We start from the raw sequence: 72089 nt of genomic DNA on the forward strand, positions 1-72089 counted from the left end.
AAGTTTTTCTTAATTGCAGTATGACATGCAGTAACTAGGGAAGCTATTCGTAATTGCACTATGGAATGCAGTAACTAGGGAAGTTTTTCTTAATTGCAGTATGACATGCAGTAACTAGGGAAGTTTGTTCGTAATTGCAGTATGACATGCAGTAACTAGGGAAGTTTTTCTTAATTGCAGTATGGAATGCAGTAACTAGGGAAGTTTTTCTTAATTGCAGTATGGAATGCAGTAACTAGGGAAGCTATTCGTAATTGCAGTATGGAATGCAGTAACTAGGAAGCTTTTTCTTATTACTGTATGACATGCAGTAACTAGGGAAGTTTTTCTTAATTGCAGTATGACATGCAGTAACTAGGGAAGCTATTCGTAATTGCAGTATGGAATGCAGTAACTAGGGAAGTTTTTCTTAATTGCAGTATGACATGCAGTAACTAGGGAAGTTTGTTCGTAATTGCAGTATGACATGCAGTAACTAGGGAAGGTTTTCTTAATTGCAGTATGGAATGCAGTAACTAGGGAAGTTTTTCTTAATTGCAGTATGGAATGCAGTAACTAGGGAAGCTATTCTTAATTGCAGTATGGAATGCAGTAACTAGGAAGCTTTTTCTTATTACTGTATGACATGCAGTAACTAGGGAAGTTTTTCTTAATTGCAGTATGACATGCAGTAACTAGGGAAGTTTTTCTTAATTGCAGTATGGAATGCAGTAACTAGGAAGCTTTTTCTTATTACTGTATGACATGCAGTAACTAGGGAAGTTTTTCTTAATTGCAGTATGACATGCAGTAACTAGGGAAGCTATTCGTAATTGCAGTATGGAATGCAGTAACTAAGAATCTTTTTCTTATTACTGTATGACATGCAGTAACTAGGGCAGTTTTTCTTAATTGCAGTATGACATGCAGTAACTAGGGAAGTTTGTTCGTAATTGCAGTATGACATGCAGTAACTAGGGAAGTTTGTTCGTAATTGCAGTATGGAATGCAGTAACTAGGAAGCTTTTTCTTATTACCGTATGACATGCAGTAACTAGGGAAGTTTTTCTTAATTGCAGTATGACATGCAGTAACTAGGGAAGTTTGTTCGTAATTGCAGTATGACATGCAGTAACTAGGGAAGTTTGTTCGTAATTGCAGTATGACATGCAGTAACTAGGGAAGTTTGTTCGTAATTGCAGTATGACATGCAGTAACTAGGGAAGTTTTTCTTAATTGCAGTATGACATGCAGTAACTAGGGAAGCTTTTTCTTATTACTGTATGACATGCAGTAACTAGGGAAGTTTTTCTTAATTGCAGTATGGAATGCAGTAACTACGGAAGTTTTTCTTAATTGCAGTATGGAATGCAGTAACTAGGGAAGTTTTTCTTAATTGCATTATGACATGCAGTAACTAGGGAAGCTATTCGTAATTACCGTATGACATGCAGTAACTAGGGCAGTTTTTCTTAATTGCAGTATGACATGCAGTAACTAGGGAAGTTTGTTCGTAATTGCAGTATGACATGCAGTAACTAGGGAAGTTTGTTCGTAATTGCAGTATGACATGCAGTAACTAGGGAAGTTTGTTCGTAATTGCAGTATGACATACAGTAACTAGGGAAGTTTTTTCTTAATTGCAGTATGACATGCAGTAACTAGGGAAGTTTGTTCGTAATTGCAGTATGACATGCAGTAACTAGGGAAGTTTTTCTTAATTGCAGTATGACATGCAGTAACTAGGGAAGTTTGTTCGTAATTGCATTAAGGTATGCAGTAACTGGGCAGCTTTTACATATTGCAGTATGTCATACAGTAACTAGGGAAGTTTTCTAAGTTACAGTATGGCACGCAGTGACCAGGAAAAATCTTAATTGCAGTATGGTATGCTTTATCTTATCGCTAGGAAAGGTTTTCTTAATTGCATTATGGCATGTAGTAACTAGGGAAGCTATTCGTAATTGCATTATGACATGCAGTAACTAGGGAAGCTTTTCGTAATTGCAGTATGACATGCAGTAACTAAGGAACTTGTTTGCAATTGCAGAATAGCATGCAATAAATAGGGAAGCTTTTCCCAAATGAAGTATGGGTCGCAGTAACTAGGGAAGCTCTTTTTAATTGCAATATGGCATGCAGTACATAAGAAATACTTTCTTTAATAGCAACATAACATGCAGTGCATTATAACAGGCTGTACATAAGGGGAAGCTTTGTTTACTGACAGTATGATAATTAATGCTCACCGAGGAGTATCTGTAAATTATGTGGCATTATTTGGTACTCTTTAATATCCCTTGATATGGCTTTAACAATATTTTACCTCAACCTAAAGGAATACATCCCACATGAGGTAGCAAAGGATATGAACATTGTTTTCTATGGTGTGATGATTTTCAAAACTGATTTCACACCTGACTTCTCACAAGGGGTATCATAAAGAATGGTGGCAACAGGTGTTGATCTCACACAGTTTACAGGTGCATGGTCATGCATAGAAAGCGTGATTTACACACCTGACTAAAGAGAGTTATACGTGGGTGTTTACCTGCTACGCCGAGGGTAGTATAAAGCCCGCGGCCAAGCGCTGCTGTTTCACTTTCTAGATTTGGAGTTAATATCTGCGTGCACTGTCCTTTCCCATGATGTTGAGAATACTTGTTGTAGTAATAATCAGTCTGGCTGTTACGGACGCTTACGTGTCCAATAGCAGAAGAATGGCTGCATTAAGTAAACTAAAGGTGAGTACTTAATCTAATAACTCATCATTCATGAACTTTTTGATACCAGGATTTAATGATGGAGGGAACATTTTCTGATTTCTTTCAGCTTGTCTTATGAGAAAGCGTTTTGATGATAGTCTGGAATCCTGCTTTCCTTTAACCGAATTTTCATGCAGTTATTACCAGACTAATTCGTTTTAACAGAAAAATGCCTTATTTGAAACTCCGTACCAGACATATGTCTATAAAAAATGTCTTTAGTAGGTATCAGAAGACATTCTGGATAGCTGATTGTTTTGTTTCAGTGGTCGTTAATTTCATGCTAACATTATCCTTTTCAAACATAATGTGTTTATATTATCACGGCCTCGTCTACCCGATACTCTAAATGTAATCGATATTGTTATATCAAAATATCTGAAGTACATGCATATTATATATAATTAACTGATTAAGAAACAGGCATACTTTATTTATGTCTGCTTTCACTATCTTGATTTTTTCTTATTTATTTTTTTGTGCGCTCAAGTGCTTGATTACGCATTTGATAATTAGACAATGCTCTTTGTTTCACAATATCACTTCTAATTGAGAATGTCAATAATATGTTCCAAAGGCTGCCAACGGTGATACCAAGGATATTTCAATCGACGAAAACCTAGTATCACTTATCTCTAGACTGATGCAAAAAAGAGCTGATGTTAAAAAGGCACACCCAACAAAACGCGAGAGTAACAATGGTTCAGAAACGGAAATTGAGCAGGCCAGTGAAGTAGAAACAAACGCTATGGAGCAGCTTAAAGGAAAAAACTTCGGATCATTCCATGGTCTCGCGGATGCTATCGAAGGTAAAAACATATTCCAACTAAAAGACACAGAACAAATAATGTCAGTTTCTATGCAGCGGTCTATTGACAGATGTAGTGTCAGTTTTTCATCTTCATGAGGACAATAAATATAACTGTATATTTTTGTTATGTAGTTTTGCGACGAAAGATTTTTCCATAGCCATTTTTTTGTGTAGTTAAATACGGTACAATACAGTATTACCACAAATAGAAATGTCATAGTAAATACAGTTTAGTTTAATTTTAGGGGTCACATCTGGGAAAGTAGGAGCCAATCAGAATTTAGGTTGCCGTTATTGCCATCCGGATCACGTACAATGCGGCTAGGCATCGCATATATGAAGTGAATGTTATTAATTTTCTTAAATTGATATCATTGTTGATTCTACTTGCCTTATCTGGTTTTCGCCACACAACGTCATGACTGCGACATCCAAAGAATTTAGATGCACCATGTGTGATTATTATCGCTTTTATACAATAGCAAATGTTGTATCTTTCTTAAGGAGTCAAGGGTGGTATTTTGTCTTTGGCTCATACGCACTTTTTCGAACAAGGCATACTGCCATTTGATGGAAGATTAATGACTAGTAAGTTATATTTCAAGACGGCTGATCATCATAGTGATCATTACCTATTTTGTGTAACTCACCAGCTTCAAATTTCTGTGTTGAAACAAAGGAATTTCTGCTAAAGGAGACGCACTCTTTAACAACGATTCGCTTTCCAATTGTAATTCATTAAGAAATTCTAAAAGGTTGTGAACGCAATAATGAGGTAGACTTTTTCTTATGCCTACCGATTAAATGATGTAGCCAGTCGAGGCTATTGGAATTAATTTAAATTTAAATGAAATTTCAAAAAAAAAAAAAAAATAAATAAATAAATAACATTGGTTTGAAGTAATAGAATGCAGTGTACCATTAAATATGTATGCACAACAGTCATACCGTTTTAACATGAAAGAATTCATTTTATTGTAATCCTTTACTTCTTGGGAAATTTTTTTTGCTAGTGTCTTGTGACCTAAGATGACGATCGGTCGTATAACAATTTAAACAAAGAAAGTACCATCCGTAATTCACTTTAAGTCATACGATAAGCATGTTTTTGATAAAAACATTTCAAACGAGTTTCATAAACATGGACATATTGTTTATCTATATAGGAACGTTCAATATTTTATACCAAATATATATAAAAAATAAGACAAATAATATTTCCCCTTACAGACCGCTATTCTTGATCACTTTATATTTTGCTCCAGGTACTCCGATCTCCTCTTAATCATGTGAGGATCGAACCTGTTACATATATTCCCTTTAAGAAGTGAAATTTACGACAACTTTTAACAGTAAAACTAAATAATTCACAATCTCTTATACTATGTAAAAATTACATTCAATATCGAACGTGTGTTTTAAAGGACTTAACGTGGTACAATTTATTGTTTTATTCACACGTGGGCGTGTGGTTTTGATTTATATTTTTGTTTTTTCTATCAGCATTATAAAGTTCAGATATGACAATTGATTTAACTATAATTAAATCCATTTTACAGATGTTTTGAACATTCAGGCCTTGATGATTGGTAAGTTGACGCAGATTTCGGTCTCCCTGAATCTGTTATTTAAAAATAACACATATATGAAGCTTTTATTTGCAAACAACATACTGAGTAAATTTTTACATGAATTGAAAATTATTTTAGTGAATTACAAATAATTAGCTGTGTCCATAATGAAGATCGCAACTTTGCTTTTTCGTAGAAATGATTAATTTTCTTAAACCATCGAATTTCAGAGAGTAAACAAAGCAGCTTAAAATAGCTTTACAAGATCTTAATCAAAATCGACGAAAATATTGTTTTATACATTTATATTTACTTCAAGACAAATTGTGTTTTATTTGTAGTAGAACTGGAATTGATGACTAGAATCTTAATAATGTTTTATTTGTGGTAGAACTGGCATTGATGACTAGGAGTTTAATTGTGTTTTATTTGTGGTAGAACTGGAATTGATGACTAGGAGTTTAATTGTGTTTTATTTGTGGTAGAACTGGCATTGATGACTAGGAATTTAATTGTGTTTTATTTGTGGTAGAACTATTTCTGATGAATAGGAGTTTCATTGTGTTTTATTTGTGGTAGAACTGGAATTGATGACTAGGAGTTTACTTGTGTTTTATTTGTGGTAGAACTGGAATTGATGACTAGGAGTTTAATTGTGTTTTATTTGTGGTAGAACTGGAATTGATGACTAGGAGTTTAATTGTGTTTTATTTGTGGTAGAACTGGAATTGATGACTAGGAGTTTACTTGTGTTTTATTTGTGGTAGAACTGGAATTGATGAATAGGAATTGAATTGAGTTTTATTTGTGGTAGAGCTATCTCTGATGACTAGGAGTTTACTTGTGTTTTATTTGTGGTAGAACTGGAATTGATGACTAGGAGTTTACTTGTGTTTTATTTGTGGTAGAACTGGAATTGATGACTAGGAATTTACTTGTGTTTTATTTGTGGTAGAACTGGAATTGATGACTAGGAGTTTCATTGTGTTTTATTTGTGGTAGAACTGGCATTGATGACTAGGAATTTACTTGTGTTTTATTTGTGGTAGAACTGGAATTAATGACAAGGAGTTTATTTATGTTTTATTTTGTTGAAACTGGTAGAACTATTACTGATGACTATGAATTTTTTTGTGTTTGTCTGTGGTAGAACTTGAATTTTTTTTTTGTAGAATTTGGAATAAACAACTTCATTTTTCGTAAGTACATGTTTATGTTATCTACTTAAACAGCAGGAAACAACTCGAATTGGTTCGAATTGAAAACGGCATTGCCGAACTTTTTTTCGTATCAAATGCAATAATTAACATCTAAAAGGCAGGGTGCTGGCTTAAGTAACTACAGGTGTAGTTCCGGGATGCGTCGTTCGATGCTGCCTACCCGTTACAGTTTCTGCGACGGGCCTCCTGTCGACTGTTCAGTGAATAATCAATCAGCTCATTATGGAATCCCCATATAAATGGGGTCCTGGCTATTCGCGGGAAGATAAACCCAGCCAACAAGCAAACTGATATTTCATAGTATGTTTCATGATTTGCATATCTATAAGTAAAAGACAGGAGAGATCAATGTTGATTCCAGTTAATACCAGACTGACGACATCTATACGGTCATTAATTCTAGTCTCATAATCGATATCTATGATAGGTTTCATGCTTTAGCTGCAAACTATTTTCATTTTGTATATTATATCATTTTTAAAAATCAAAGCATAATAAAGAAGCTTGAAATATTTCATTAATGAATATCACTGGAAAATGCTCCCACTGGTAAATTATCTCTAAGTGAACAACTTTAAAAAATTGTGATCGAATCGAATCTGAATTCTGTCGACTAACCGTCTCTGCAAACATTTTGGATTACAACATTAATTTTATTTTCAATTATTATTGAAATGGTATGTACCTGATACTAATATAAATTATCCTAATGTGTGTTTCTATATACCACATAGAAACTTTCCTTGGGACGGAGGAGGGAAAGTTCAATCTGACTGCAGAAATAGGCAAGTTTTTTGTTAATTGTGTTAAATGATAAAACCATTGAATCATGAACTTATCAAACTAAGTGAAATAAAGAATAAAATTCCTTGGTAACGACCGTAAAGACAACTGAGAGAAATGCTTATCAGATGATTTTTTTAAGTAATGTATTTGGTTTGTCATATTTATGAGATATCTGATATATCCGTAATCATCGGGTCATTTTAAAAACTTAATTATTGTACTGTTTCATAAAATTGTTTACAGGACATGCCCTAGAGACGGCCAAGAAACTCCAGACTTTACAATCAGGTAGATATAGCATTCTAATGAAATAAAAATGACGTGTGTGTTGTGTGATATTGTAAATGTACACCTCATTTTGCTGTGTGATGTTGTGTATGTACCTACCAGTGTGTTGTGTGATGTTGTGCATGTACATACAAGTGTGTTGTGTGATGTCGTACATGTACATACAAGTGTGTTGTGTGATGTCGTACATGCACATACAAGTGTGTTGTGTGATGTCGTGATTTCAAAACATTTTATTAATACAAAGTATTAATAGGATTAGACAGCAGGCTAGTGCCTATATAAGTCTTCTCCTGGGACAACACAGGTGGTCAATTACAGTTACACTGATCAGATTCAAACACACATACATACTCCCTCTCTTTCACACTCACAAACCTACATACTTACATGTACATGTATAGCATACAGTAACTTACAGTGGATACACACATACAAACACACATATAGACATACATATATACACACACCCTCACACGCACATACACACCCTCTCTCCCATACACACCCTCACACACACATACAGATAAATACACAGAGAAACCTTAGAAGGGAGATAACTCTTACTTAATTTGGTATATAATTCAAAATACAAAATAATCTGATCTGTAAAATTTAGAAATATTTTAACTGAATTAATACACTTACGGTACACTTGCTCCTCCATACTGACAGGAATATTGGGCCATGAGTGTCCATAGTAATAAAGTTGACCCTCATCCTATCTAATGGAGAAGCAAGTATACCTGAACGTGCATTACTGTAGAATAGAATTATTTTTTCCAAAATATAGAGGATTTTCTGCTTTAACATTAGAGAGTTATATCCCTATTTTAGGAATAAATGATAATTAGAATATCAGAATTCTTCAATATCTAACCAAGTATACAAATTCATATTCATAATTTATAATTTTAAAAACTTTTATAATTTGCAAAATCTTTTTGTGCCAATAATATAGCTAATTACAGAGGCTAATATTGATTTATTAATATCAATATCACAATCTTGGCAGCCGTTAAGAATAAAATCTAATTCATAATGAGGATGATCATGTTGATATAGAGAATGATACAAATCTTGACGGTAAGTTACATATCTTGGACATTCAAAGAAATAATGTTGTACAGTTTCAAGTGGTGCACCACAAGCACATGAGGGATATTCTATCAAGTGATTATTATGTAAATCAAAGTTGAGAGAGCTAGCTGAGTTCCTTAGCTGACAGAGGATAATGTGTTGTGTGATATCGTAAATGCACATACAAGTGTGTTGTGTGATGTCGTACATGTACATACAAGTGTGTTGTGTGATGTCGTACATGTACATACAAGTGTGTTGTGTGATGTCGTACATGTACAGAACAATGAGTTGTGTTATATTGTACATAACAATGTGTGTCTGTGATTTTTGAAGATGTACACGTCAATGTGTTGTGTGAATTAACATGCACATATCAATGTGTGTAGTAGTATTGTAGATGTAAAATTCCATTGATATCATAATGTACTTGGTAGCACAGATATACCAGTTTAGTCCTTATTATCGAACTATGTGTCTGTCTGGCAGTAGTAGCTATGTAGAAGTGTAGCAGTAGTACATATCAATTAGATATTTTTAGTTCTTTTTTATCTTTAAACATGCATGTAAATTATCGAAAGTGTCAGCAAAAGTTTTCTTTTCAATACTGTTTATGCATCCACCATCTCTGACATAGACAACCGAATAATGACGCGGAGTAATTCATTTCACTATCTTGATCCTTAGTCATAGGCAAACATGAAAATACAGCATTATTTATATTCAAAAGCATAAATAAACACAAAATTGGTTGCATATTTAAAATTCTTGTACAAGTACATCCCAAAAACTGTTTTTTTCGAAAATTTCGAAACAGGCACTGGGTTAGGTAAGCTCTGTCAACCCACCCCAGCCTGATCAAATAAGACAATATGGCACAAACAGAAACTAAAGAATAATTTGGAATGGATGGGAAAAACTTGAAATAGCGAATTTTAAATGATGCATTTTTCTTTAACTATATTTCCCAACGGTACGCATTCAAGTTATTGGTTATAACACTTTTGCCCAGAGGAAATTAGAATTGGCGGTGTTTTGCGTTACTGTTTTAATGAACATCATGGTAAAATAATTTTATTTTGATTGATCGTGCGTGTTTTATAATTTCCATTAACGTTTCGATTTCGAATGTCCGCTCATTCATTCGGGAAACTCCTTTTGACATCGTCGTGAAAATCAAGTGTAAACAGTTCGGAACTAGATGTTACATACATGTCGGTATCAAAGGTGTTGATAATTATCAATTAAAGCAAACTGTCGTTTGGGTAAATCTAGTACTTTATCATGTTATACGTAATAATCACTCAACATTTTTTACAGATGTATAAAAAATATGTACAATTTAATTTTGTTTCATGGAAATCCTAGACCACTTTGAAGCAGATCTGAATGGAAATCCAGGTAAAACACTTTTTGTGACAGTAAGGGAAATATTGATATTGAATATTATTTTCAAGACTGTGACAATCAGAAAATTGACTACAGTTTTTTAAAGCAGTGAAGTTCTTAATTGACAATTGATACTTGTCTGGTATGAAAATATCGGTAATATCTTTAAGTCATGAACTTTACAAATCGATCAAGTAAATGTTACTTCAATTATATGATTAATGCAAGAGAAAAACGTCAATCGAAATTTGTATACTGTTCCATATCTGTATCATGCCTGCAACATTTCTGAAACAAACATGATTTAAGATCATATAATATGTATGTTTAATGAGAGGAAATACAAAAACAGATGTTTCTCCGTACATACACATATATATCCTTATGCATATATCCTCTTGTCCGGAAAACATATTCTCAGATTTCTACATCCATTGTAGAAAGACATTTGTAGTCTTTGAATTGTCTCTCTTTCATGAAAGAATTGGACCAACTAGAACAATATCAAGGTAATTCCTCTTTTTACAAGTGTATATCGTGTTCTCTGTTAACTGGTAAATTAGAATTACGATTAAATCTGTAGTGATATTGTCAGTTGCCGTTTTTTCAACATCGGCACATACAAATCAAAACTACACTGTACTTGTATTTTACATTTAAACATTTACCTTTTAATGTACACCGTATCCCTCATTGCGTCATTTTTTCATACGCTATGCTATTTGTCTTTAATTATGTCGTGGTGAAAATCAGGTTTAAACAGTTCGGGGCTAGATATTATATACATATATGTATCAAGGTGTTGATATTTATCAATTAAAGCCCACTGTCGTTTAGGTAAATCTAGTACTTTATCATGTTATACCTAATAATCATAAACCATATTATATTACTATATGAATAAGTTTGAAAAAAAATCTGGCTACTGTTTAGTGTGACACATCAATCGAAATGTATACATAAGAGTTTAGCTTGACACATCAGTCAATATGTCTCCCTACAATTGTAAATTTTCGTTTGAAAAATAACATAATATACATCATTTATAATAATATCTATTGCAACGTATCAATCAATAAGGCAAAACCATTACTTAATTGTTCTGTATCTGTTCTTGATATGTCGAAATTTAAGATTATGATGGAGTTTAGATAAAACAAGCTCCAGATACCACTTTCTTAAGTTTTGATTCCAACTTTTACTCACGTGTTCTGGGCGTGATCATATAACATCATGATCATTCCCAGTGTAATGAAATCTGTTTAAACTTTTATTTCTTTTGTTTGTGGTACTTCTGGAGCAGTTGGCAAGTAAAGCGACACACATTAGACAACCACCAACGGATGCTTAAGACGATTCACCGACAACATGGACAACTTATATATTATAATTAATCAAATATGTTTATTTCCTCTTATAAAGTAAAGCCTAACATCAAAAATCATTATGGACGCCAGTTTCACCTGATGGTCAGCAGTTTGACATCTGATATCAGAAAGGAGTATAGCATGACTCAGTGTCATATCTATAAGGAGAGTTAAGCTTGATGGATTCACTTCTTATCGTCATGTAAAGTAATGCGTTCAAGGATTTGAATAAACTTTTTTCATTATGCACATGCTAACCTTGTTTTGCCACCGACAACTGGATTAATTCAACCCTACATTTCACAATAACTTTTGGCCTAACATTAGTTATCAGCTTTCTGTAGTTCTTTGAATAAATAATTTCTTGCAAGAAAATTGATCATTTCTGTTTATTTTTCGTCTTCGTATATAACCATGCTCTGACAATTATCGGCTTTATTAAGGATTTCAATACACTACAAAGTAAGCTAGTTCAACGCTATATCTGTGATCAGTAAAGAATAACTGCAGTATCAGGTGCGTGGAAGCATTAATGTAAGTGACTTAAGCCGTATGGATGTAAAAGACTTGAGCAAAGAACAGTTCGAAAAGGGTAAAGTACAGAAAAGAAAATTGTATATGGATGGAATCGGAAAATGCCACAATATTAATTTGCCCACATACTAAAATTGGAAAGAAGACATCGAAATATCATCCTTCGCAACTCAAGAAACGATAAATGTACGACGACAGTAAACATATTATAGGCGACTCAAAAGAGCGTGTATTTCAACAATAAAGATAAAAATAAAAACAAAACAAAAACAAAAACAGACAAAAAAAAAAAAAAAAAAAAGCAGTCATACAAACATAACTTGAGATCATAAACAACCGAAGATAATGGTGAACAAATAATCAGTTGTAGCAAAGCATCATAAACAGTGATACTGTGTAGTCCTGAAATGTCGAAACACCTACCCAGCTTTAACAAAATTTATTATTTTCAAAAATATGTGATACAAAAGCCATATGTTCTCATTTGACACCTTGGAGTTTGTTCAAGATGGAGTACAGCCATAAAATCCAAGAAAAGTGATCCACTCAATCAGAATTCGTGTATTTTAAATATATGATTGGAGCAAAATTTGATTAAAGTTAAGATATTTACCATTACGTTGAAATTGTTGACACTGTTTACCGAGTCACGAAGTCTACGATGCCGTCACCAATAGTCTACAAGCTAAATGTTTACTAAAAAACGTTACCGTTCAGTGATAGCTTCTAAAATTGATTTCGTAATAGCAAACTCACAAATATAGTATTATTACGTTGCATTTTTCATATTTAATTATTTCAAAAATGTATTTCAAACATCGTTCAGCATAGAATTGCTTTCTTGTGGTTAAATGCCTTTGATGGATTTTGCCAGTATTCTAATGTTATTCATATTGCCAAGAAATTCAATACTTACATGTTTATTTTAAAATGTCAGCATTTTTCATGTATAAAGGGAGGCAACTTTCAATTTCTTTACATTACTTAAGATGTTCATACGCTGTACATGAACTGGTATTGCACAACTGTCTTACACCATCTCAATATAATAAATGATAAATATTGCTCAATGACTGTTTGAGTGATATCACCTCATTTTTACAGTTATACATCTGAATGTTCATGGTAATATAGAAAAGTTGTTTTGATATCACTACTATATATAGGATATTTAATAGTTTCTTCAGTAATAACAAATATATTTCACTGGTGTGGCTAATATTTTGGTATCCTTCAGTGCGAAGCACGAGTGAAATTTATTTGTTATTACTGAAGACACTATCAAATATTCTGTTTATTACATTTTCATCGCAAAAATAAACCAAAACAATGGCAAACTTACGATAGCTATAAAATGGGTAAGTTGACCATGCTTTTTTCAGACACTACTTACTCATTATATAACGATGTTGTGCGCGGCAAAAAATCGTCCATTTTATGAAAAATCAGAAAAAAATATACAGACTCATACATAAGTCATAATAAATGTTTATTTGTGTTTGGACATGGATTTTGTAATTTATTGATGTCATTTATACACAATAAATTGGTTTAAACGTTAACTGAAAAAATAAAAACAATAGATTTGTATCGGGCTCTCTGATTGGTCAATCCTCAAAGTTTCACTAGTGAAAAATATCACTTTTATCAGTTTGAGATATCCCTATATTTCACTGCTAAAAATGTAATAAAATGATTTATCTATTACCATAATGAATTAGCGACATCATCAACGGAATTGGAGATATCGTTAAATTATTTTAGTGATACACTTTTCGATGTGATAAGATATAAAACGAAAAACAATGTGTATATACATTTAATAGTAACGACGTAGACACAATGTCGCTCAAAACTCCCCGCACTGCAGGCGAGATTGGATTTTTTTCTTACTTCAGATAATTCATTATCAAGTGTAAACAGCTCAGAAATAGATCAAGGCTATAGATCAGACCACTCTTTTCCTATTTTGAAATTAAAATTTAATGAGTTTAGACGTGGTAAAGGATTATGGAAATTTAATTCGTCATTACTTTTTGATGAAAAATATCTTGATTTGGTTAAAAAAGTAATTTCTGATACAAAAAGACAGTATTGTCTTCCAGTGTACAACAGAGATACTATTGATAATATTTCAGATACAGATATTGAATTTATTATTGATGATCAGATTTTTCTTGAAACATTATTAATGGAAATAAGGGGGAAAATAATATCCTATTCATCATATAAAAAGAAACTGCAAAATTTAAATGAAGATATCTTAAAGAAAACTATACAAGATTTGGAAGAGCAAGAGCAGGTAGATTCTGAGGAGTTAGAAACTAAGAAAAAAGAATTGGAAACTATTAGAGTTAGTAAAGTTAAAGGTAGCGTTATTGAATCCAGAGTTAGATGGCAAGAAGAAGGAGAAAAACCAACTATGTATTTTTTGAATTTAGAAAATAGGAATTTTGTCTCCAAGATCATATCAAAACTAGAAAAAGAGCATAGTATTATAACAAAACAAGATGAGATATTGGAAGAAATACGTAGTTATTATGAAAAATTATATGATGATAGTAGTTCAGAAATAGAGGATATAGACTTATCAGAATTTTTATACTCATCGGTTGTTCCAAAACTAGATAAAAAGGAGGCAGAAGACTTAGAAGGATTAGTTACTCTAGACGAGAACATTAAAACACATGAAGAACAATAAAAGTCCTGGTAGTGATGGATATACCGTTGAGTTTTTTAAAAGGTTTTTGGAAGCAGATTGGTGTTTTTATTGTTAGATCTATAAATTGTGGATACAAAAAAGGCTTACTTTCCGTTACTCAAAGACAAGGTGTCATCATATGCATTCCTAAGGGAGATAAACCTAGACAGTTTTTAAAACATTGGAGACCAATTACTCTATTAAATATTAGTTATAAAATTGCTTCAGCCTGTATAGCAAGTAGGATAAAAGCAGTTCTAGATAAGTTAATATGTGAAGATCAAACAGGGTTTCTTTCAGGTCGGTACATAGGGTAGAATACTAGGCTTGTATATGATATAATGCAGTTTGCTGAAGATATGAATATTCCAGGAATGTTATTAATGTTAGACTTTGGAAAAGCCTTTGATTCTGTGTCTTGGAAATTTGTTGATAAAGTTTTTGATTATTTCAATTTTGGTCCAGAGGTTCGTAATTGGGTTAAGTTATTTCATAACTAATGTTTCAGCTGCTGTTAACCAGGGTGGTAACCTGTCAAATTTTAACGAGGATGTCGTCAAGGCGATCCGATCGCCCCTTACATCTTTCTTCTTTGTGTTGAAGTTCTAGGAATCAGATTTAGAAACAATAAAAAGATCAAGGGTATAGAAGTGAGTAATTGTCCAATCCTGATAACACAATATGCAGATGCCACCTCATTAATACTTGATGGCTCTGAATTATCATTGAAGGAATCTATTGTTGAGTTGAATAAATTTGCAAGAATATCGGGTTTAAAACTTAACATTGATAAGACACAAGTTGTGTGGATAGGAAGTAAAAGTTACATTAGTGATTCTTTTTTACCTGAATTAAATTTACAGTGGGGAAGGGTTAGATTTACTTTACTTGGAATAGAATTTAGTGTAAATTTGCATGAAATTCCTAAGTTGAGCTTTGATAAAAAAAACTAATTAAACTTAAAACACTAATTAAAACCTGGGCTAGAAGTTATCTTACACCTATTGGGAAAATAGCTGTTATCAAATCTCTTCTATTATCTCAGTTCAATCATTTATTTATTTCTATACCTAACTCAGATGAACACTTGCTGCAAAATCTTAACTCAATTCTTTACAATTTTTTGTGGAATGGAAAGGTTGACAAAATTAAAAGGGATGTCATGACGCAGAACTATTATGAAGGAGGTCTAAAAATGGTAAATGTACGTCTGTTTATTGACTCACTAAAACGAAGGCTCTATCAGAAATCATCTAAGTGGCAACTCATTTTCAAAACATTCTTTGATCTGCATAAATTATCTACATGTGGGACAGGATTTCTTCAAGATTGTGAAAAAAATTGTAAAAACAAATTTTGGAAAGATGTATTTAGAGCATGGGTAAAGTTTAATAATTCTAATGAAGTAAAGAAAATAAGTGAAAAGTATGTTTTGAAAATGCCGCTTTGGTACAATAGAAACTTTACTATTGGAAAAAAAGTAATTTTCTATAAGGCCTGGTTTAATAGTGGGTTAAGTATTGTTAATGATTTAGTTAAAGACCCAGACTCTCTCACATTTTACTCCTTTGAAGAGTTTACCGAGATTTATAGAGTTAATCCAAATTTTCTTGAATATCAGGGTGTTATTTCAGCAATTAGATCATATTTAAGGAAATCAAATATTTGTTTTAATCAACAGTCACTTGTTCTTCCATTAATTCCAGCTAATATTACATTTTTTATAAACAGGACTAAGGGATGTAGGGACTTGTATAATCTTCTTGTTAAAAAATCTATTGTTTCTTCAGGTAGAAGTAAATGGGAAAAGACATTTGAAGATGATGAATTGAAATGGGTTGAAATATTCAGTACACCTTTCAAAGTAACAAGACATACAAAACTGCAATGGTTTCAATATAGGGTATTACAACACATTCTAACAACAAATACTTTTTTGTTTAAATTAGGTCTTGTTAATAGTCCATTTTGTAATCTCTGCAATTTACAACGAGAAACAATTATTCATGTTTCATGGGAGTGCCTTGAAACCCAGAATTTTTTGCAAAGTTTAGAAACACTTTTTGATGCCCTTCTGATCCCATTCTCTTTTAATAAACAAAGTTTTATTTTTGGTATATTTGCAAACAATGGGAGAGAAACAGGAAATAAGACAGATAATATCATTCTAATTTTGATTAAATTTTACATATACAAAACAAGGTGCTAACATAAGATATTAAACCTTGTTGCCTTCATTGATTTGATTAAGGATTATTTTATTTGCCAAAAATACATTGCTAATATTCAAGGGGAACAATATAAACAGGAATTTTAGATTGAATGGAGAAAATGGAAAAAACTCCTTGATTGTGATTTTTCCTGAACTTTGTACATTATACAGCCTTATTACCTGTACATGTAGGTTTTAATTAGATTATTTAATTAGTTGATCATACAGCAGTTGTTGGTCTTGTTTTTCCTTCCACTTGTTAATGCATGTACAATGTTTTCATTTGTTCCCATTAGGGTATATTTCCCTTTGAGACCCAAATTCTATTGCTTATATAAAGTGGTTGGAAGTCTCTAGCCCAGCATCTCTATCCTCCCCCCCCCCCCCCCCCCCCCCCCCTCTCTCTCTCTCTCCCCCCCTCTCTCTCTCTCTCTCTCTCTCTCTCTCTCTCTCTCTCTCTCTCTCTCTCTCTCTCTCCTGTCTTTCTCATATCGTACATGTGGCCCTATTACTCTGTGCTTGCCTTTCTTATATTTTTTTTTTTATCTTTTTCTCTTTCCGATCTTTGTTTCTGTGTATTTTTTTTGATCGTGTGTATGTGTGTGGTTGTACATGTATGTGTGGTAAAAGTATGCGAGTGTGTATGAATGTATGTTAACAAAAATGCATTTATAATTGATGATGATGATGATGATGATGATGATGATGATGATGATGATTATAATTATGATTATATTGATAATCATGATGATAGTAAGAATGATGATGATGATGATGATGATGATGATGATGATGATGATTGTAATGATAATGGTAATGATGGTTATTGATGATGAATGGATGATAATTATAATTATGATTATATTGATCCTAATGATGATAGTAAGAATAATTATGATGATGATGATGGTAATGAGGGATGATGATCATGTTGCTGATGATGATCATTGTAATGATACTGGTAATGATGGTTATTGATGATGATGATGATGATGATGATGATGATGATGATGATGATGATGATGATTACTGTGGTGATAATGATGATGTGTGTAAAGATGTGTGTATGGTTCTTTTTATTTGTCAATACATGTTGAAAAATGTTTTGAAAAATAAAACAAGTAAAAAAAAAAAAAAAAAAAACTCCCCGCTCTGATAAAGTGTAACCCATATGGAAGGTTTATAATTATGTTTTCCGTTCTGAGTTCTATATAAAATAATGGTACATGATGTGAATATACGATATTCTTGTACTTAAGTGATGTACCCGTCCTTCTCATCATTCCGTTCAGGTTCGTTGCTTTGTTCAACCTTAGATTCCTCATACAATTAATGTTCTGCTTCAAGTTCCATATATCATCAAATAGCAACACTGACCGTTGTTCTACTGCATTGACCATGCGTTATGACATCAATGTTTCAGATGTCCTCGTGTAAATTGTTATCATAGTTTTGGTCGAATTTGTGTTTAAGATTTCTTTAGCATGTCTGCATTTCAGTAGAGCATTATGAAATAACATCCAATCACGTGACCATTACAACGCCTTTATTGTGGTCATGGAAACGGCGACAAAATGGCTGCTCCACTTGACAAATGGTATTATCGATTGTGAATGAAATATATTGTAGTTTCATGGTCCGAGTAAATAACAGCGGTTAGAATGAAATCATACCATATTTGTCTACAAAGCTATGTCATGTAAAAAAAAATGCCAACAGTAGATTTCCCGCAGTCAGCTTAAGCAGAACTGGCTCAAGTGTGACATGAATATTTCATGACTCTCATCCATTTGTACAATGTTTGTTTCATACTGAATTGAAAAATTAGGCTGCTTCGCATCTCTGATAACAATAAATGTATGCTGCTGTTTTACCTTTGGCTCCATATCAAGTGTTCATTATTAACGCGAATCTGAAAATAGTCTCGCTGGCACCAGCGGAAATAGAGGAAGTCCATTATGTTATCAAGAGTGATAAGAGTAAACTTTCTTGTCTAACGGCACAGTCATGTGAACAGGTCTCTCTCTCTCTCCCTCTGCTTCCTGAGAAAGTTAGCGATCGTGGAGTCTCGGATCCTTATCGGAGGTGAAGTAGGTCTCATATGAAAGGAATATGTATTTTCAACACTGCAAGTCGGGGCATTTATCATGGACACAGTGTTTACCTCAACAAAATGACGTTTTCAAGCTCTTCTTGATTGTATCTCTTCACTGATGTTGTCTCTGTGAATCTCCATATCATCGACTTCAAGTTCCTTATGTATATACTGGTACTTCCCACTGTTAAAATCCTGGACCGTCTGTCCGGTCCCCCGGAGAAGCCACTTGGTTGTCAATAGGCCTTCCACTCCTACGGGTCCCCGGGCGTGTATACGGGTGGTACTGATCCCCACCTCAGCACCTAGATCAGGGATAAAGGCCAAAACTTTATAAATATGGTCAAGAGAGCGTATGGTTGATAAAACTTGTTCTAAATTCTTAACTCTAAAAATGTCTATGAAAAAAATTACTATTAACATCGACCAAACAATTAGTGTTCCACAAAATCGATCCCTATTACGAGACACCCTTTTTCCGTAATCTGTTTCCTCTCACACACATTATTATTTTACAATGTTTTTTGTGCGATTTTGGTTTTGAAAAGGCAAAAGTTAAAAAACACCAATTCTTATCTTTTTCGACGCGAAAACATGAAAGAACGAGAATTTGGATTTTTTAATTCTCAACTGTTCACGGTGAAAAGACGAAATAACGAAATGACGGAAATCCGCCGCAGTGCAACAATAATAGAATTGTTGAATATCTCAAAAGTCACACCTAATCCGAATCGGTATCCATCCGCAAAACGAGTACTGGCATTGTGAAACACACAGGCGCTGTCAACCCCCTGGATAAATCGTTCAGCGGCGTTTTCTGTAAGAACATATAGGGAAATATATATTTTTTGGGTTCTTACATTGTTCTGCTGTCTTACAGATAGTACAAGGTACAAATGTAATGAAAATCACTTTTTCGTTAGAGGTTTACTTCAGACTTCTAATTAAATATATATGATTTTATCTGAAATTTACCTAACGTTTTTCTATTCTTTTTGTAATTTACTATCGACTGCTTACATTATTTCAATATAAAGGACGTTATCATTTCGATTGTAAACAGATGTCACGATGGTCTAATATTGGCTTAACATTTTAACTTTTCTGTTCTTCTGATTTAAAAAAGTATGTATAATGCCATAGAGCACTGTTTTTTACCCTTTTTTGCGACTATGACTTTAGTTTATATGTGCGTGTTTCATTTGCTATTTGATGTTGAATTTGCAAAGCAGGCAATATCTAAGACGTGAGAAAAAAAAGAGAGTCATTTCAGGTTATATGAGAAAGGAAAATGCTACTTTCAAGTATCATGTTAAGGGGTCCAGGAGCTCAGTAAAGGCTACTTTTAGCTGCATTATGACAGAGTCAGAAAACATCAGAAACATAGAAAAATGGTTGACCTTTATCGATGAGATTTGCGGTTATATGACAGTCGATGTATGTGTAATTGTTTGGCTCTACCATACATCACCCTAGATTATGAAGCTATTCACTTGTGTGTCTGTTGTACAATCTTTGATAATATTTACCGACTCACCGCCTCTCCGAGGTAACTCCCAAGTGTGGTGTGCCAGTGACAACCACTGTATGAGCTAAAGCTCAGATATCCTCTTTCTTAGATGTAGTCGAAAGGTAGGTCAAAGTAACCTACTTTTGATGCATAACAGTTTCAGTGCTATGGAGGAAATAGAGTCTGGAAAAACTCCTTTTTTCTCTGGGTCAAAGGTCAAAAGATAGGTCATAGTGATCGCCTAACCAGATCCGAGGTGTGTAGTTACATTGGTTTTCGAGCGAGTGTGTGTTTGATCAAACAGGTGCAGTAATTGCTCTGTGATCTCTTTGTTGTGCCTCTTTATTCCAAATGCTCTTAAAAATCAGAAACCTCCCACGTGATCTTCAGTAAGATCAACATTAGCTACTAAAGGAAAGCAACATAAAAATCCCCGCAAATAGACCTTTCTATAGTCATGTGATATATGTAACAAATACATTACCATTGTCTGTGACGATGCTGTCGGTGTGAGAACTGCCATATTTGTTGATGTGTGCTATTGCATCATCTACGTCATCGACAAGCTCCATTGTCATCGCAAGGTCACCATATTCAATATGCATCGATTTTGCTAGAGGAGGTCCGAATTTGATCTTATTGGCCAGCCTCGGACCAGCATATATTTTCACCTGCAATAAAACGAAACAATAATAAACAAATATTGCAAGTCCACTTGTTAGGAAATCTGAAGTGAAATACTTTTGATAGCACCTTAAACTGTATGTATACTACCCTTTTTTCTGGCATAAGCAAAAGCATACGTGATTACATGTGGTTGTCATTTTTACTATGACACGATACTCAAACTGGATTCGATTTTCTTATGGTGAAATCATCTTACTTTCCTAAGGATTCGATTTTCTTTTCCATAGCAATTCATACCTGAAGAGAAACAAATATCTAGTACTTAGAATATTGTATCAAAATCGTTCCATATCATTAAATTGAGTTGTATTTGAAGATGAGTAATTCTGGATTCTGTATTTATTGGGTTTTGACTCCATCGCACCAGATAAGACACACGTACACCGCATCCGTTAACATTACATTTCAATCGATCTAAATAAACACCATGAATTTTAACCATTTAAGTTATACTCTGCCACTATACTTACCGCATTCTGTTTGAGGGTGTCGACGAGTGTATCAAATTCGTGGGAACCGAACAAGTTGCTATGGATAAGGAGGGTCTCCACAGAGTTACAGGCGGCCGGGTAGTCACACTTGCTGTCACACACTGATAATATAATGATTTCTTAGAGCGTTTTGTTGCTTTAATCTGAACTTCATAAAGTACTTTTTAACCCCACCATCATTTATTAAGACAGCCATCATATCATATTAATTGAGATCACATTAATTACTGAAACCTTTTAGAAACAATATTTGAATCATTATTAATTGATGGAACAGCCGAATCTGTGTTGTGGTTTTCTTTGTAACAAGTTGTGGTTTGAGTGTATGATACAAATAAAATCCAATCGTTTTCATTATGTTCGTCAATAAGGCTAGATTCTATAACAATTATAATTTTCTCTGCGTGTTTGTAAATTTTACAAGACTAGCTTAAAACCATGAAATAATACTTGCTTTTATTCTCAATAACGAAAGTGAACTGTAGCATGTTACAGCACCGACTTACCTATCTTAGTGGCCATCTTGATGTCCGCATCTACATCCACATACACGTGACACACGCCTTCGCTGTGACCCAAGACAGGAATTCCATTGCTATGTTCCGAGATATTGCGGATGAGCTCCTTAGATCCACGAGGAATGACAAGATCTATGTAATCTGACATCTGTAGCAAATCATGTATATCCTCTCGTCTGCTAATCTGCAATCAAGGCCAAAGTCACATGTTTTCTGTGAAAGTTACAATGTAGAGTTATAGAATACAAAATCGAACAAAAAGTGTATATTTAGATTCAGTTTTACTCAAACCACGTGTTTTGTACGGGGGATTTAGCATCGATGCTAAAAACATTCTACTTCATTCTTAATTCTTCAGCGTCGTTTCGCAAACATCAAAAGGATAATAGTGGTATTTTTATCATGTATGAAAACAGATATTTAACTAAATATATTCAATATGTTATTGGCTGTGGTTACCGGTTTTGACAGTATTTTCCATAAAAACCCTGATTTCCCACTTGACTCACTCAGAAACTCACCCTTCCCGATCTACAAGTTGGAAACTACTGATAATGTTAAAAACTGTTGACAAAAAGGTGATGTTATACAGCACTACATACTGTTGAAAACAGGGTGACATTACCCTAAAACGTGACACAAAAATAGTTATTGTAGATCACAGGGAGTCATTACCAGGGAGACGGTTTCCTTAGGAACATGTGATTGTAGGGCCTCCTGGACCAGACCATGGAGAAGCTTGTTACTGTGGAAAGCTTCTTTTCCACCTTTAAGTAGGAGACCGTTTCCACTGCTGATAGCCAGGGCGGCAACCTGCAGAAGCGAACAGAAAGTTTTTTTTTTAAACAAGAAAAGCAGATGTAGGAATACATGAATACAACTTTAGCTTTAAGTTTTAATTGTAAATAGACTGTTCTTCCCATTCCACGTCAGAGAGATTTTCCTATTACTGCAGGTGGACTATTCACCAATAAAAGCACTTCCCATTCCACGTCAGAGAGATTTTCCTATTACTGCAGGTGGACAGGGCACCTCGAGTTCGGTCACCAATAAAAGCACTTCCCATTCCGCGTCAGAGACATTTTCCTATTACTGCAGGTGGACAGGGCACCTCGAGTTCGGTCACCAATAAAAGCACTTCCCATTCCGCGTCAGAGAGATTTCCCGTTTACTGCAGATGGACAGGGTACCTTGAGTTCGGTCACCGATAAAAGCACTTCCCATTGTCCATAATCCTCCAAGTAGTTGATAAGAGGAAGGAACTACAGATGTGTTTTAAATGGAAGAACAATGTTTGAAATTTTAATAATCCTTCTATAAACAATCCTCCCTTTTTTTGTCTCTTTGGTTTCATCCCATAAAACCCCATGTTTTTTTATTGTAAAACTCGGTAATAATATGCGTATATCCTTCATTAATTGTTTCTGCTTGTTAACTAGGCTTTGCCGGACGTGTCTTATGCTAGTAAGTCTGCCTGTTGGTTCCATTGACATTACATTTTTGGATTGATCAGGTGTCGCCGATGAAGTTGATGACGCTTACGCTTGCGAAACATCTAGTATTTGCCTCATTTTTCTTTGTCGGGAGTCTCATTGTAAATGTTTCTTTTCTATATTTTGGCTTTATTTTATTGAGTTTGTAATATGATTATGTTCATATGGTGATATTGTTTTGTTGTTTTAAAGGCACAATATCATGAAAAAAAATTAATTCTCAAATAATGAGCATGACTATGGTCGTTAGTTCTCTTTAGCTAATTTGTAAAATAGTATAATCTTTGAGTTGGAACAACCTTTCAATTCGAATGATACCAATATCCTTGCCCTTGTTACATCTTTCAAGATTATGTCAAAATCAATCACAAGGACAAAGTTTTTAAGTGCAAACTAATATTCCGCATGCCTTAATACAAATGTGAAATCTGATCTTTTCAGTATCATCGACATATCGGATATACCGACTGTACTGGGAGATTGACCATTAAATACTGCCCAGTCAGAACAGCATTATAAGCATTTTTTCAAGAGGATAAACTCTAATCGACAATATATATTTATACCTGTGGTAAAGCATCAGGTCTTGATTCAAAGATGACCATAAGCACGCCGAGAGGTGCCGTCACCTGTTGTAATTCCAGCCCGTTGGCCAACTGTGTTCGCCGTATTATCCTCCCGACGGTGTTTTCACTAGCTGTGGCGATCTGTCGTAGCCCAACAGCTAGAGTCTGTAGCTTGTTTTCAGTGAGGGCGAGACGAGCAAGAAGTGGTGCTTCAATACCTTCAACAATTAATAGAGTTATTGCCCTTGATGTGTTTGAGTTATTGAACCGATGTATTGTTTACGTTAAGATGTTTACTTCTCCTATCTTATTATTATGGCGTATGGCATGATAGTTTTTTTAGTAATCATCTTGATTTTTTGTTTGTTTTAATCAATTAGTACATAGTAATTTTCAAAGCATAATGGTCTCCATCATCATTTGTCAGATTCATTACAACAAACTATTTTTTTCAGTATTGCCATAAATACATATATCATGGCAGTCAAAACTACCTTTCTCTTCCGCCAAACTGACGTCTAGCCTGTTTGCTGCCAGTATTTCTTGCGTCCGCTCTATCAATAAGTCCGCCAGTTGGTTGATAATTGCAACACGTTGATTTGGTGCGAGAGTCTGAAGAAGTCTGCTACCCTCTCGTGCTGTCGGTGACGAAGAAAAGTAAACTTTCTTACTTATTCATTGTACATGTATTAGTGTTTGAACTCAATGACGCACTGTAAAGATTTCATGCAAACTGGTCAAAATATTGGAACAACCTCACAATGTAATGTACTGGAGTGTTTTCACTTAAGCATGTGTGTTAACAATGTATGTAAACGTTCATGTGAGGGTGTGTGTGAGAATGTGCTTTATGATTTGGTTACATTCTGTTTATGTATTTATGTGAAGTTGTATATGTTTATTATACATTATTAAGCATACTCGTCAAGGGAGTTCACTCTCCATATAGGTCAATTATAACATGTTTATACATGTATGTACAATATTCATGTAAACCTATGGGCTGTAAGGACCCCGGAATAAGACTGAACTACACTGAACTAAACTGAATGTCCGTCCTGATATATTTATCAACTTAGACGTAGAGGCAACAGAGATGATATTTATCGATTGTGCTTGCAAAAGAATTGTTGAAATAACACATGGGGATGTTTCTTCTACGGGAACTACCATGGTATGTTACATCAGTTTGACCCTTTTTGGTCCGCCCTTCATCCACAGAGGGTCAGCCATGATCAATATGTGCACACCACTAAGCCGTCACCCTAAACTTATAATAATAACTAAGGCTGAAATATTCCCAACGGAAATTGAACAATTTATGTCAAAAAATGTACTTTTTCTATATAAACTATTGTAAACATTATTCCTTGGAGCTATGAAATTCACAAATTTGACCACGCACAGTGCTACCAAAAATAATGACCACAATATTACCTACGTTGTATGACCACAATATCATACGCTGCATGACCAAAATATTTGCTACCCTGTTTGACCAAAATATTTCCTACGTTAATAACCAAAATATTTCCTATCCAGTATGACCAAAATATTTCCTACCCTGTTTGACCAAAAATATTTCCTACCCAGTATCACCTAAATATTACCTACGTTGTATAACCAAAATATTACCTACGTTGTATAACCAAAATATTACCTACACTGTATGATCATAATATTACCTACGTTGTATGACCACAATATTACCTACACTGTATGATCATAATATTACCTACGTTGTATGACCACAATATTACCTACGTTGTATGACCACAATGTTACCTACACTGTATGACCACAATATCCTACGTTGTATGACCACAATGTTACCTACGTTGTATGACCACAATATCCTACGTTGTATGACCACAATATTACCTTCGTGATATGACCACAATATTACCTACGTTGTATGACCACTGTATTACCTACCTCGTAAGGCCTGCTCCTCTACATTGTCCCCTTTTGGCTCTTCCTTGGTGAAAAACGTTCCAATCTTTTTCCCATCTATGATATTGACTATGGCTCGATTTTCCATCCCATTACAAATAACAACGGAGACGCCATTTTCCAACGCCCAGGTAGCAGCGCGTACCTAAACGACAAACGAAAAATAAATCACAAATCAAGAAGAAATTCGAAAGTGTAAAAAAAGAAGATAGGAAAGAATGAAATATTTTCTTTTGACAGAGCAATTCATCAATATTTGAAAGCATGTATAGTTTTGAAATTTTGAATTATTTAGTGGGTCTAGTGGCTATACAAGGCTGCATCATTGTCACGATACATGTTGCCAAATAAAATCGTTCTGTTGTCTCACTTCCAGCTCCTATCAAAAGACTACCCAGAATACCCAATTCATTACTATTTTTCTCATTGTTACCTTAGATTCCATTCCACCAAGCCCTACTCGTGACTTCTCCCCGAACACGACCCCAGCTCCATGCTTGGTGGGGCAGAATGTGTGGAGTAGACACGACCCTTCCATGGAGGGGGGTCGATTGTATAGTCCGTCTACATCAGACATAATGACCATCAGGTCAGCATCTATTTCCACAGCAAGGCGGGCAGCTAGACTGTCATTGTCTTTCAGACTGATCACCTGTAAATGTACGACCAAAATGGACCGAGCGGACTACAAATGGACACTAAATCTAAGTGATAAAGAAAGTCTTATTTCAGCAAATAGCGCAAGGAATGATATCTCACTAACTGACCAAAAAAAAACAAGAGGATTATACCCTGACAATTAAATATAAAGTGAAAATTGTCTTAACGTCAGGTATACAAGATGAGGAATTGCCTCCTTGGACAGAAGCAGGAAATATGTTTTAGTAATGTAGTAAGATCGTATTTCTGTAAATAAAAAAGGAACAAAATCTAAAAACTTCTAATACACTTAGTGCTGTCATTATTTATATTAATCGATATCACTACGATTTTGTCATCATCATCATTCAGTTGAGACCTTACCCCGGCCAGGTCTTGATCGGCTAGTGGTGGCGGCGACACAGCGTCGTTAGAGTTGAGGATTGGTATCACGTTTAATCTGAGTAGCTCCATCAAAGTTTCAATTAGGTTCATTCGACTTGACTCGTGATACAGATCAGGTTTCGTTATCAGCACCTATTAAAGGGCAACTCCAAAATGCATATCATTACAATAATGGAATTTATCTTTTATCACAACTGTTTGTATCACTCACATCTTATGTATCCAACTACTGTGTACGTTGGGATATGTAATATGATGTATTAGGCAAAACCTTCCTAATAGTCTCTCCAATTATCTAACAGAAAATAGCAGATTCAAAATGAATAAGACTTGTGTTTCTTGTTTAAGCTTTCCCAATGAACTTATGTTTGACAATATCCAAGTCTTTCCGTGTTTTGGCAGTAAGGGATCGATGGATTTCATTATCAAGTAAATGGTGATGTTGACTAAAGATGTACAACTAGAATATTCAACTAAAATATATTCATTTAACAGCTATAAGCTTAACTTCCAAAGCTGAAGCTATCGAGGCTGTATGGAACTGACCTGTGCAGTTTTGACACCATATTGCATAAACATCGCCTCGTAAAGTGACATCAAACCACTTTGCCCCACCGCTGCGCATGCCCGTGGCTCTATCAGAGGACCAGCCTATAAATAATAAAAAAACATTTGACTTTTAGCATCTGCTTTACTTTATATATATATTTTACATCCGTTGGGCAATTTGTGATAAAACAACAAAAATGAAATTCTTTGATTACAAAAGAACTTTAATCATATCACAATGAAAACAAACCATGAATTTGCTAATTACTAAGAACCAAAGGAATTCTTACAAATCTATAAATATACCTGTCTGTTGGTGTTCGCCAGTGTCTGTCGTACACTCATGGACATGACGAGTTCCTGTCTCATCTGCTGCTTGCCGAACGCTATGGCCCCACTCGTCACCATCATCATTTGCTTGCCACGATTTTGTAACTCGGACACCTGACAAAGTGGACACATTATCATATATATATATATCATCAAACAACATGACATAACCCTGAAAACTTTGCTCCTCTCTTGACCAACTTGATTAGGTTTTCGTTCAAGACTGCATTCATCGAATGCTTATCAGAACAGGTAAAAACGACATCGACAAATCCTTCAGTACACTTTCGGAACTTTACGATATGCAGATGACACGCATTTTTAGGATACAAGATATTTGATATGCTACCAAGAGCTTGAAAGCCTTATCTAAATTATACGTCTACTCTTATACATTGTACAGCTCTGTCGTGAATTTTTTCAATAATCTACAACCATCCTTCCTTAACCTGTATTGTTTACATTGCACAGCTGATTTGATACTCTAGGACTTGTTCGAGATTTTTTATGTAAAAGTTGAGAAATTTCGAACATACTTAAATCAAGATATCCAGGGATGATTATGATGAAAGCTAAGAGGAATGTGTGATGACATTGGGAAATATATCTAATTCTCTTTTATGATGTAAAGCCATAGAACCCTCTCTTTATGTGTGTCTGTGCAATGTGAAACAATTTGAATACATCCTGGTGTTTAAAATATCAAGTATGGCTTTGTAATTTGCCCATTTATGTCTTTGAAATGTTGTACATTTCTGCATTGACCTCGTCTTAAGTGAGAGGTGTCGTCTGTGAAGCAGAAAGCGATTATTACTCTAGAACACGTGGTCTCCTTTCTCAATTTTCATCGCGTAAATTTTCCTTCATTTGAAATTCAATGCATTTTCAGTTCTATTTGCAGTTTGTTTAGTTGTCATGTAGATCGTCTCTTGATTTCAGGATTACTGACGTACCGTCGAAAAACTAACCTACCAGACCAAAGGTAATGACATATACAGAATAAATACCTGTTCTACAATGGAGGCCAGTCTTCCGAGAGCCAAGCCACATTCATCTTCCCTTGTGATTACAGCACTGCCAAGTTTAACTATTACACGTTTTGATCCCTGAAGGTCACTTCTGATATGATGTTTCTGGCTAGACTTGACCGATGTACTAAATGGCATAGCGATTCGATGTCTAGTCAAGGCGGATGAGACGTAGTGAAAGTTGACTCGGCGTTTAGCTTGACCACATCCACAAACTTCCGCTATGGATCGTGTAGCAAAGCGTCCCCTGGGTACTGAACATCCATGTTTTAGATTCAGTAGAATTTGAGACATGTTTACCTACAATAAAACATCATCGATTATTAAATCAATTTTATTTGGCATATTAGTCTAGTAGGAACTTGATCGGCGTTTGACTCAAGAGTCGGCGCTAAATTGGACCATCTGCTTCATAGTGGACTGGCACCAGCTGTTTGGACCACCTGTCAAGTGGTAGACTGGGACCAGCTGTTTGGACCAGCTGTCAAGTGGTAGACAGGGACCAGCTGTTTGGTCCACCTGTCAAGTGGTAGACAGGGACCAGCTGTTTGGTCCACCTGTCAAGTGGTAGACTGGGACCAGCTGTTTGGACCACCTGTCCAGTGGTAGACTGGGACCAGCTGTTTGGACCAGCTGTCAAGTGGTAGACAGGGACCAGCTGTTTGGTCCACCTGTCAAGTGGTAGAATGGGACCAGCTGTTTGGTCCACCTGTCAAGTGGCAGACTGGGACCAGCTGTTTGGTCCACCTGTCAAGTGGTAGAGCGGGACCAGCTGTTTGGTCCACCTGTCAAGTGCAAGACTGGAAACAGCTATTTAGTCCACCTGTCAAGTGGTCGCCTGGGACCAGTTGTTTGAACCACCTGTCAAGGGGTAGACTGACCAAAATGTTTGGTCCAACTGTCAAGTGGTAGGCTGGGACCGGCTGTTTGGTCCAACTGTCAAGTGGTAGGCTGGGACCAGCTGTTTGTTTCAAATGTCACATTTTCGACCTGGACCAGCTGTTTGTTTCACATGTCACATGTTCGACTTGGACCAGCTGTTTGTTTCACATGTCACGAGGTTAACTGGAACCAGCTATTACATATGTAGGTCTTAATATTATGAAGTAAACTGACATATTGTATAGCCAAGAACTTCAGACTATATTCAGAGTAACTGCGAATACAGAGGTATACAGGTGTAATGGGGATGGCATCGTGGGATGTTACTTTTAACAACGGGAACTACCACGGGGGATGTTACTTCTAACAGCGGGAAATACCACGGGGATGTTACTTCCAACGGCGGGAAATACCACGGGGATGTTACTTCTAACAACGGGAATTACCACGGGGATGTTACTTCTAACAACGGGAATTACCATGGGGATGTTTCTTCTACGGGAACTACCATGGGTATGTTACTTCTAACAACGGGAATTACCATGGGGATGTTTCTTCTACGGGAACTACCATGGGTATGTTACTTCTAACAACGGGAATTACCACGGGGATGTTACTTCTAACAACGGGAACTACCACGGGGATGTTACTTCTACGGAAATTGGCATGGGGGTGTTACTTCTAGCAACGGGAATTATCACGGGGATGTTACTTCTAACAAAAGGAATTACCATGGGGATGTTTCTTCTACGGGAACTACCACGGGGATGTTACTTCTACGGAAATAGGCATGGGACGGGGATGTTACTTCTAACAACGGGAATTACCACGGGTATGTTACTTCTACGGGAATTACCAAGGGGGATGTTACTTCTAAGAACGGGAATTACCACGGGGATGTTACTTCTAACAACGGGAACTACCACGGGGATGTTACTTCTACGGAAATAGGCATGGGGGTGTTACTTCTAGCAACGGGAATTATCACGGGGATGTTACTTCTAACAAAAGGAATTACCATGGGGATGTTTCTTCTACGGGAACTACCACGGGGATGTTACTTCTAACAACGGGAATTACCACGGGTATGTTACTTCTAACAACGGGAACTACCACGGGGATGTTACTTCTAACAACGGGAATTACCACGGGTATGTTTCTTCTACGGGAATTACCAAGGTGGATGTTACTTCTAACAACGGGAATTACCACGGGTATGTTACTTCTAGGGGAATTACCACGGGGATGTTACTTCTAACAACGGGAATTACCACGGGGATGTTACTTCTAACAAAGGGAATTACCACGGGGATGTTACTTCTACGGAAATAGGCATGGGGGTGTTACTTCTAACAACGGGAACTACCACGGGGATTTTACTTCTAACAAAGGGAATTACCACGGGGGATGTTACTTCTACGGGAATAGGCATGGGGGTGTTACTTCTAACAACGGGAACTACCACGGGGATGTTACTTCTAACAAAGGGAATTACCACGGGGATGTTACTTCTAACAACGGGAACTACCACGGGGATGTTACTTCTAACAACGGGAACTACCACGGGGGATGTTACTTCTAAGAACGGAAATTACCACGGGGATGTTACTTCTAACAACGGAAATTACCACGGGGATGTTACTTCTACGGAAATAGGCATGGGGGTGTTACTTCTAACAACGGGAACTACCACGGGAATGTTACTTCTAACAACGGGAACTACCACGGGGGATGTTACTTCTAACAACGGAAATTACCATGGGAATGTTTCTTCTTACAACGAGGGTATAGAATGTGTGAGGTCAAATGATGTCCAACTAAAAATCACACAAAAATATAGGTTATGACCGGTCAAATGATGACCAACGAAACAGCACAAAAAATATAGGATGTATGAGGTCAAATGATGTCCAACGAAACAGCACACAAAAATATAAGTTATGACAGGTCAAATGATGACCAACGAAACAGCACACAAAAATATAAGTTATGACAGGTCAAATGATGACCAACGAAACAGCACACAAAAATATAGGTTATGTGAGGTCGAATGATGTCCATCTAAACATCACACAAAAATACAAGATGTGTGAGGTCAAATGATGACCAACGAAACAGCACACAAAAATATAGGTTATGTGAGGTCGAATGATGTCCATCTAAACATCACACAAAAATACAAGATGTGTGAGGTCAAATGATGTCCAACGAAACAGCACACAAAAACAGGATGTGTGAGGTCAAATGATGTCCAGCTAAAAATCACACAAAAATATAGGATGTGTGAGGTCAAATGATGTCCAACTAAAAATCACACAAAAATATAGGATGTGTGAGGTTAAATGATGTCCATCTAAACATCACACAAAAATACAAGATGTGTGAGGTCAAATGATGTCCAACGAAACAGCACACAAAAACAGGATGTGTGAGGTCAAATGATGTCCAGCTAAAAATCACACAAAAATATAGGTTATGACAAGTCAAATGATGACCAACGAAACAGCACACAAAAATATAGGATGTATGAGGTCAAATGATGACCAACGAAACAGCACACAAAAATATAGAATGTGTGAGGTCAAATGATGACCAACGAAACAGCACACAAAGATATAGGTTATGACAAGTCAAATGATGACCAACGAAACAGCACACAAAAATATAGGATGTATGAGGTCAAATGATGACCAACGAAACAGCACACAAAAATATAGGATGTATGAGGTCAAATGATGTCCAACTAAAAATCACACAAAAATATAGGATGTGTGAGGTTAAATGATGTCCAACTAAACATCACACAATAATATAGGTTATGTGAGGTCAAATGATGACCAACGAAACAGCACACAAAAATATAGGATGTATGAGGTCAAATGATGTCCAACTAAAAATCACACAAAAATATAGGATGTGTGTGGTCAAATGATGTCCAACTAAACATCACACAAAAATTTAGGTTATGTGAGGTCAAATGATGTCCATCTAAACATCACACAAAAATATAGGATTTATGAGGTCAAATGATGACCAACTAAAAATCACACAAAAATATAGGATGTGTCAGGTCAAATGATGTCCAACTAAAAATCACACAAAAATTTAGGATGTATGAGGTCAAATGATGTCCAACTAAAAATCACACAAAAATATAGGATGTGTCAGGTCAAATGATGACCAACGAAACAGCACACAAAATATAGGTTATTTGAGGTCAAATGATGTCCATCTAAACATCACACAAAAATATAAGTTATGACAGGTCAAATGATGACCAACGAAACAGCACACAAAAATATAAGTTATGACAGGTCAAATGATGACCAACGAAACAGCACACAAAAATATAGGTTATGTGAGGTCAAATGATTTCCATCTAAACATCACACAAAAATATAGGATGTATGAGGTCAAATGATGTCCAACTAAACATCTCACAAAAACAGGATGTGTGAGGTCGAATGATGTCCATCTAAACATCACACAAAAATACAAGATGTGTGAGGTCAAATGATGTCCAACGAAACAGCACACAAAAACAGGATGTATGAGGTCAAATGATGACCAACGAAACAGCACACAAAAATATAGGATGTATGAGGTCAAATGATGTCCAACTAAAAATCACACAAAAATATAGGATGTGTGAGGTTAAATGATGTCCAACTAAACATCACACAACAATATAGGTTATGTGAGGTCAAATGATGACCAACGAAACAGCACACAAAAATATAGGATGTATGAGGTCAAATGATGTCCAACTAAAAATCACACAAAAATATAGGATGTGTGTGGTCAAATGATGTCCAACTAAACATCACACAAAAATTTAGGTTATGTGAGGTCAAATGATGTCCATCTAAACATCACACAAAAATATAGGATGTGTGAGGTCAAATGATGTCCAACTAAAAATCACACAAAAATATAGGATGTGTGAGGTCAAATGATGTCCAACTAAAAATCACACAAAAATATAGGATGTGTGAGGTCAAATGATGTCCAACTAAAAATCACACAAAAATATAGGATGTGTCAGGTCAAATGATGACCAACGAAACAGCACACAAAAATATAGGTTATTTGAGGTCAAATGATGTCCATCTAAACATCACACAAAAATATAGGTTATGTGAGGTCAAATGATGTCCATCTAAACATCACACAAAAATACAAGATGTGTGAGGTCAAATGATGTCCAACGAAACAGCACACAAAAACAGGATGTGTGAGGTCAAATGATGTCCATCTAAACATCACACAAAAATACAAGATGTGTGAGGTCAAATGATGTCCAACGAAACAGCACACAAAAACAGGATGTGTGAGGTCAAATGTTGTCCAGCTAAAAATCACACAAAAATATAGGATGTGTGAGGTCAAATGATGTCCAACTAAAAATCACACAAAAATATACATCTCCGTATACAGCCATTGTTGATCGTACTTACAAGTGTACCAGATATATGCTCCAGTAATGAATCATCAAAATCTTGAAACTAATGAAGAAATAGGTCAAATAATAGGTCAAACTGACCATTTGAAAATATACTTACACAAGATTTGCATCCACTGTGATATAATTTTACATAATCTACACTGAACCATCTGTTTTGTTTTCTTTTCCCTCGGACAGACAAGCTCAAAATATACATCACAGTGACGCAATACATACACAAGATTTATCCACAAATGAATTTGTAAACACTACTACACACGTATGTACAATTGTATACACACACACACACACACACACACACACACACACACACACACACACACACACACACACACACACACACACAAACTTATATATATATATGTATGTGGGTGTGTGTGAGTGTGGGTGTGTGTACGAGCGCAGAGGATGGTTTTCAGGTCACAGCGAACTACTTTGGTACATGTGTGCCACATACAAATCTTAGTGTTTTTTATGTGAAATAGTACAGCAGATAGACTTACACGTAAACGTGTTTTAAGCCCACCCATACGTCCGTCATATCAGTGATGAAGAAGGTCTGATACTCTAAAGCTGTAGTGTCTGTTCCTTGTTTGATATGCAGATATTTTGATTTTGTCCTAAAGGGTAATTACAACTTATACTTATTTATTTACAGTAGTAAATAGCCTTATACCACGTACATGTCACAGAGATAGCATAATACCACATAACAGAGACAGCAGTATACCACATAACAGAGATAGCAGTATACCACATAACAGAGACAGCAGTATACCACATAACAGAGACAGCAGTATACCACATAACAGAGACAGCAGTATACCACATAACAGAGACAGCAGTATACCACATAACAGAGATAGCTGTATACAACATAACAGAGATAGCAGTATACCACATAACAGAGATAGCTGTATACCACTTAACAGAGACAGCAGTATACCACATAACAGAGATAGCTGTATACCACATAACAGAGATAGCAGTATACCACATAACAGAGATAGCAGTATACCACATAACAGAGATAGCAGTATACCACATAACAGAGATAGCAGTATACCACATAACAGAGATAGCAGTATACCACATAACAGAGATAGCAGTATACCACTTAACAGAGACAGCAGTATACCACATAACAGAGATAGCTGTATACAACATAACAGAGATAGCAGTATACCACATAACAGAGATAGTATACCACATAACAGAGACAGCAGTATACCACATAACAGAGATAGCAGTATACCACATAACAGAGATAGCAGTATACCACTTAACAGAGATAGCTGTATACCACATAACAGAGATAGCAGTATACCACATAACAGAGATAGCAGTATACCACATAACAGAGATAGCAGTATACCACATAACAGAGATAGCAGTATACCACATAACAGAGATAGCAGTATACAACATAACAGAGATAGCAGTATACCACATAACAGAGATAGCAGTATACAACATAACAGAGATAGCAGTATACCACATAACAAAGATAGCAGTATACCACATAACAGAGATAGCAGTATACAACATAACAGAGATAGCTGTATAACACTTAACAGAGATAGCAGTATACCACATAACAAAGATAGAGGTATACCACATAACAGAGATAGCAGTATACCACTTAACGGTGATAGCAGTATACCACATAACAGAGATAGCAGTATACCACTTAACAGAGATAGCTGTATACCACTTAACAGAGATAGCAGTATACCACATAACAGAGATAGCAGTATACCACATAACAGAGATAGCAGTATACCACTTAACAGAGAAAGTAGTATACCACATAACAGAGATAGATGTATACCACATAACAGAGATAGCAGTATACCACATAACAGAGATAGCAGTATACCACATAACAGAGATAGCAGTATACCACATAACAGAGATAGATGTATACCACATAACAGAGATAGATGTATACCACATAACAGAGATAGCAGTATACCACATAACAGAGATAGCCGTATACCACATAACAGAGATAGATGTATACCACATAACAGAGATAGCAGTATACCACATAACAGAGATAGTAGTATACCACATAACAGAGATAGCTGTATACCACTTAACAGAGATAGATGTATACCACATAACAGAGATAGCAGTATACCACATAACAGAGATAGATGTATACCACATAACAGAGATAGCCGTATACCACATAACAGAGATAGCAGTATACCACATAACAGAGATAGATGTATACCACATAACAGAGATAGCTGTATACCGCTTAACAGAGATAGCAGTATACCACATAACAGAGATAGATGTATAAAACATAACAGCGATATATGTATACCATATAACAGAGATAGCAGTATACCACATAACAGAGATAGCAGTATACCACTTAACAGAGATAGCTGTATACCATATAACAGAGATAGCTGTATACTACATAAGAGAGATAGCTGTATACCATATAACAGAGATAGATGTATACCACATAACAAAGATAGCAGTATACCACATAACAGAGATACCTGTATACCACATAGCAGAGATAGCAGTATACCACATTACAGAGATAGCTGTATACCACATAACAGAGATAGCTGTATACCACATAACAGAGATAGATGTATACCACATAACAGAGATAGCAGTATACCACATAACAGAGATAGCAGTATACCACATAACAGAGATAGATGTATAAAACATAACAGAGATAGCTGTATACCACATAACAGAGATACCTGTATAGCAGTATACCACATAACAGAGATAGCAGTATACCACATACCAGAGATAGCTGTATACCATATAACAGAGATAGCTGTATACCATATAACAGAGATAGCAGTATACCACTTAACAGAGATAGCTGTATACCATATAACAGAGATAGCTGTATACCACATAACAGAGACAGATGTATACCATATAACAGAGATAGCAGTATACCACTTAACAGAGATAGCTGTATACCATATAACAGAGATAGCTGTATACCACATAACAGAGACAAATGTATACCATATAACAGAGATAGCAGTATACCACATAACAGAGATAGCTGTATACCACTTAACAGAGATAGATGTATACCACATAACAGAGATAGCAGTATACCACATAACAGATATAGATGTATACCACATAACAGAGATAGATGTATACCACATAACAGAGTATACCACATAACAGAGATAGATGTATACCACATAACAGAGTTAGCCGTATACCACATAACAGAGATAGCAGTATACCACATAACAGAGATAGCTGTATACCACATAACAGAGATTGCAGTATACCACATAACAGAGATAGCAGTATACCACATAACAGAGATAGATGTATACCACATAACAGAGATAGCAGTATACCACATAACAGAGATAGATGTATACCACATAACAGAGATAGCTGTATACCACTTAACAGAGATAGCAGTATACCACATAACAGAGATAGATGTATACCACATAACAGAGATAGCAGTATACCACATAACAGAGATAGATGTATACCACATAACAGAGATAGCTGTATACCACATAACAGAGATAGCAGTATACCACATAACAGAGATAGCAGTATACCACATAACAGAGATAGATGTATACCACATAACAGAGATAGCTGTATACCACATAACAGAGATAGCAGTATACCACATAACAGAGATAGATGTATAAAACATAACAGCGATATATGTATACCACATAACAGAGATAGCAGTATACCACATAACAAAGATAGATGTATACCACATAACAGAGATAGCAGTATACCACATAACACGGATAGCCGTATACCACATAACAGAGATAGCTGTATACCACATAACAGAGATAGCTGTATACCACATAACAGAGATAACTGTATACCACATAACACGGATAGCAGTATACCACATAACAGAGATAGATGTATACCACATAACAGAGATAGCAGTATACCACATAACAAAGATAGCTGTATACCACATAACAGAGATAGCTGTATACCACATAACAGAGATAGCTGTATACCACTTAACAGAGATAGCAGTATACCACATAACGGAGATAGCAGTATACCACATAACAGAGATAGCAGTATACCACATAACAGAGATAGCTGTATACCACATAACAGAGATAGCATTATACCAAATAACAGAGATATATGTATACCACATAACAGAGATAGCAGTATACCACGTAACAGAGATTGCATCACTACAGTTTGTGATTTCATCATACACCTTTGTAACTAGTGAGCGGTAGTCGGTACGTTCTCTACAGTAATACGTGGTGTGGTAATAATACAAGTGTTATCCCTTATTAAAGACCAATATTTACATAAATGGAAATTAAGTCTAATTTCTGGTTTGTCCATTATTAAGATAAAAAAATAAAGTTCTTTGTGAGAAATCAAAATTATACGGTTCTTAATTTTCAGAATGCAATAACTGAATATTTACTTGAGCTATTGGGAAAAAATCTACCTCGTTTGTTCTATTGTATGTCAAATTATCATCGTCGTCACGGTATTGGGGACGAAATTCATTCTGGCAATGTAGTGTGTTCTTTGTGTAAAACATCATTAATATAACTACCTTCTCACTCTCTTAACCTCTCTAGTTAATATTCCTTATGCCATGTTAAACAATATTTGTGATATAGCGTATACATGATGTTAAAGAATACTTTTGATAAGAATTGAGTCGTGACGGCGCTTGTGAGTGATTTGAAAATATTCGTGTTAGACTAAACATTCTAAAGAATCTGTTTACGTTGATATAGATCCCTTCGATGAAAATCGTTGATACTACTTACCGAAACTTTTATCTATATCCGGCGTTAGTTTATAAATCCGAGAGATTTCTCGTCAAATAATCCATATACGAATGGTATTTTCCGTTAAGCGATGCACTTTTTAGCGATGAGGATTTGTTCTTAAACCTACTGAAAGTGTGACCAAGGATCGCATGTACTGGTCAGAAAGTCACCGTCTGTAGGACCGTTCACCAGTAAGACTTTGCCCCTTCTTGATCCAGACGTATGAGTGTCCCGTTTGTTGGCTCCCTTATCATTAAAACTATTGTTACAAACTGCTGACGCAACCCTCATTTATTTCTGGCTGAAAAGCTAGTTTAAAATACTGTTTTCAGTACTGGGTGATGCGAAATGGTGATGCAATCACTGTAACACACATCATTAACCGTCGGCTAGAGTCCGTCTGGTTTTCATCATCTCATTCCATATGTGCAAGTGTTTATCACAGTGTACAAAGTCTTTATCGATCTGATTATATTATAACATTTATAAAATAATTGATATATATATAACCCATTTGATATTAAGTTACTGATAGTGTATATAAATAGTCCATGTGAATTAATAAGACAATATTTAGTAGTATAGGTACACAGCAACCTGCATGCACACTTTTATCAAAACCTTTTTGACGTCAATATTGCTAAAAATCGATTTGTAAAATAATTATATGCGATTTAAAGCATATCAATATATTTAAAGACCATTCATTACTCATATACATATTGAATATTGATTCCCTGGCGACGTCGATGGTGTATGTTTTTTTAAAAAGCGACACAACAGAATGAAACAGAAAAAGGTTTAATGTGATGTTTCTTAATACAGATATAGTGATCACGATCATACAACATTACACGCGGTGTGTACTGTCTGTCTGTCCCGTACTGATAAGGCTGGATCGCACGCGTTCGTCACGTGATGTAGGGATAAACAGCACGGCCGCATGTGTTCGTCACGTGATATTCAAGATTTCAAGATTTTCTATTACTCTCTGACACACATATTAGGTTATATTAGAATACACAGTTGCAGAAAAATGCAATACCTAATTAGCGAAACTACCCTTACAAAAGTACCGTACGCTACATACAGTGTAATGATGATATATAACCTCTCCTTACGTCACTGCTCAGTGCTGCTCGGTAATTCCAGGTCATTACTCAACAAACTGTCCGCCATTAAGCAATATTTCATCATTAAAATTATTCAAATGATGTTGATTTATCATTTATACTTATCTATAATGATTCTTTTTCTTTTATATCAGTAGTAGAATATATAACAAGCCATTTGATGACTGGAATATTGGTCAACATGCTGAACCCTCGGTCAAAACTATTGCTAAAGCCTTCGGTCACAAAACCAGTCAACAAATGTATAATATACATGTAACTCCCGGTATAGGTTATACACATCTTATATGGAACACACGCTAAGTATATATGTATTAATACCAGTATTTTCGGTCTTTTGTCGAAAAATGCGACATTCAATATATATATATATAAGATTCAAAAATGATAGATGAAGAGTTAAAAAATGAAGACGAATACCCGTAAGAAGATAATACATGTACACGTGAGTTTGTAACAATTAATTACTTAGTTGGTATGAACGGTACTAGTACATAATTAAATATTCCCGGGTTTCGACATTATAGTGAGAATTATTTGTCTTTAACGACAGGTGCGTGCTGATGATTGGGAGTAAGCCAGTTTATTGTAACCTCCAGCCTCAAATCTTCATGTACATCATTATCAGTACGGTTAAATATTCGATTTCGGTATTTATGATGTTATATGTTTTAAACGCCGGTTGCTAACATTTGGGCACGCTTGAATGGCAAATATGTATTTGCTTGTTTCAGTTATTTTAATGAAGTAGATGAGAGAAGAAAAAACCATACTAAAAACACTTATATCAGTCACACTTTAAGTCCGGATGTTAGCGTAAATGTCATTTGAATATGGAAGGAAGCTGGTCCGATCGCAGGAAACCCCATATCGAAATTAAAAATTCACATATTTTACATGATACTTAATACCTGTATTTCGTGTGTGTAAAGGGTAAAACACAACGTCCCATACTTAGGATCAATGCCGTACTTATGTCCTACACGTCATGATTATTTACACAGTGTATCAAATCCAGTAGTGGCGGTCAATATATGGGTGGTGGTCCACAAGTGGTCCGTACTCAGATTCAAATTCAGTTATTTCGCTCACTTACGATTAAAGATTGAAACAAGAAGCCATTTTACAAAGTAGGAATTGAAACATGGATGGTAAATTAAGTTTTGGCTCATTACAAAGTAATACCAAAATAATGACCTTTCTCTAAAAATAAACGTATACAGAGTCAAAACCGGAAGCAGTGCATGGAGTAAATAAAGTTGTTGTAACTTGTAATACAGGTAAACAATATCAAAAGATCACTTAATACTTCACTTCAACTTTCTAAGAATCTACAAACGTTTGAAATTAACGCTTATTGAAAATTGAAGACAATCCCTTCATTTTAATGAAATTTGATTACATGTAATGACAATCTGGTATGTATATGTTTCTATGTTGTAGGATTTATTCATTATTACAATTATACAGATAATGGTATCCATAGCAGCGCATGGAGTAAATGAAGTTGTTGTAACTTGTCAGACAGGTGAACATATTGATAGATCTATTAATAATAAGTTCAAGCTTTTTCTAAGAAACCAAAGACAATGATGGTGGTTAAAGATCTGGTCATTGGTGATCCATATGTAGTCATCAGAGAGTGGTCAGGCTTGGTCAACATGTTATCAGTAATCATATAGATTTTTGGTGGTCAGTAATCAAGGGTGGCTGTTAGTGAGATGTATTCACGTCCCCCTTCGGCTGTCAAGCTAATCGCTGGGCTGACATAGTGAAACGAAGGGCAGTAACTCTGGGAGATCAGGAGAGGCCAAGAGCAAACGTGGTGATCGTCATTTCAGGCACAATAGATATATTGTTGGTGTAATAACCATTTCTTACGCATGTGCTCTTACTGTATTGGTTTTTAACGCGTTTCATCAAATCTTTTTTAAGATAAACATGTTGATTTTGTTTGTTTTTAAAATTCAACTATCTGTTTAGTAACGATCAGATCAGAAAGACGATATGCAATTTCAGATTTATATATATAGAAGTGTATAAACTGAAGTAAATGCTATTGTAGATACTGCTACATTGTAGATACTCATTCTGTGACATTGTATATACTTATACTCATTCTGCTGCATTGTATAAACTCATTCTGTACATTGTATATACTCATTCTGCTACATTGTATATACTCATTCTGTACATTGTATATACTCATTCTGTACCTGGTATATATTCATTCTGCTACATTGTATAAACTCACTCTGTACATTGTATATACTCATTCTGCTGCATTGTATAAACTCATTCTGTACATTGTATATACTCATTCTGCTACATTGTATATACTCATTCTGTACATCGTATATACTCACTCTGTACATTGTATATACTCATTCTGCTGCATTGTATAAACTCATTCTGTACATTGTATATACTCGTATACCCGTAAGAAGGTAATACATGTACACGTGAGTTTGTAACAATTAATTACTTAGTTGGTATGAACGGTACTAGTACATAATTAAATATTCCCGGGTTTCGACATTATAGTGAGAATTATTTGTCTTTAACGACAGGTGCGTGCTGATGATTGGGAGTAAGCCAGTTTATTGTAACCTCCAGCCTCAAATCTTCATGTACATCATTATCAGTACGGTTAAATATTCGATTTCGGTATTTATGATGTTATATGTTTTAAACGCCGGTTGCTAACATTTGGGCACGCTTGAATGGCAAATATGTATTTGCTTGTTTCAGTTATTTTAATGAAGTAGATGAGAGAAGAAAAAACCATACTAAAAACACTTATATCAGTCACACTTTAAGTCCGGATGTTAGCGTAAATGTCATTTGAATATGGAAGGAAGCTGGTCCGATCGCAGGAAACCCCATATCGAAATTAAAAATTCACATATTTTACATGATACTTAATACCTGTATTTCGTGTGTGTAAAGGGTAAAACACAACGTCCCATACTTAGGATCAATGCCGTACTTATGTCCTACACGTCATGATTATTTACACAGTGTATCAAATCCAGTAGTGGCGGTCAATATATGGGTGGTGGTCCACAAGTGGTCCGTACTCAGATTCAAATTCAGTTATTTCGCTCACTTACGATTAAAGATTGAAACAAGAAGCCATTTTACAAAGTAGGAATTGAAACATGGATGGTAAATTAAGTTTTGGCTCATTACAAAGTAATACCAAAATAATGACCTTTCTCTAAAAATAAACGTATACAGAGTCAAAACCGGAAGCAGTGCATGGAGTAAATAAAGTTGTTGTAACTTGTAATACAGGTAAACAATATCAAAAGATCACTTAATACTTCACTTCAACTTTCTAAGAATCTACAAACGTTTGAAATTAACGCTTATTGAAAATTGAAGACAATCCCTTCATTTTAATGAAATTTGATTACATGTAATGACAATCTGGTATGTATATGTTTCTATGTTGTAGGATTTATTCATTATTACAATTATACAGATAATGGTATCCATAGCAGCGCATGGAGTAAATGAAGTTGTTGTAACTTGTCAGACAGGTGAACATATTGATAGATCTATTAATAATAAGTTCAAGCTTTTTCTAAGAAACCAAAGACAATGATGGTGGTTAAAGATCTGGTCATTGGTGATCCATATGTAGTCATCAGAGAGTGGTCAGGCTTGGTCAACATGTTATCAGTAATCATATAGATTTTTGGTGGTCAGTAATCAAGGGTGGCTGTTCGTGAGATGTATTCACGTCCCCCTTCGGCTGTCAAGCTAATCGCTGGGCTGACATAGTGAAACGAAGGGCAGTAACTCTGGGAGATCAGGAGAGGCCAAGAGCAAACGTGGTGATCGTCATTTCAGGCACAATAGATATATTGTTGGTGTAATAACCATTTCTTACGCATGTGCTCTTACTGTATTGGTTTTTAACGCGTTTCATCAAATCTTTTTTAAGATAAACATGTTGATTTTGTTTGTTTTTAAAATTCAACTATCTGTTTAGTAACGATCAGATCAGAAAGACGATATGCAATTTCAGATTTATATATATAGAAGTGTATAAACTGAAGTAAATGCTATTGTAGATACTGCTACATTGTAGATACTCATTCTGTGACATTGTATATACTTATACTCATTCTGCTGCATTGTATAAACTCATTCTGTACATTGTATATACTCATTCTGCTACATTGTATATACTCATTCTGTACATTGTATATACTCATTCTGTACCTGGTATATATTCATTCTGCTACATTGTATAAACTCACTCTGTACATTGTATATACTCATTCTGCTGCATTGTATAAACTCATTCTGTACATTGTATATACTCATTCTGCTACATTGTATATACTCATTCTGTACATCGTATATACTCACTCTGTACATTGTATATACTCATTCTGCTGCATTGTATAAACTCATTCTGTACATTGTATATACTCGTATACCCGTAAGAAGGTAATACATGTACACGTGAGTTTGTAACAATTAATTACTTAGTTGGTATGAACGGTACTAGTACATAATTAAATATTCCCGGGTTTCGACATTATAGTGAGAATTATTTGTCTTTAACGACAGGTGCGTGCTGATGATTGGGAGTAAGCCAGTTTATTGTAACCTCCAGCCTCAAATCTTCATGTACATCATTATCAGTACGGTTAAATATTCGATTTCGGTATTTATGATGTTATATGTTTTAAACGCCGGTTGCTAACATTTGGGCACGCTTGAATGGCAAATATGTATTTGCTTGTTTCAGTTATTTTAATGAAGTAGATGAGAGAAGAAAAAACCATACTAAAAACACTTATATCAGTCACACTTTAAGTCCGGATGTTAGCGTAAATGTCATTTGAATATGGAAGGAAGCTGGTCCGATCGCAGGAAACCCCATATCGAAATTAAAAATTCACATATTTTACATGATACTTAATACCTGTATTTCGTGTGTGTAAAGGGTAAAACACAACGTCCCATACTTAGGATCAATGCCGTACTTATGTCCTACACGTCATGATTATTTACACAGTGTATCAAATCCAGTAGTGGCGGTCAATATATGGGTGGTGGTCCACAAGTGGTCCGTACTCAGATTCAAATTCAGTTATTTCGCTCACTTACGATTAAAGATTGAAACAAGAAGCCATTTTACAAAGTAGGAATTGAAACATGGATGGTAAATTAAGTTTTGGCTCATTACAAAGTAATACCAAAATAATGACCTTTCTCTAAAAATAAACGTATACAGAGTCAAAACCGGAAGCAGTGCATGGAGTAAATAAAGTTGTTGTAACTTGTAATACAGGTAAACAATATCAAAAGATCACTTAATACTTCACTTCAACTTTCTAAGAATCTACAAACGTTTGAAATTAACGCTTATTGAAAATTGAAGACAATCCCTTCATTTTAATGAAATTTGATTACATGTAATGACAATCTGGTATGTATATGTTTCTATGTTGTAGGATTTATTCATTATTACAATTATACAGATAATGGTATCCATAGCAGCGCATGGAGTAAATGAAGTTGTTGTAACTTGTCAGACAGGTGAACATATTGATAGATCTATTAATAATAAGTTCAAGCTTTTTCTAAGAAACCAAAGACAATGATGGTGGTTAAAGATCTGGTCATTGGTGATCCATATGTAGTCATCAGAGAGTGGTCAGGCTTGGTCAACATGTTATCAGTAATCATATAGATTTTTGGTGGTCAGTAATCAAGGGTGGCTGTTAGTGAGATGTATTCACGTCCCCCTTCGGCTGTCAAGCTAATCGCTGGGCTGACATAGTGAAACGAAGGGCAGTAACTCTGGGAGATCAGGAGAGGCCAAGAGCAAACGTGGTGATCGTCATTTCAGGCACAATAGATATATTGTTGGTGTAATAACCATTTCTTACGCATGTGCTCTTACTGTATTGGTTTTTAACGCGTTTCATCAAATCTTTTTTAAGATAAACATGTTGATTTTGTTTGTTTTTAAAATTCAACTATCTGTTTAGTAACGATCAGATCAGAAAGACGATATGCAATTTCAGATTTATATATATAGAAGTGTATAAACTGAAGTAAATGCTATTGTAGATACTGCTACATTGTAGATACTCATTCTGTGACATTGTATATACTTATACTCATTCTGCTGCATTGTATAAACTCATTCTGTACATTGTATATACTCATTCTGCTACATTGTATATACTCATTCTGTACATTGTATATACTCATTCTGTACCTGGTATATATTCATTCTGCTACATTGTATAAACTCACTCTGTACATTGTATATACTCATTCTGCTGCATTGTATAAACTCATTCTGTACATTGTATATACTCATTCTGCTACATTGTATATACTCATTCTGTACATCGTATATACTCACTCTGTACATTGTATATACTCATTCTGCTGCATTGTATAAACTCATTCTGTACATTGTATATACTCGTATACCCGTAAGAAGGTAATACATGTACACGTGAGTTTGTAACAATTAATTACTTAGTTGGTATGAACGGTACTAGTACATAATTAAATATTCCCGGGTTTCGACATTATAGTGAGAATTATTTGTCTTTAACGACAGGTGCGTGCTGATGATTGGGAGTAAGCCAGTTTATTGTAACCTCCAGCCTCAAATCTTCATGTACATCATTATCAGTACGGTTAAATATTCGATTTCGGTATTTATGATGTTATATGTTTTAAACGCCGGTTGCTAACATTTGGGCACGCTTGAATGGCAAATATGTATTTGCTTGTTTCAGTTATTTTAATGAAGTAGATGAGAGAAGAAAAAACCATACTAAAAACACTTATATCAGTCACACTTTAAGTCCGGATGTTAGCGTAAATGTCATTTGAATATGGAAGGAAGCTGGTCCGATCGCAGGAAACCCCATATCGAAATTAAAAATTCACATATTTTACATGATACTTAATACCTGTATTTCGTGTGTGTAAAGGGTAAAACACAACGTCCCATACTTAGGATCAATGCCGTACTTATGTCCTACACGTCATGATTATTTACACAGTGTATCAAATCCAGTAGTGGCGGTCAATATATGGGTGGTGGTCCACAAGTGGTCCGTACTCAGATTCAAATTCAGTTATTTCGCTCACTTACGATTAAAGATTGAAACAAGAAGCCATTTTACAAAGTAGGAATTGAAACATGGATGGTAAATTAAGTTTTGGCTCATTACAAAGTAATACCAAAGTAATGACCTTTCTCTAAAAATAAACGTATACAGAGTCAAAACCGGAAGCAGTGCATGGAGTAAATAAAGTTGTTGTAACTTGTAATACAGGTAAACAATATCAAAAGATCACTTAATACTTCACTTCAACTTTCTAAGAATCTACAAACGTTTGAAATTAACGCTTATTGAAAATTGAAGACAATCCCTTCATTTTAATGAAATTTGATTACATGTAATGACAATCTGGTATGTATATGTTTCTATGTTGTAGGATTTATTCATTATTACAATTATACAGATAATGGTATCCATAGCAGCGCATGGAGTAAATGAAGTTGTTGTAACTTGTCATACAGGTGAACATATTGATAGATCTATTAATAATAAGTTCAAGCTTTTTCTAAGAAACCAAAGACAATGATGGTGGTTAAAGATCTGGTCATTGGTGATCCATATGTAGTCATCAGAGAGTGGTCAGGCTTGGTCAACATGTTATCAGTAATCATATAGATTTTTGGTGGTCAGTAATCAAGGGTGGCTGTTAGTGAGATGTATTCACGTCCCCCTTCGGCTGTCAAGCTAATCGCTGGGCTGACATAGTGAAACGAAGGGCAGTAACTCTGGGAGATCAGGAGAGGCCAAGAGCAAACGTGGTGATCGTCATTTCAGGCACAATAGATATATTGTTGGTGTAATAACCATTTCTTACGCATGTGCTCTTACTGTATTGGTTTTTAACGCGTTTCATCAAATCTTTTTTAAGATAAACATGTTGATTTTGTTTGTTTTTAAAATTCAACTATCTGTTTAGTAACGATCAGATCAGAAAGACGATATGCAATTTCAGATTTATATATATAGAAGTGTATAAACTGAAGTAAATGCTATTGTAGATACTGCTACATTGTAGATACTCATTCTGTGACATTGTATATACTTATACTCATTCTGCTGCATTATATATACTCATTCTGCTACATTGTATATACTCATTCTGTACATTGTATATACTCATTCTGTACCTGGTATATATTCATTCTGCTACATTGTATAAACTCATTCTGTACATTGTATATACTCATTCTGCTACATTGTATATACTCATTCTGTACATTGTCTATACTCACTCTGCTACATTGTATATACTCATTCTGTACATCGTATAAACTCACTCTGTACATTGTATATACTCATTCTGCTGCATTGTATAAACTCATTCTGTACATTGTATATACTCATTCTGCTACATTGTATATACTCATTCTGTACATCGTATATACTCACTCTGTACATTGTATATACTCATTCTGCTGCATTGTATAAACTCATTCTGTACATTGTATATACTCATTCTGCTACATTGTATATACTCATTCTGTACATTGTCTATACTCACTCTGCTACATTGTATATACTCATTCTGTACATCGTATATACTCACTCTGTACATTGTATATACTCATTCTGCTGCATTGTATAAACTCATTCTGTACATTGTATATACTCATTCTGCTACATTGTATATACTCATTCTGTACATTGTCTATACTCACTCTGCTACATTGTATATACTCATTCTGTACATTGTATATACTCACTCTGCTACATTGTATATACTCATTCTGTACATTGTCTATACTCACTCTGCTACATTGTATATACTCATTCTGTACATTGTATATACTCATTCTGCTACATTGTATATACTCATTCTGTACATCGTATATACTCATTCTGTACATTGTATATACTCACTCTGCTACATTGTATATACTCATTCTGTACATTGTCTATACTCACTCTGCTACATTGTATATACTCATTCTGTACATTGTATATACTCATACTTCTACATTGATATACTCATTCTGTACATTGTATATACTCACTCTGCTACATTGTATATACTCATTCTGCTACATTGTATATACTCGTTCTGCTGCATTGTATATACTCCATCTGAATGATAAAGGCATCGTCCTGTAGAATAAGGGTTAGTTATGTTGCACAATGCAAGGATTCAAACATTTGTTGTTAAAATAATGATGATAAAACAAATGTATTAATTCTTCCATTTGGACAGAGTTGCATAAATTGTTATTTAAATATTTCATATAGTTTAAAATATGGCACTGTAAACTGAACACACACATACATGTAATGTACAACAAAACATTATTTTACACAACAACACTTATATGTAAATAAAATGTATACATCAAGACAAAATAAATGAAAATTAATGATAAATGAACAACACTGTGAGGTTAAACCGAGGATGAAGTTGTTATGACTTTAAGGTAATACAATCTACCTACGCTGACTGATTTGTGCCATGTGCGATTCCAGCTTTCACAGCAAAGAAAAATGAGAATTAAAATCTAAATTCAAAAGACGAGAACCAAGGTTTGTTAATTTTCGTCTTTTTGTGGCGAAAACACGAAATAACGAAACGGCTAAAATCAGCCACCGTAAATATTGTTGTTTTTCGTTTTATACTTAGTACTTAGTTTTTTTGATAAAATATAAAATAGCTGTTAGGGTTCTTTTAAAAAAAGGAACGCTGGTAGAGTTTCTCTTCAGTATGATTACTCCACAGAGTAGACAAAATATTTTTAAAGCATATATAATATACAGTTTCTTACTTTAAAAAACCTGGCTTGTCCTGGTTGAAACCTGACTTACATAAGTGAACAAGTTTTGTTTTTAAAAATCACTTACCAAAAGTATGTCCATGTAAATCAAGTATAAGCATTCAGTTCAAAATCTTACATTGTATATTCCAGTTGTTTTGTAAGTGAGGTTTTATTCTGACATAATATTTACATGTAGTGGATATGTTTTTAACAATGTATTTTTATACGATGTATTTTCATACAGTGTATTTTTATACAATGTGTTTTCCTCAAATTTTACGGAGTCAGACTATTCCTTACCTTCAATACTTCTATATATAAATATACAAACCTTTATAGGTCCTAAATTATCTATATTTTATATCTATTATAAAAGACGAATACATGGGAGAAACTATCCTTGCTAAGCACTTTATATGTTATCGTAACCTTGCCCATATTCAGTATGTAATCCCATACGGCCTTTCATCATTATCATGGCCAATATGCCGAGAGCACATGTTGTCACAGACAAATCAAGCGGAATTTAACATACACGATGTGACGCTTGTTTTCCTTCAATCTAAAATGTGTTCATTCCACCGAGATGTTCTACATCATTTGTGGTTAAGACGGTAACCTGGGTAAGTACGTCTTCCTGTCTATTCTTTGGGGTTCAGACATATTGGTGAACAGAGATGTCGGTTTACAATATTTAACAATATATCATAAAAGTTGCATATGTAACAATAATTGTTGTTTGTGTGTGTTTCAGCATCAGAATTTTTTTTTTAAAAATGCAGTATCTGGTGTTGGCACTGGTTTATATAACGGTTGTACACAGTGCATTACAAATTGTCCAGATAGACAAAGAGTCTGTATGGAAACCGAACAAAAAGGTAGACAATACCCTGAAGAGGATGCAGTGTAGTTGTAGTTTTAGCCTGGGGGAACAGTACAAAATCGGTACGTGGGAGGTCAACATTACACTCAACAAACCGACGGAAAAGCTGAAGGTAGGTAGGAACAAAAACATTTTCAAGCTCAGGACATAAATTCTTCCTTTATTTTCATTTTTTATCATGGACAGTGTTGATTTCAAATGAATAATTGTATTTTTATCATTATTGTTTCTGTAGAAATAAATTATGGAAGTAAATGATATGTTGACTGTTTTCTTACTTACTTTTAAAGCTGTTTGTTATTCATAACGTAATAATTAATGTTTTTTTGTTTGTACGCAAAATTCCGCTTTCTGATTCGCCGATTTTTGTTTTTCATTTCTCGATCGAAAAAGATCAAGTTTCGCCTTCTTGATAATGATTGAAGGAGTAAATGGCAACAAGCCACCTTGCGGCGGGTTTGTTCGATTTTAGTGTCTTTTTTTTTCAATTGTTTTTTTTTTATTGTTTTGGAACCTATGTAAGAATTCATTTATAAGCTTTGATGGGAATATATTTTAGTTTCACCCTGGTGTGTAAGAATTTTTTTACAAACTTAAGCTACGCGCATTCATGCAGTTTGCAAAAAGGTTGTTCTTTCATACCAGCATGAAACTAAAAATATTATCATCAAAGCTAAAGTTACAAGTGTACTGGTTCTCTCTCTTACAGATCTGGATAATGAAAATAAATAATGTTGCTGCTGACAGATCGTGGTACGCCTGCAGCAATAAAAATGAATACCATGCACAAGTTATCAAAATGAGTTTCCAGATTGATTTTAGAGGACCTAAACCAAGAGGAAAATGTAGAAGTAATTTGCCGGAAGTAGTTACAACTACAGTAGTTTATACGACTACTTCTACACCACAACCAGTTACTTCCGGTACAAAGATTCCAACGACGGACAAAGCTAGTACAGAACCTGTGTCAACGGCCCAATCCCTACCAACTACCACAGAAATGGTACAAGTTAGCTCTGTACCGATTACTATTGAAAACAAACATGTCTGGGCCTCAGAGATGAAAGGCGTATGTTTGTTCACTTTGGACCAAACTCTCAACGATTTTGAACTGCTGATCTCTTTTAGTAAGGAAACTTTTGGGCTCCAGGTGAGATCATTGAATTAATTATATAACATTGGCTATTTGAAATGCTCTGTTGTAATGACGTGAATATGGTACTATGTAAAACACATCAACACTATTATACTTTATGTAACGTTATGGACATTGAAACAGAGATTTGCTGCACAGACGTCATTGGAGCGATTCATCAGTTGATGCCATTTTCATGATCTGATCTACAGAATAACACGTTATAATGAATATGAATAATACAAGGGACGAGGTTTCGTTAGTTCGTTTCTAGACTTCCAGAGGGCATGGTAACTAATTATACAATGCCTTCGTGGGAAGATTGACACTGTGCTGAATTCACTTCCACATGAATATAGTGTGTTTTTCTGTGATAAATTTACAGATATGGGTTGGTGAAGTGAAAGACCAAGATAACAACGGAAGATGGTACAGGCTGAAAAACCACTGGCCACAGCACCCGCCGACATTGAAAATTGAGTTCTTGATAAAGTATGAAGGGACAACTCCGAACGGCATGTGCACGTTGCATGAGAAGGGTGGTGACATATCTACAACGCAAACTCCATTCACAACCGAACAGACACAAGCTCCTGTTACAACCGAACAGACACAAGCTCCTGTAACAACCGAACAGACACAAGCTCCTGTAACAACCGAACAGACACAAGCTCCTGTTACAACCGAACAGACACAGGCTCCTGTTACAACCGAACAGACACAAGCTCCTGTAACAACCGAACAGACACAGGCCCCAATTACAGCAACGACGTCGTCCGCAAAACCATCCACAGTAGATCCTTCTGGTGGGTAACATAGTCGACGACTCAAATTGAATAGTTATGGTATCATATCTCACGTATTTCTTTATTTGATTATGATTAGTAAACAATAACAGATTGGTAACAATAAAACCAAGCATGTCCAGACGTACCATACATCTCCAGCACGTGTCCATACATAAACATTTCACAAAAGTTTAATCCACTGTAGAGGATTGTTATTATTTAGGGGGTTCTGTGTTACGCTGTTCCCGAGAATGTAATATGATAGTGAATTTAAGATCTATAGAACAAAACATGGATTCTCTACAGACTGAAAAAAACACCCTTCCTGCTTCAAGGTCTCCTAATATCTATTTATACCGTTGGTTTTTCCACTGAACCATGTTTTTATCGTCACATGAAGGTGTACACAGTATACAATATTATTTCCTTATTCCCTTGTTATTTCCTTGCCTGGCCCTTAAGTGAAGGCCCTTTTAAGGATGATGTATCATTACTAGTATACCACTCTTATCTATTATCAAAATTCACTTGTCGGTGCTTTTTGTGTTACTTTCTGGGAGATATAGTCTGTTTTAGTTTACTACAAGGAAAAATATTAACACTAGGAGAGTCAAACTAAATGATACCTCTAATGTCCTTGAGATATATCCGTTCACTATTGATAAGATGATATTGTTAGTTTATTGTACATTGTATGATCTTCACGTGCACCTGTAAATTGTCTGATTATATTGATATATGTAATAAAATATCATATAGGTTACAACTATATTGCACGCTTGAATATTACATTGCACTCATTTTGTTCCATATTTCTGTAACTCCATACTTTGCGAGGTAATAAGTTATTTTTATTTAACTGTTTTTACATTATAGTTTTCCTACTATAATGTCTTTTCGCTTCGCCTTCCAGATGTCATTAAAAATAATGTGGTGTAACGATGTAAACTACATGTCCGCTTTCTCTTCCGATGTTCCTTTTCATATATCAGTACGTCCTCTGTACAACAGATATAATTTTCCGGTTATTCTTTTTTTCCTAACCAAAGTATCTCATTCACATTCTTCATAAGTTTTAGGTACCAAGTATGACTATATAAAGGTTTTGGGGTTATCAATTCTGTTCTACGAGGCTCAAAGATCTGGGAAACTCCCTGCTAATAACCGAATACCCTATCGCGGAGACAGTGCATTGAATGATGCTGCTCCTAACGGAAGTTCTCTAACTGGAGGTTGGTATGACGGTAAGTAAGAATCAGATAATATATTGAACGTACTTTAGTTTGCTATAAGTGTTTAGTAAATATCCTGTGAAAAAAGTTGTTTGATGAAATGACTCTATTGGATGATGTGACGCCATCTTTCTAATCAGATTAGAGATCAGGCAAGCACTTCAGCATCAGTATCTCTACGACTTTTCATTTGTGACTCATTATTGGTATGGTCAGAATTTTTTATCTGGATTCGCTCACTGAAGAAACTGGTGCCAAACTGAAACTGGAATTCCAAGTCTATATCTGTTACCATGAACAATAATTATCTTGATGAACCTTTTGCCTGAGAGAAAAAGCGCCTACAGATAACATGTCTAGGGTGACCAGAGTCTAGTTCACGACATTAAAGCCCTTATTCTTTTCACAAGATTTCAGTTTAATTGATCTGCAATGCAACAAAGCAACGAACGTAAGCAATTGCTTGGGATAAAGATACATTCGCCTTGCATGTATGACGCTTCCAGAACGCGACTTACATTAGTTTGTAAAAAAGAGATATGGACGTAAATTGAAATAAAGTTAAAAAAAAACATGAACTCTTTTTTTTTAAATTTTAATTGTCTATTTGTATGGTATGTTTAGTTTATACTGCAAGCATTAATAAAAGTTCTGATGAAGAACTCCAACCAAAGACAAAATTTAGATCAACACTGTGAAAAAAAGTATTTTCTAATAAAAGTTTCAACAATGGTTAAACATATTAGATATTCCTCGTCTTCAGCGGGTGATGGAGTTAAGTTCAACCTGCCAATGGCCGCTTCAACCACCCTCCTTGCATGGGGACTCACCATGTTTGAAGACGCATACATTGCAGCAGGCCAGCTCAGCTACATCCGAGACTCTATAAAATGGCCTCTTGATTACTTCCTGAAGTGTTGGAAACCCAGCACAAAAACATATTATGCACAGGTAAAAGTCTGTCACAAAGTTCTATCTACAAACAAAATTATGTTTATCATTTTAGATTTGATTGAATGAACATTGCTTGGATGACAATTAATTTACACCAAACAATGGTGTATCTCTTAAGAATGAAGACTTATGGTCTATCATAACACAATGGATTTTACCTTTCATGTACCATTCAGTAAACAGCCGGCCGTAAGGATATGCATCGAGACGAGTGTACATATCTGCGAGAGGGCTGTTATATGGTTTTAATATATCTTTCATGCTTTATCTTAAATTCAAGATGAAAAGTCAGAATTCACGCCATCATGTGTTATTTAATATGTTGTTATGTTAACTTCTTGTATCCGTGTATAATTTTCCAATGGAATTCAAGTTCAACAAATTCTGTTAAATAATTATTTACAGGATTGCATAAATTTCTGGAAAGAAACAAATAATATCAGTTATTGATATGCTTAGGTAGGAAATGGTGTTAGTGATCATGCCTACTGGGGGAGACCTGAGGAAATGACCATGGCCAGACCTGCCTACATGGTGAACACAACCCGCCCCGGAAGTGACGTTGCTGCTGATACTGCTGCAGCTCTAACAGCCGGTTATCTTGCCTTCAAGTCTGTCGGTAAAGGAGTCTTTGCATTTCAGTGTATTCGTTTTGTTTTATATTCTATCGTGGAAGCTTAGCTCTGTTGTAGCAAGAAGCAGGAAATTGTGGCTGTCGACCGTCGGTCTTTTATCAACATCTCCATCAACATAACAAAGAGAAAAACTGACTTCACAACAAATCTAGAGTTAGATACAGCAGAGCTGGACATTGTATTCAAATCTTTTTTGAGACCTACATCACTTTAAACGGATTTCGCTTCATTTTTGTTATTTGCAATGATATCGGAAACATAAAATACAGGTAGCCATATGGAACTTTGTATTTTTTGAAGTATTCACTGTGTATCACCAGTGTGCTTAACATCTGCATGATAAATCATTCATGCTGTATGTAATGTAAATGATATAAAACATTTTTTTCTAAAAAACATGGATCACATCCGAGGGACATAATATGATATCAACATAGTGCGTTTACATTAAGTCATAACATCAATTGATTCATACGGAATACCATAATTTTATATCAATATTTTCTTTTTTATAGACTATCAACAGATTATCGCCTAGTTAAATCCCTAATATGTAAATATGTATTTGTGTTGAAGACACGCCTTACGCCAATACTCTCCTGAATGCAGCCAAATCTTTGTACACATTTGCCGATCAGCATAGAGGAAAGTATAGTGATGCCATACCAGATGCTGCACAATTTTATAAGTAGGTATTGTAGATATTTATATATCATCCCTAGTAATTCATGAAAACACTCACGACACTGATATATTAAATCTAAGGGTTCGAGTTGTAACTCTAGGTAATAGTTTTTCAAGCTTCCAGACAGTAAAGAACGGTGGACTTGGCGGCTGAGGCTGGGCGGCTGAGGCTGGACGGCTGAGGCTGGGCGGCTGAGGCTGGACGGCTGAGGCAAGACATAAGTAAACCTGATGTTGTTGTTTGGCTACGTTTTCTTTGGTGTGTAGATTGGCATTACGTAAATGTCGTCTTCAAATCTTGATAAACATAGGTTTAGATATCATAGGAGGAAATCATTCACAGATTTTATAAATGCTTCATATTAGTTCAGACGAATCACATTTCCTATTGGTTTGATTTTGCTGTAAGAGACAGTTATTAGGCGTCCATATATATCACCCTTTGTTTTCGAAGCTCCTACAGCGGTTATAAAGACGAGCTATGCTATGCGGCCGCTCTGTTGTATAAGGCAACAGGTGACATTTCTTACCTGACCGCTGCCAAGCAGTCAGTGGACTTTGGCATTGCATGGGCCCAAGACTGGGACAACAAGATGGTTGCGTGCCAGGTAGGTCCCTTTTCCGATTAGAATAAGAAAGGGAGAATTGTTTCATTCCTTAAATATAAGATTTTTTCGAATCATTTTGTTTATTAGGTAATTGGGTTGTCAGTGAAAAATTCAAATTACAAAACACAGATATAAGAGAGTAAGGTTTTATTCTACAGCAATATATTTCTTGCGATAAGTTAGATTGCAGACTTCAAGTACTGGTATTCATAAAAAAAAACTTGTTTCTACTAACAACTGTTTAATTAGCCACTGTACGTCCTTTACTAGAGGTTTGACTCATCTGATGTTAAATCTGCGTACAAACAAGACAATTGTGAATTATTTTTCTGTTTTGTATTTTGTGTTTGTCTTTTAACAAATCATCGTATTTCAGAACGTGTACTTAATTACCAATTAGTATAAAAGTACCACTGAAACTTGAAAACAAGGTGACAAAGATTTTGGATAAAGTATCACCTGAAGCTTGTACTAAACGCGAATTTTCTGACTGCTTTACCATTTCTGCTAAGACTAAATCATAATCTTCAATTCTATTGATTGTTTTCCGTCACAATATCGTAACCAAATATTAAAAGTAATGACCATAGAAAACAAGCCAGACTTGCACGCTCGAAAACCACCTACTTTTGGTTTTTTCTCAAATAGTTAACGACAAACGACACACAATTCCGCCATTCAAACTAATTTGAAATCTTTTGTTAGTGATCTTGCATCTAACAATTTTACTGTCACCTGTGTATGTAGGTAATGTTGTATGACGCAGTTCCTCAAAATGAGAAGTCTACGTATGCTTTACCGGTCCAGAACTTTCTCAAACAGTACCTGCCCGGTGGTAGCGTAAGTCGGACTCCAGACGGACTAGCATGGCGAGCACAGTGGGGTTCTCTCAGATATGCAGGTATGAAAAATTTAACTCGGTAAATTTGTCCGATATGAAACTATGTAAAATACATACTTGTATTCATGGCATCTTCAAAACCCATTTTATAAATGTATATCTAACTAACATCATTAACACACGAAGGAATAACAAGAAAGCAATATATATATAACGGGCAGGTTGTCTCGAAAATTTGACAATTTGTTTGTCCGTACTGTTGTCTTACTTCATTGATCAAATATTTATTTCAGAAATACGCATCCAACGAACATTTGTTTGTCAGGATCCAGTCCCAATTTTGGACCATACCGTCGATAATACTCACTAGATTATATATATAGAAGATTCAGTACCAACATTGGACCATACCGTCGATATTACTTGCTAGATTATATATATTTGTAAGCAATCGCCCGTGTTGCTATAAATGACACGAACGTTATTCACTGTGTGACTGTCAAAGACATAAAAGTTTATTACGTGCATGTGTGACTGTAAGAGAAATGACTATTAGTCACCGTCTGTTTTGTTACATGAATTGCTGTGTGACTATCAAAACGTGACGTTGACATCTGACGATTTTTCTACGAAAAGTTACTTAGGATTTCATTTCGTAAAATGTTTACTTATGGAGTCTTACAAGGTGCACAAAATACAAATTCCGAAAAAAAGATTTGTTTTCTTTGAAAATGGGTTCGAAAATATCACAGTGTTCAATTGGTCAATATATCAGTCCATGGTGAAAAAGATAACTGTGTTGGATAAAGCTATGTCATCACGCCCCTGTGAATAAAATATAATTAATTATCATTCGTAATAATCCTTTATTTCTTTTTATAAACATATCAGTGTCAGAGAGAATGTTTAGGACTTCCATGTCGTATTTCTGATTATATCATTGTTATATTTTATGTACTGTTTCAGCTAACGCAGCTTTCATTGGAACAGCAGCCGCTTATGTTGGTATCGGGGACGTGCAAAATTATCTGGACTTCGCCGAAAGTCAGATCAACTACGCCCTGGGAGACAACATGAACGGCATCAGCTATGTGGTTGGTTTTGGGACCAAATATCCACTTCAGCCTCATCACAGAGCAAGGTAAACACCCCTCAAGTATCATTACCACTTCGATTCATAAACACCTCAAAATGCACACGTGATTCATCATGCAAACTTCATTCATAAAGAAGCAAACTAACATGTACCTACTCGGAAGTATTACAATCTTAAGCATAAAGCAAGATCACCATCCCTATAAGTAGCTAAAACAATTAAGAAAATACAACTAACAGACTCCTAATTGAAACTCATGTTTGATGAGACTACGAAAGTATACTAAGTAAAGAATGATTTACACGGAGTCTCCCTGAAAAGTAATAGAAAAATTGTTCCGGAAGGGAAAACGTCTTTTCCTTCATCGACGACACCCGACATGTATTTCTTGGTCACTCCATGTAAGTAATGTAACAACTCAAAGTAACTTACCAATCAATATACATCTACAAATCAACTTCGTAAGCATAACAAAAACACCTACCAGATCGTGTAAGATATACGTTATAATCTGAAATAATATCAATGGAGAAATGAGAAAGAATGTAGGTTTGAAAACTATAAGATACAATAATCTAGTTCCATTACTTTTACAGAAATGCCTTTTGCTTGAAGTTAAAATACATTTAAAACATAAACTGCTTTCTCCTTAAGTTCGTGTCCAGATGTTCCAGCATCATGTTCCTGGAACGAATTCGCATCCAACGCTGCCAACCCACAGATTCTGTACGGGGCGCTAGTAGGAGGACCTGACCAGTCAGGAGCCTATGCAGACAAGCGGAATGACTTCGTGAAAAACGAGGTCACGTGTGACTACAATGCTGGCTTTCAATCAGCTGTGGCAGGTACATTAATCAAACACACTGATATAGAATGACAGGGAAATTTATAATGACAGAAGTTAGTTTAGATTTGTTACGCACCGAACGTACGTGTATCTATGCCCCCTGTGTACACTCAACATGTAGTCTATGTAAGTGGGCTTGCTGTATCATTTATTCAAACGTTTCTGTTAATAGAGATAAAGTTTGCAACATTTTCAAAATATTGCTCGTTTATTACAATACCAAAAAATGTATGAAACAAAAATAAAAAAAAAAAAATTGTCAGTTGTATGGAGAAAGATTAGAAGATCATATCAATGTTTGATAATGGAAAAGTAATAGATTTTAAGGAAAGAGGGATGTCAACGTTAATTCAACTGAATCCAAAATCATGATTTAACAAATGCTAAGTTTAACTTAATACGTACAATATTTTGTTTGTGTCGTGACATTACGTTTCTGATATACTGCCATTTCGTAAATATTTATACGAAAACGATGTAAATGTACCTGAAATGAAGTTGATTAAATTGTATTGATACTAAAGATGCACCGTATCTATCCCTAATATAGCTGATACTGGACACTTGGTTACGTCAATATGATTAATAAGAGTATAACAGAGTATTACAGTAAATATGAATGGCTTTTTAACAAAGATGTATGAAGTACTTCCGCATGCTTGTATAACAGATCTGCTTTCATTTTTCAGGGCTCATCCACTTCGCTCTTAAAAGCAAGTTGTGAGCGAATATGTCTGAATTATCGATGTCTTCATAAATAAAGAGAATTACTGTTCAGTGTGTATTTTCTTATCATTGTAATTATGGACATTCTCTATGTTGACTATTTCAGTTCTAGATAGTGTTAGTGTTGTTTAATATTGGCCTTGAGTTTTGATTAGTATGTACAGAATAAATATAAGGAAAACTAGAATTCGTCCCCTGTCTTTAGTCGCAGCGTTGTTTAATCTCTCAAGATAATGAATTGATAGACGTAATGGAAGCCTACGTTAATACGACGTACCACGTACCGATACATAAGTTAGAAACTCGTACCACAAATATTACAGATAGAGCTTTACTGTAGATAGAAACTCATACCACAAATATTACAGATAGAGCTTTACTGTAGATAGAAACTCATACCACAAATATTACAGTTATAACTTTACTGTAGATAGAAACTCATACCACAAATATTACAGATAGAACTTTACTGTAGATAGAAACTCATACCACAAATATTACAGATAGAACTTTACTGTAGATAGAAACTCATACCACAAATATTACAGATAGAACTTTACTGTAGATAGAAACTCATACCACAAATATTACAGATAGAGCTTTACTGTAGATAGAAACTCATACCACAAATATTACAGATAGAACTTTACTGTAGATAGAAACTCATACCACAAATATTACAGATAGAACTTTACTGTAGATAGAAACTCATACCACAAATATTACAGATAGAACTTTACTGTAGATAGAAACTCATACCACAAATATTACAGATAGATAGAACTTTACTGTAGATAGAAACTCATACCACAAATATTACAGATAGAACTTTACTGTAGATAGAAACTCATACCACAAATATTACAGATAGACTTTAGACCACAAATATTTAGAACTTTACTGTAGATAGAAACTCATACCACAAATATTACTTTACTGATAGAACTTTACTGTAGACTTTAGAAACTCATACCACAAATATTACAGATAGAACTTTACTGTAGATAGAAACTCATACCACAAATATTACAAACTTTACTGTAGATAGAAACTCATACCACAAATAGAATTACAGATAGAACTTTACTGAAACTCATACCACAAATATTACAGATAGAACTTTAGATAGAAACTACTGTAGATACCATACCACAAATATTACAGATAGAACTTTACTGTAGATAGAAACTCATACCACAAATATTACAGATAGAACTTTACTGTACAAATAGATAAACTCATACCACAAATATTACAGATAGAACTTTAGCTAGAACTTTACTGTAGATAGAAACTCATACCACAAATATTACATACCACAAATATTACAGTGGATAGAAAGAAACTCATAACTTTACTGTAGATAGAAACTCATACCACAAATATTACAGATAGAACTTTACTGTAGATAGAAACTCATACCACAAATATTACAGATAGAACTTTACTGTAGATAGAAACTCATACCACAAATAATACAGATAGAGCTTTACTGTGGATAGAAACTCATACCACAAATATTACAGATAGAACTTTACTGTAGATAGAAACTCATACCACAAATATTACAGATAGAACTTTACTGTAGATAGAAACTCATACCACAAATATTACAGATAGAACTTTACTGTAGATAGAAACTCATACCACAAATATTACAGATAGAACTTTACTGTAGATAGAAACTCATACCACAAAAATTACAGTTATAACTTTACTGTAGATAGAAACTCATACCACAAATATTTCAGATAGAACTTTACTGTAGATAGAAACTCATACCACAAATATTATAGATAGGTAGAACTTTGCTGTAGATAGAAACTCATACCACAAATATTACATATAGAACTTTACTGTAGATAGAAACTCATACTACAAATATTACAGATAGTTAGAACTTTACTTTTGATAGGAATCCACACCACAAATATGACATATATGTAGATGTTTACTACATATAAGTAGAACTTTAGATAAACATAATAGTAATTAAAGAAACATCCAAATATGACCACGATGATGCTGTATTTATACCATGTAACTCGACACGCCTTAATAACTATTTCTGTCTATATGTTTTAGCTTATAAATAGTCTTCATGCAAAAACGCAAATCTTTTAATTGGTTGATATACCAAAGAAAATAAATGTTGTAATACGGATTTTTGATTTTTTTCCAGTTCCAGAATAGAAGTGTTTGTATGGTGAAGCATTGGGCAATCATATTCGTATCACTGTATTATGTATCATGATCGGATGTAATCTGGAAAATACAATCCTGTTTTTAAAGTTACGTAATAAATCGTAACAATTACCATGAAACCTAATTATCACGTGTTATACGCACAACTATTTCGTTCAATTGTGGAATGATATTCCTACGTCATTTTAATACCGATCATAATTAATACATAATGATTAACTGATCTCAATGCATGCATTTTACACTACAGTACATCCGTGATTAATGCACACTCTTGATTGTTATATGGTATTTCTTAATAATGATTCATCATAATTTTTTTTTTTTTTTTTTTTTTTTTTTTTTTGGGGGGGGGGGGGTGGGGGGGTGGTAAATGTGAAGCTTTATTTATAACAAATAAGTATATGTCTCTATGATGTTAAATAAATGATGTCGCCGCTTAAAAGATGGCTGGGTTTATGTTTATATATGTCAGGTACAATGCTTCGGGGTTTACTCACAACAGTTATAAATATAAAGTGTCCCGCCCACGCATGCTTCTTATCATAAGTGTACACCTAGTTAATATTTAAAGATATTAAATCCCTTTGGGAGGAAATAAAGTTCGGTGGTGATGATGATGTGAACGTAGAATTAAACAAGCTGATTTTATTTTTGGTACAAATGTATATACTTTAGGGAATATTTTGAAATAGTAAGAACGTTACTGTATTCAGTTATGACACTTGATTACCCATATTTAATTCTCCCTTATATTTCATTGAAAAAGTATATGAAATATCGAAATATTTTAATATTTCGAATAGCTAGTTCCTTCTCTAAAGATATATCAAAGTTAAAAACACTAGCAAATATCTTCTATATGCTAGCTGCATTTTTTCTTTATTCATAATCATTTTGATTGTATTGAAAAATGATATACTTTTATTTTCTTAACTCAAGGTCAGTTAGTAAGGTTGTATGTCTATAGTGGTTAAGTTGATCCTTAAATATGACAAAGTACGAGTTTCATCTTTTGAGAAAAGATTTACAAACAGATCAGAGATAGGAAACCTATAATGGTGTGCTCACTCATGCATAATCGCGCACACACCGACTTGACCCTCAATAACTACAGTACGTAGCAGTCTTACTCGTCACAGAGTGGTAGATTGATCCTCACTATATATATAACGTAACGGTCTTATTCGTCACAGAAAACTAAACACTACCACCTCCCCCAATATCAACACAAAATAATAAAAACCACCCCTCCCCCACCATCAACACAGAATGATTACCACAATACCCCTCCCCCACTATCAACAAAGAATAATAAACATAAATCCTCCCTCACTATCAACACAGAATAATATACACAACCCCCTCCCCCACCATCAACACAGAATAATAAACACCACCCCTCCCCCAATATCAACACAGAATAATAAACACGATACCCCTCCCCCACTATCAACAAAGAATACTAAACACACATCCTCCCTCACTATCAACACAGAATAATAAACACCACCCCTCCCCCAATATCAACACAGAGCAATAAACACAACCCCCTTCTCCACTATCAACACAGAATAATAAACACCACCCCTCCCCCACTATCAACATAGAATAATATACACAATCCCCTCCCTCACTATCAACATAGAATAATATACACAACCCCCTCCCACACTATCAACATAGAATAATAAACACCACCCCTTCCCAAATATCAACACAGAACAATAAACACAACCCCCTCCCCCACTATCAACATAGAATAATAAACACAATCCCCTCCCCACTATCAATACAGAATAATAAACACCACCCCTCCTCCACTATCAACAAAGAATAATAAACACACATCCTCCCTCACTATCAACACAGAATAATAAACACCACCCCTCCCCCACCATCAGCACAGAATAATAAACACCACCCCTCCCCCAATATCAACACAGAACAATAAACACAACCCCCTTCCCAACTTTCAACACAGAATAATAAACACCACCCCTCTCCCACTATCAAAACAGAATAATATACACAACCCCCTCCCCCACTATCAAGGTCTGGTCGTCTTCCGTTCTTTCATACCTTGTTTTCAATTGCAAACGTGATATTATTTTTTTTCATTGATTTACATAAAGGATGTCGTCGATGGAGCATAGGACGTTTACTGTCTCCCTGTACATCTATCTTTTGTTCGTATTTAGTGACTTTCCCTTCAGATTATGATTACAATCTCCACATGTTTGTGATGTGATTTTCATATATAACATGAATTTACTCAGCAAAGAACTTTATATACCACGGTAACGAACCAAATCTTTCTAGACAAAACGTGCGGTGTCCTGTTCTTATCTCTCGTTGTTACAGTTCTTGTGGATTTAACATATGTTCTGCTACTTAACCAATAAAGATCTTTACCAAAATAATTGTTGTATCGTCAGAATTTCATTCCAGAATGACTGTATTTCATCTATCGCTCTCAATCACACCGTACGAAGATGAGAACTCGTCATCAGTAGCATTCATACATGATAAATAGACATATGTCCCTGATTCCTTTAGTACACTTGCCTACAAAGTTTTCAGGTTATATTTTTATCTGTCTGCAATACCTTTAACTCCTTAAAGTTGAGTAAGAGGAAACGCCTTTCAGAACATTATTAATAAATCATTCTTATAAATATTCCAGAATCAGTACATCCTGCCATGTACCCTTCGACCTCTTAACCCTTATCAAGGTGCTCTACGATTTTATGATAGGTTATAAATTATTTAGAAACGAACACTTGTAAGATACACTAGTGGTGCTCTTTTTCATATTTTCTGGACGAATTTCTCATCGAGCTTCATTTCTTTATGATTTTGTTTTCCCGAAATACCTTAATGATTCTGTTATAGAAAAAGGGGTTTACAGGGTGATTCGATTTGTGTATATACAGGATGAGCATGTAGGTAATATAGGTATGTGTGGTTGATCTTATGTTGTTTCTTTGTTCTCATCTGAGAACGTGACATTACTTACTTGGATTGACCATGATGCAGAAGACACTTATTCTTCCGGAACACTTGGTCTTATTCCATTTTTTCTTTTTTAGGGGACTCCATTTTAATCTGTCATTTGTTCATTTTTTGACATATTTTCATTGTGTTTGAATTAAGATCTTGTTAACTTGTCGGTATTTTATTTGTTGTTTTCTTCCAGTCGCAGCCGGACCTTTTCCTGATAAACGTCCGTAATAGCTACACTGTAAACCTTTTACTTGCTCATAATGCCTTATATCATAAACTGGATATTTTCTTTCTGTAGCAATCTTAAAGGAAACCTCACTTACGAAGATGGTTAACATGTTGTTATCATCATATGTAAAAGGATGTAAACCATGAAAAACCCATGAAAGTTTTTAGGCTCTCGCAACGATTTTCCTTCTATGACATATCTGTCAGATGACTTTAGGTTCAAAGGCTATTTATAGTAGATTAGACCGTTATATGTGTTTCTATCGTTTAACTGATTTAATTGATAAAGTTATATTCATGACTCATTTTACAAGATTATAGCCGCTACATATCAGATAAAATATCAAGAACCTGTGACCTCCGAATTTTTTTTATTACTTTCATTGTGTCAGTGTGGATTTATAGTGAATGTATATGGGATTTGGGTTTATGAATTAAGATAGACACTATCGTTATGGGATGTCCGATGTGGATGTATGATAGCAAATCTACAGGCGGAAACGATTACTTACAACTGAAAATACATGTGGTGGTTTCGTTATAAAACATGTAATGATGATTCCAGCTTGTAAGAAGAAAGTCGTACACTGTAAGACATTTCAAATATCAAAAAATTCTTTTACAAGAAGAAAAAAAAATAAATAAAACATAATCTACTGAGAATTGTACAAAACACAACACAAGTGAACATCACACTTGAATACAAATTTAAAGTAATTTACAGAAAAAAAAATCAAAGAATAAATTAAACTGCATCATGCAATCATGATAAGGCGCTAAATATCGAAGCCTAGGACGAAAATACCCAAAAAATATAGAATTTACGTTTTTCATATTTCTGACATTTTTAGAAGAACGTCATGTTTTGCCGCTATTTGTATGAATTAAAACGTGACATGAAGGAAAATGGAAAGATTTTCTTACGATTTTTAGAATTGTATGAGTTTTTTTATTTAAAGTATTGCACAACACTTTCAATCGTTAAGACAGGTCGAATACTTCAATAAGTTACTGACATAAGGTTGATAAAACGTTTTCCTTCCCTCATGTACATATTCTTCTCGTGTTTTATCAAAGGTGTCTGTAATCCTTTCTTTTATTCATATGTTGATCTTGGTTTATACCTCTGCTATTTTGAGTTTGGAAAAAAGTTAACATGTCGGTATTTTCATGCTGTTTCCACTCAAAATTGAAATCAAGGCCTGTTGACACATTATTATCAAGAATGTGCCTTTCTGCAGCTACTGTAAAATGTATTGGACTCTGGGATGTATTATGTAAAGATGTTGTTCTTCTCCCGCATTAGATATGATGTATAATGTGAGCTAGGACAACCTAGTTATACGGTGTATGATAATGAGAAGTTTTTTGTCATTTATTACATTGTGTTTGTGGGTCGCTATATTTGAATGGCTACATGTCCTATACACTATACTTGTACGTGCGGTGTGTACTAAGTATATCTAGGCATTATTGTGATGTATTGTCTATGATGTATGTTGTGTATATGAAATTCCATCAACTACATCATATTTGCTTGTGGTAGCGTGTTTTTAATACTTGATAGTACAATAAGATGTAGACCGATTGAATATTCAAGAACTTTGATTTTCTTGCTTTCTGCGAGGCTACAACAAGTATACCTAGGGGACTCATTTCGTAAAGCACGTGGGCACCGAGTGTTATTCCATCAATGCATTATTATGTATATAAGTGACCATTTAATTGCATTAGTTTAAAATTTATCTTCTTTAATATATCTGTAGACATACTTCCAACATGATGTTTACGAAGACGAATATCCCAATGTTTACATCCTGATTATCTTTTACACCTACACATGTACTCCACTGTCAACCAATACCTTTGATTAGGCTTACACACCTGTACGTAAGACATAACTCGGTGGTGACTCAAACATGCATACACCAAAGACAACACGTACGTGACCACGGATCCTTCGAGTGATATTGGCCAAGTAGACACACACTGCCATGAAAGCAACATTTGATAGAAATTATGAAATATTTTTCTAGAGGAAAAAATATCTTTTATAAAGTGTTTATATTCTCCGTGGTATATTTTTCATTGGTTTGTGTATTTTCTATTAAAAATCAAACATGATAAGTATGTTGTACATTACAAACTAATCAGCAATACTTGTAATGTAAGTCGTTTATTATAAGATCAAATAAAGTATTTAACATAGCGCAGTAGAGTTGGTATGATTATTGAAGCAGTACATGAAATACAAAATGCTTCTATACACGATCATCAATGTGTATGTGTGTTAAATGTGTAGTAGGCGATGGGCTGGCGGTCACAGTACACCACCCCCAAAGCTTGACTTCTTTGGTATGTTGTTATACCCCTGGGCCTAACATTTCATAAAAACGATGTTAACACCAAAACAACTCATTCTCACTGACCCTACTGAGAGCATTTTTGCATTTGGTCAGATGCCGACCGGACGCCAAAAATTGGGGGTAGGGGAAACGTCTGTGCCTCTATCTCAGAGACCATAGACCCCAGGGCAACCAACCACCCCTCAATCTTTTGCTGTGTGTGTCAGCTTTACAATGATATATAATAAAAGTTCATTCAATCTGATTTCAGGGATGTATAGGTCAGAAGGTCACCAAAAGTAGGTAATGCCCAAAATTTAGGGTTTGATTTAATTCTTATCAAATCTGCTGTATTTCGGCCCATCCTGTCAAAGTCTGTTGTTACCATTATGTTTATTACATCCCTCAAATGTTTCTGGGAAAGGAAGGTCTCCATAGCTTAACCCCTATCCTTCTAAATTCATAAGTGTTTTGACTTCCGAGGTCGGCCGATACCAAAATTCTCCATTTCATCCTAACAAATGATCGTAAAGCATAAACTTCAATGTTTTACACTGGAAATGGATAATCTTGGTGTCAAATGAAAGGAAATTAAGAGCTTTATCATTTCACTATGCATTTATTTTGATATCTAAACATGTCACATGTTTAAGGGGCCAGAAGGTCAAGGTCAAGCTGTGGGGGTGGTGCACTGTGACGACCGCAAGCCCATCGCCTATAGGGACTTGTGTGTGAGTTGTGTAGAGGTATGTTTGTGAAATGTGTATTCTATTAGACAATTACAGGAATTTTTCGACAGCAGTCTTTCATTGAACTATGTATATGTATAAACAGGTTCAATGTGAGAAGAGTCTCAGAGAACCGCGTCTATATCAATAACACGTTTGTATATAGGTATATATAAGTGAATGTATATGTGTACTAAATGTTACTTGTATGAATGATTAGATAAGTGACAATGTGGATGATGTGTGTTGAATGTTTTACATTGTTCCCGTTACATGTCTGTAAATAATCCGTTATAAAAATGTCTACCGTCAGAATGAATCTGTGTATGTTTTTAACAAAATTATTAATATCAATTCAAATATAACTTTATATCGATCATTAGCTGGTTTATAGACTATACAAATTATGATTTTTAGTCAATCCAGATAGGTAGTGCCAACAACGCGTCAAACTTTATTTTATTTTTTCCCGAATAGCACCATGATTCGGAGTAAACACATGCACGTGACGTTATTCTATCATAAACCGTATAGATGATAATTACAAAATTTATTTCAGTGTGGGGCTAGTGCACATTCCCATCTAGAATTTCACATTTCTTTAAATATCCTTGGATTTTCTACAATCGTCTCTAATGCTCTAAGTGCCAATGACGAATACTAAAAGGATTATATTTAAAAAAGTGCTATTCACAAGGGTGTTTTTTGTTTGTTTGTTTGTTTGTTTGTTTGTTTTTTTTTGCAAATTTTACCCATCCTGATCAATTTCGTACCAGTGTATCATTTCTCATCTGCTGAACTGCGGAAAGATTATTATAACGGTGTAAAGCCAGTTATGTTAAAATATATAGATAAACAAGAATTAGACTTCCAGCTGTACGAATAAGACTTCCGGCTGTATGGACTAGACTTCCAGCTGTACGAATTAGACTTCCGGCTGTATGGACTAGACTTCCAGCTGTACGAATTAGACTTCCGGCTGTATGGACTAGACTTCCAGCTGTACGAATAATACTTCCGGCTGTATGGACTAGACTTCCAGCTGTACGAATTAGACTTCCGGCTGTATGGACTAGACTTCCAGCTGTACGAATTAGACTTCCGGCTGTATGGACTAGACTTCCAGCTGTACGAATAATACTTCCGGCTGTATGGACTAGACTTCCAGCTGTACGAATTAGACTTCCGGCTGTATGGACTAGACTTCCAGCTGTACGAATAATACTTCCGGCTGTATGGACTAGACTTCCAGCTGTACGAATTAGACTTCCGGCTGTATGGACTAGACTTCCAGCTGTACGAATAAGACTTCCGGCTGTATGGACTAGACTTCCAGCTGTACGAATTAGACTTCCGGCTGTATGGACTAGACTTCCAGCTGTACGAATAATACTTCCGGCTGTATGGACTAGACTTCCAGCTGTACGAATTAGACTTCCGGCTGTATGGACTAGACTTCCAGCTGTACGAATTAGACTTCCGGCTGTATGGACTAGACTTCCAGCTGTACGAATAATACTTCCGGCTGTATGGACTAGACTTCCAGCTGTACGAATTAGACTTCCGGCTGTATGGACTAGACTTCCAGCTGTACGAATTAGACTTCCGGCTGTATGGACTAGACTTTCAGCTGTACGAATTAGACTTCCGGCTGTATTAATTTAACATAAGAATTATATATCGTTCGGCTCGATACAAGGGTACTGTGTAGTCGTTTTCACTATTAACACTATAACCATGATATGTTATTTATATACTGTAATATTTACAATCCATGTGACGTTTAAATACTTTTGATTATCAAATAATTCTTATTTCATGTTTACGTTGTCATAGTTATGTTTCATAACATATACCGGCATGAAACATTCTTTTCGTCATCTCTTCTTCAATTTTTTATTTATATCAAAGTTATATCAAACAGAAAATTCTTATTTCCGATGTCAATTTCGCACTACTTAAGTAAATGACGTCATGCACAAAAAATATGGCGATCACTTTGAGTGCGAAAATTAAATTAGATTTACGCACGTTTATGCTATTCATATTTAATTAAAGACAAGGCAACGAAGACAAGTCTCATAGGAGGTCACTCCTCTCTAATCTGGAAATAAATATCTTTATCCGTTTATGATAACGTTCCACCATAATGTCCACGATCTTCGGGTGATTTTATTCTTCATTCAGAATAATTGTTATACAAACAAGAAGGTCTAGCACCTATCGTAAAGAAAGTATGTATTTCAAGGTTTTGGGTATACTTTCTGATCAGCAAAATTTTCTATTCTTTACATTCAACTTCATTTTTTACCTGTCCATAATAAAACGTTTGACGTATTGCACCCTATGCACTCACTTCAAATGCATTTTTACATACGTATTCGCAGAGTGAATGGAAAAGATGCAGGTGATCAAGTGCACGCTTTTGACTGATTTCACTACTAATTCAAAACACTAAACTTAAGTTTAGAGTACAATGACTTTCTAGATGATATACAAGTATATTGCAAATTTTCTTGGGAGAAAGTAAACAGTCATCACTTTGTTGACGTCATCATATAGTCTTAAGGGTGAGTAATTTCCTAATTTCTTAATACAAACAGAGCAGTTTATTCCATTGACTTACAAATATATATAATCTTAAATGATATTTGTAATAATAATCCATAAGCCAAACATCTTTACCGTAGTTAAATATAAAAGCACAAATGTATATTGGTTATGTACTATTATTTTAATGTAATAAATGTACGCGTGACTTCCTGACGACGGGTTAACACAAGCATAGATAGCGCTCGAGGCTTAGCTGTCAAATTGTCATCAATTATCGTTACAATGGGAAAGTAAGCTGGCGCACGCCTGTCCCTGTTTCATAAAAGCATCTGCCTATTTGTATCGGTAAGGACCTCTTCCGGAGAGAGATTCATTTACATACTAAATGGGATTACATTGCTAAAAGTGTTGGCCTCCTTTCTGTTTAGAGGTTTATTTCACAACGTTATAGTATATATGCCTTTCATCTAATACATTGTAC

General features: G+C 35.0%; 3 protein-coding genes across 4 annotated transcripts; 2 read left to right on the forward strand and 1 right to left on the reverse strand.

Moving 5' to 3' along the window:
* The first annotated feature begins 2614 nt into the window (after positions 1-2614).
* Positions 2615-11631, forward strand: LOC132556567 (uncharacterized). 2 transcript variants are annotated; one of them, XM_060220979.1, is made up of 9 exons: positions 2615-2723; positions 3322-3553; positions 5115-5144; positions 6299-6325; positions 7081-7131; positions 7376-7420; positions 9869-9901; positions 10372-10398; positions 11193-11631. In XM_060220979.1, exons 1-9 carry the CDS (start codon positions 2625-2627, stop codon positions 11201-11203), a joined length of 555 nt encoding a protein of 184 aa, XP_060076962.1. In that variant the 5' UTR covers positions 2615-2624; the 3' UTR covers positions 11204-11631. The 2 variants fall into 2 exon arrangements, with proteins under 2 accessions (XP_060076962.1, XP_060076963.1); XM_060220980.1 differs by lacking the exon at positions 10372-10398.
* A 7254-nt stretch (positions 11632-18885) lies between these two features.
* Positions 18886-29120, reverse strand: LOC132556564 (delta-1-pyrroline-5-carboxylate synthase-like). Its single transcript, XM_060220976.1, has 14 exons — positions 28947-29120; positions 27916-28053; positions 27607-27711; positions 27004-27192; positions 26450-26668; positions 25999-26161; positions 24558-24701; positions 24064-24281; positions 22680-22817; positions 21993-22188; positions 21466-21587; positions 20793-20979; positions 19520-19615; positions 18886-19103 (listed from the first exon to the last, which is right to left on the reverse strand). Exons 1-14 carry the CDS (start codon positions 29103-29105, stop codon positions 18886-18888), a joined length of 2292 nt encoding a protein of 763 aa, XP_060076959.1. The 5' UTR covers positions 29106-29120.
* A 21770-nt stretch (positions 29121-50890) lies between these two features.
* LOC132556566 (uncharacterized) lies at positions 50891-60541 on the forward strand. The gene is made up of 12 exons (XM_060220978.1): positions 50891-51109; positions 51707-52147; positions 52518-52938; positions 53994-54164; positions 54916-55103; positions 55566-55725; positions 56318-56429; positions 56880-57033; positions 57781-57934; positions 58841-59015; positions 59625-59815; positions 60507-60541. The coding sequence occupies exons 1-12, from the start codon at positions 50891-50893 to the stop codon at positions 60539-60541; spliced, it is 2421 nt and encodes an 806-aa protein (XP_060076961.1).
* The last annotated feature ends 11548 nt before the right edge of the window (positions 60542-72089 follow it).

Source organism: Ylistrum balloti, unplaced genomic scaffold (genome assembly GCF_031769215.1).
Source record: "Ylistrum balloti isolate Yb309-2 unplaced genomic scaffold, AGI_CSIRO_Ybal_v1 Utg370578, whole genome shotgun sequence".
In the NCBI taxonomy this organism is placed as follows: domain Eukaryota; kingdom Metazoa; phylum Mollusca; class Bivalvia; order Pectinida; family Pectinidae; genus Ylistrum; species Ylistrum balloti.

What these genes read in the sequence shown, in the direction of transcription:
- LOC132556567 (XM_060220979.1), top strand. Translation starts at nt 2,625, where the DNA reads ATGATGTTGAGAATACTTGTTGTAGTAATAATCAGTCTGGCTGTTACG. An exon ending in TCTCGCGGATGCTATCGAAG is followed by an intron (nt 3,554 to 5,114) that starts GTAAAAACATAT and finishes TCCATTTTACAG; the next exon opens with ATGTTTTGAACATTCAGGCC. An exon ending in AATAAACAACTTCATTTTTC is followed by an intron (nt 6,326 to 7,080) that starts GTAAGTACATGT and finishes TATACCACATAG; the next exon opens with AAACTTTCCTTGGGACGGAG.
- LOC132556564 (XM_060220976.1), bottom strand. Translation starts at nt 29,105, where the DNA reads ATGCCATTTAGTACATCGGTCAAGTCTAGCCAGAAACATCATATCAGA. An exon ending in TTGGTGGAATGGAATCTAAG is followed by an intron (nt 26,162 to 26,449) that starts GTAACAATGAGA and finishes TTTGTCGTTTAG; the next exon opens with GTACGCGCTGCTACCTGGGC. An exon ending in GACCTGATGCTTTACCACAG is followed by an intron (nt 22,818 to 24,063) that starts GTATAAATATAT and finishes TCGCTTCTGCAG; the next exon opens with GTTGCCGCCCTGGCTATCAG.
- LOC132556566 (XM_060220978.1), top strand. Translation starts at nt 50,891, where the DNA reads ATGCAGTATCTGGTGTTGGCACTGGTTTATATAACGGTTGTACACAGT. An exon ending in ATCCACAGTAGATCCTTCTG is followed by an intron (nt 52,939 to 53,993) that starts GTGGGTAACATA and finishes ATTCTTCATAAG; the next exon opens with TTTTAGGTACCAAGTATGAC. An exon ending in CTTTCAATCAGCTGTGGCAG is followed by an intron (nt 59,816 to 60,506) that starts GTACATTAATCA and finishes TTCATTTTTCAG; the next exon opens with GGCTCATCCACTTCGCTCTT.